The sequence below is a fragment of the Phocoena sinus genome, chromosome 15 (assembly GCF_008692025.1).
Source record: "Phocoena sinus isolate mPhoSin1 chromosome 15, mPhoSin1.pri, whole genome shotgun sequence".
Lineage (NCBI taxonomy): Eukaryota > Metazoa > Chordata > Mammalia > Artiodactyla > Phocoenidae > Phocoena > Phocoena sinus.
This window is the reverse complement of record NC_045777.1, coordinates 30,792,280-30,844,549: the sequence shown is the minus strand read 5'-3', so window position 1 is coordinate 30,844,549 and position 52,270 is coordinate 30,792,280. Positions and strand designations below refer to the sequence as shown.

Genomic DNA, 52,270 nt, shown 5'->3' with positions numbered 1-52,270 from the left:
CCAGATGCTTGTAAAGGCTAAATCCGTCCCATAGCCTCTCAGCTCAGAATAGCTCTCTGGGGAGCCCAGTGGACCCAGGTGGTGCTGGGGGTGGTACCTTTGGGAAGTGGGGCTGCACTCAGCTCTCCTGCAGGTCTGGGCTGGCGTTTCTTCCCTTCCCCCATCCACCCCTTGGTGGAGGCAGGGAAACAAAGGGAGTGCTGAACAAGCCCCTGGCCTACATTCTCAAATTGCTCTTTGTCTGGAGAAGAATGAAGCAGGAATTCCAGGGTGAATTTGGAACCAAGAAGAAATCCAGGAACTGGGGCCACAACAGGCTGAGCTTTTAGAGCCAGGAGCAGGAGGGAAGGATGCGTTGGAGGAGTACCTCACCCATGACATTTGTGGACGTTCCTTCCAGGAGTTCGCCATTCATGTGACTCCATCATGCTGTTTGCATCCACCTTTTTCTGTCCTGCCAGAAACCATAGGAGTCTCAGCTCTCATTCCTGAGACCAGCCACAAAGATCACGGTTCACTAGCCAGCCTATGGATTGACTAATTTGAGGTCAGGTCTGAACAGCTGAGCAGGCAGATGGGAATGAGATGGAGCATGTGATACAAAACACAGCTGTCTGTGTACAGGTGTCTGTGGGCAAAGTAATTCTCCTAGACGGGGGAGAGGTGGAGCACATAATGAAGGACATCTCTAGCACACTGGATCAGTTAAGCTGCAAGTAATAAGGAAGCTGCTTAAACACTGGTCATTATTTTTCTCACCTGACAATTTATGAAGTAGGTAGTTTCTGGCAGTGTAAGTCACACACACCAGCTCTTTCTGTCTTCGCTTCATAAGTCTTCGGTGTGTTGGTTTTTATCCTCCTTGTTGCTTCACCATGACCAATGGCACCATAACTCACATTCATATTCAAGGGGGAGAAAAACGGAGAAGGGTCTGGGCTATGGAATCTGCCTCCTTTTATCAAGATAATAAAGTTTGCCCCAAACCACCCTTCCCCAGCACACCTCCACTTAGGTCTTAAGGGCCAGAAGTGGGTGCCATGCCCACCCTGCAAGCGAGACTGGTAAAATAAAAAACAAGATGGAGTGATTGGTTTAGACCAGAGGTCTGCAAAGTGGGCCAAATTTAGCCCACCACCTGACTTTGTACAGCCTATGAACTAAGAATAGGTTTATACATTTTTAAATGGTTGGAGAAAAAAAAGTCAGGAGAATATTTCATGACAGGTGTATTGTATGAAAGTTATCTCTTGGCCCACAAAGCCTAAATTAAAAAAAAAAAAATTTGTCGAAAAGTTTGTCGACCCTGCTTTAGGGCAACGTGGATCATTACCTCCCGTTAGAAACACTGCTGTTCTGAACAAAATCACGATTCTGGCAGCAGAAGGAAGCAATGGATATCAGGCAGGCAGCTTTCAGTGTCTGTCACATAGGCGAGTCACCACACTGCAAGCCTGTGACAGTTATCTAATCTGAAACAGCATAAGCTAACAGTTCCCCCTCTCACCACAAACATAACACAAGGGGTTTTTTTTGGAAGCCCTCTACCTCAAGGACATTTTCCCTAACTGACCAAATGTGTGGGATTTTGAAAGAGACTAGTAAAAAGTAAAAGGGAATACAACGAAATATCTGGCTGGCTGTGCCCCAAAAGGCTCAATGAGGTATTATTTGCTCAATGAACTTGCCCCCAGCCAAGGGGCAGGTCCTCAGTATTACAGGTCCAGAAAATGGGTCTGGTCGGTGTTCCACAGAGTTCCACAGTCTCATAAAAGCTGACACAGATGGTCTAACTCACTAGGACATGAAGACCATAAGCCCAAAGCCAATGTGCTCATTTTTAATGGGAACTATAATTTAACTATCACACAAGCCAATGTCCTCATGATGATAAATGAACCTGATGGGAAGCCAAACTGTGGTCTGAAAGCCATTAGTGAGTTCAGAGACCAAGCCAGGAAGTTAAAGGGAAGAGTCACTTATTTAGTGCACCAGGCATGGAGATCGGTCCCCAGGCCAGGGTTCCATCTCCCAGTGCGCTGTGCCTCTGTTTCCATCATATATCCCTCTCCATCCTCCCATCTCATGCTTCAATCCCAGCCTTTTGTCTTACTCTGTACCTTTAAGTTTGCTTTACTTGTCTCTAATCTCATTTATCATGGGTCCAATTTCAGAGTGGAACCCTCAGAAGCCGGTCTTGAGAGCTTTTATGTCCAAGCTCTTAGGGAATAGTCACCCTAGTAGACAAGCCTACAAGTGCCAAATGCCTGGGCCTCTTACAGATTAGGCATTTGGTATTCCTCCAACCCCATGTGGGAAATGCACCTGCTCTGATGGGCCCAGGTGCCCTCTGATGCCTCTCAACCAGTAACAAATGGCCAGGTGACGATCATTAAACAACGCATGCATTTTATAATATTTACTGACCACCTACTATGTGCCCAGTCAATGGGGATACATCCATTAAAAAAAAAAATGTCAGTTTCCACGGAGTTCTCATTTCAGGAGAGACAGGAGTGATAGGTAATAACAACAAAACATATAGTAAATGGTGATAAGCAAAAGAAATATAACAGGGAAAGGGAACAGGAAGTGTTGAGGCTACAGGATGCTGCACTTTCAGTTTGAGTACCCAGGGAAGGTCTCAGGTAGAAGGTGATGTGTGAGAAAAGGCCTGAAGATGGTAATGATGTAAACCATGTAGATTGCTGGGGGAAAGCATTCCAGGCAGAGGGAACAGCAGGTGCAAAGTCCTAACTTAGGAGGAGACCTGGTATGATCAGATTAGCGAGGACTGTCCTACTGCCAAGAATTGTTTTCTGAGCAGCCGAGAACACAGTAATGATCACCCATCCTCCTGATTCCCTGCAGGAACTTTCTACCTTCAGCAAAGACTTTAATACTGTCCAAACTTGTGGGTCTGGGTCAGAAGGGACCTTGAGAGCAGAGGGAAACATTGTAGCTTCTCAGGTGCTCCATTTGGTGGAAGAGGAGTAGCAGCAACTCTGAATTTTTAGAACAAACTTCTTCCTCATGAGCAGAGAACTGGGCAGTGGCAGTTAGAAGATCTTTCTGCAGTCTGGTAGAACGGAACTAAAAAAATGCCACTGGCTTCTATCTCTTCCAGCTCCTTAAGCCAGAGGCAAGCCATGAAATGAATCCTCCAGGAATCTGAATCCCTTGGCCCATTCCTGCCAGGCGCCTTTGCTGGAACTGTACCACCCTGTACCATGGGTGGCTTCCCAGTCTATGGGCCATTGCTCACTCTATCACTAGTGCCTAGAAATACCCTTCTTGGGCTAGATGACTCCCCCATAGAGAGGTGTAACAGTTAACTATTGCCATGATAATGCTGCAAAACGAGCCACCCCTAAATTCACAGGTTATAAGAACAAGCATTTGTTTTTCTTGTTTATGTGTCTGTCTGCAGGCGGTAGGTTTGGTTCCAGGCTTCTGTAGGCTCACATCTATTCCCCTTTCTCCATGTTCTCCTTGAAACATCAGCTATCAGGGACCTGTTCTTCTTATGACAAATGGCAAGTAAACGAGAGGCCAAACCCAACTGTGCAAACATGCTGGGAGCTTCTGCTCATACCACATCATGTCTGTTCATTTTCTGTTGGCCAAAACAAGTCAGATGGCCAAGCCCAAAGTCAATGGGGCAGGAAAATATATTCTGCTCCCAGAGGAAGAGGAAAGAGATTGAATATTTGCTGAATAATCTTTAATCCATTATAGGGAGCTGGGTTAGGACTTCAACACATGAATTTGAGGGGACATAATTCAGCCAATAACAACCTCTTTAGTGGGAGGAGATGCAAGATCACACAGCAAAGCAGGGAGAAATGAAGAACTGAGGTCACTTTTGCCATTAACAACCACAACTGGCAACACCAATCTAGCTTTTGCCCCGAGCCAGAACAAGCTCTATCAAAAGGAATCAGGGTTCCCTGGAGAAATGGCTGTTTCAATGACAGAAGCAGGAAATATACAAGATAAGCCTGGAGCATCTTATAGTGCAGAAAGTAAGGAAGTGCCCAAAAAAGAAAAAAACCCCACGCATTGATGGGGGCATGTCAAAGGGACATAGGAGCCAAATGAAAGAGCTCCCAGTGACCAAAGTGGGAACAACTTAACAACAGTATAAAGTAGTATTAGATTATAATCCAAAGTATAAAATAAATATCCATGAGTCCATTCTGATATAAATAAATGATTGAATAAGTTAATAAATAGAGAGAGGTAAGGGAAGAGAAGGGACAATTTTCATACGTAGAAGAATTCCAAATAAATTATGTAGATACTCTACTCTAAAGGAGAGGAGTATAACTCCTTAAGTGTGGGCTGCAAAGCGACTTCCCTCCAAAGAGGACAGTACGATGGCGCAGGGTGGGAGGTGGGTGGTGGTGGGGGTAGGGGTGGAAATAACTTACAGTACAGAAACCTGACAAAGTCTATCTCAGCAAAGTGATCAAGGTCATGTGATGAGATGAAAATGGCACTTTTAACTCTGTGGTTTTCCTCCAGAAACCTATAACCCCAGTCTAGTCATGAGAAAAACATCAGACAAATTCTAATAGAGGTCCATCCTACAATATGCCTGACTATACTCCTCAAAACTGTTAAGATCATCAAAGACAAGGAGAGTCTGAGAAAACATCACAAGCAAGAGGAACTTAATGAAACATGATGGCTAAATGTAATGTGGCATCCTGGATAGAATTCTGGAACAGAAAAAGACATTAGTTTATTCATTTAACCTGTGGACTTTATTTAGTAATAATATACCAATATTGGTTCATTGATTATAACAAATGCATCATATTAATGTAAGATTTTTTTCTGTAGTTGGATTTTTAAAAATATTTTATCTATCTATCTATCTATTTATTTATTTATTTGGCTGCACCAGGTCCTAGTTGCAGCACATGGGATCTTCATTGCAGCATGCAGGATCTTTTAGCTGCAGCATGCAAGATCTTTTTCAGTTGCGGCATGGGGATCTTTTAGTTGCAGCATGCGAGATCTTTTTTAGTTGCGGCATGTGGGGTCTTTTAGTTGTGGCATGCAGGATCTTTTAGGTGCAGTATGTGGGATCTTTAGTTGAGGCATGCAGGATCTTTTAGTTGCAGCATGTGAGATCTGTTTTAGTTGCGGCATGCGGGATCTTTTAGTTGCGGCATGCAGAATCTTCAGTTGCGGTATGTGGGGTCTTCACTTGTGGCATGCAGGGTCTTTAGTGTGGCATGCGGGGTCTTTAGTTGCAGCATGCAAACTCTTAGTTGCAGTATGTGGGATCTAGTTCCCTGACCAGGGATCGAACCCGGGACCCCCGGATTGGGAGCGTGGAGTCTTAGCCACTGGACAACCAGGGAAGTCCTGTAAAACGTTAATAATAGGGAAAATGGAGGTAGGGTCTATATACTCACCTTTTCTGTACATCTAAAACTGTTCTTAAAAAAGTCTATTAATACAAAAAAACTGATAGAGTTGAAAGGATAAAGAAATACACAATTATAATTGGACACTTCAACTATTCTCTCAACAATCAATAGAACTAGACAGAAAATCAGCAAGGATATAGAGGAAATCAACAACACTGTCAGCCAGCAGGATCTGATCAACATCTGTAGAACACTCCACCCAACAACAGCACACTACACATCCTTTGCAAGCACCATAGATCATACACCAAGATAGACCATATCCTGGGCTATAAAACAAACCTCAACAAACTTAAAAGAATTGAAATCATACAGTCCAGATTCACTTGGGGAATAAAATAAGTTCATACTTCTTATTTATTTACTTAATAAACTTATTTACTGAAGCATAATTAAACATTTCTAGCACAGAAGCTGGCACACAAAAGTCTGCTGGATGAACAAAATAGTGAATGAACGAATGAATAAAAAAGAAAATATCTTGGGGGCCAATATTGGGGGGGGAAATCTTACTTTATTAACTTATTCAGCATTAATTAAAGGTACTTTCTATGATTCATTGAAATTTTTTTTTTTTAATTCAGAAAAGCTCACAGAATCCAGGACACAAATGTTCCCTGTGCAGCAAGAGGGTTGCATTCCAAAATGGCCAGCAGATGGCGCCAAAGGATGTGGTTCAGCCCATGAGGTTGTGCTTCCGCAGACCTAGAGGTCCTCCTCACCTCTCCCAGCCATGAAAAGGAGAGCCAGCCCAGTCCTTCCTGTGTCTCCCTCTGCGGCCTGAGGACCCCCACCAACCACTGCTAGGGTAAGGATAGTAAGGATGCAGAGAGAGCAAGTGTAGGAAATGCTAACGTGATGCTTGGCAGAAAGAGAGGCAAGGAAAAGTGGGAGTAAGATGAGGGTTGGTGATGGGAAAGATGTGAGGACACTGAAGTGTGGGTGGCAAGCATGGAGTGGAGAGAATGCGGATAGGAAAGGACAAGCAAAGTCCCTGAGTTTGGGGCATGGGATGCACAAGTGATGGGTCACACACTTCCATCGTGCCTGGGAAAGGTCTAAAAGAGCAGTCCCCAACATTTTTGGCACCATGGACCAGTTTCGTGGAAGACAATTTTTCCACAAACCAGGGGAGCGGGCGGGATGGTTCAGGCGGTAATGCAAACAATGGGGAGCGATGGGGAGCGGCAGACGAAGCTTCGCTCACCTCCTGCTATGCAGCCCGGTTCCTAACAGGCCGCGGACCGGTACCAGTCCTTGGCCCAGGGGTTGGGGACCCCTGGTCTAAAAGGACAGGTGTGAAGGCTAGCAGTTTGTAGATTTGTCGAGGAAGTTGCCTCCAGGTGGCTTCTATTTTGTCCGTGAAGCAGGAGACCATGGTGCCTACTGACAGTTGGTGGGGGAGGGGAGGTGTCAGAGTTGAAGGGGAGCTGACAAGGGAAGCCCACGAGGACTGCTGGCCAGCACCAATGGTGGGTCTGGGGGATGACGCCATTCAGCTCAGCTTCTTCATTCACTTGTTCATTCATTCTGCAAATATTCATTGATAACCCACTATACCAGGCACTATTTTGGACAATGTAACCTACATCCTGGGGAAGGGGTGGGGGGGACAGATGGACAAATAAATAAACAAAAAAAAATATGACATCATGGAAAGAGAAGGGCTATGAAGAAACAGGCAAGGGGAGGGACAAAGAGTGCTGGGAGTGCTGTGAAACGGGGTGCTTAGGGAAGTTTTCCTAGAGAAGTGACAGCTGATTAGAGAACTGAATGCAGTGAGGGAAAGAGACTTGCACTACCTGGGGGCAAGCATTCCAGATAAAGGGGACAGCTAGGGCCAAAAGAAGGGGGCCACGGAAGGAAGTGGGGGCCACAGAACAGATCACACAGGACATTGGAAATCACCTTTTATGCTCAGTATGATGGGAATCACTGGAAACCAGGGAAGCACATAACTGGATTCATATAGTTTAAAGGATCACACTGGCTGCTGTGTGGAGAACAGGCTGAAAGGGCCAAGCATGGAAGAAGGGACACCAGCTGGTCATTATGAGAAAACACGGCTTTCATGTGAATATACCATTATGTTTGGCAGACCATTAATTAGACAGGCAGTTCTCTAGAACTGAACCAGCAGCCCACCTCACTCTGCACCTTGGGATCACCTGTGGGCTCATCCTGACAGCCCCGAGCAAATGCAGAGTGACTCAAACCAAAGGCACTTCACTCCTACCTTTGTTTGTAGGTAGGGCAGACATTCCAAGTGGCTCCCATGAAGGGGGAGCTAATATTCCTCACCTATTCCAGAGCAGCAACAGTGGAAAGAGACAGTATTTGCCAAGTAACCCAGGCCCCCTGAAGGAACATTTCTGAGGCTTCCACAAAGCCACAACTGAACACCTTGCCCATGGATTCACTAATGCCCACAGCACAAGAAACCATGCAACAAATTCTACATAGAATCCAGTGCCAGGAAAGAACTTTCCTCTCAAGTGACCTCCCACAGGTGACAGAAATTGTATAGCCGGCATAGGCACAGGTGTTGGCCTGAGCATGCCATATTAGACACCACTAAGAGTCATTTGAGTTTCAATCAATGCCACGGCTGTTTCAGGAACCTAATCACAGCAAGGAACTCATCCTGTGTCCCTGGTACATCCAGTCTCTGGTACATATTTCTGGTGGGCATATGCACTCATTTCTCTTCGGTATATACCCAGGAGTGGAAATGCTGGCAGGCACATGGCCTGCTTTAGTAGAATCTGCCACCACAGTCTCCCAGTGTGGCTGTACCCAGTTCCACTCTGTCTGGTAATGGCCTAAGATTTTTTTTCGATGGCACCAGCCTCTTCTTTTTATCACATAATAACTAGAATAAGCCTGCACTGTGGCACCAAACAGACCTTGGATCAAGTCACAGCATCACCACCTACCTGAGTGATCTTAGGCACATTACTTGCATTACTTAACTCTCTGGAGGTTTTGCTTCCCTGATGGGATAAATCACCCTCCCCAGCCTGAGCTGGCATCCATGTCAAATAAAGAGACTCTACCTCCAGCACTTATGACTACCCTCCTGACTTGGGCACACCTGAAGCTCCCCAACATGCAATCACCAAATAAACATTTCCAGCCCTTCACCCTCATAGAGTTCTTCAAAATTCCTACACCTGTGATCCAGAGACTCTAAGTATTACTTTCATCCCCCATACTTATGTGATGGGCCACTTCTGTCACCACTTTCCCTAGCACAGTTGGTGGGGAAAATCCAGGACATGGGGAGGGTCCAAGACTGGATCACTTGTCCATTTAAGTATTGTTATGGAAATAGCTCCAAGATATATTATGTTAACTAAAACAAGCAAAATGCAGAACAGGATGAATACTTTGTCACTTTAGCATAAAAAGGAGAGAGAACAGTATACATTTACAGTGACATATCTAAAAACGGATACACAAGATACTAATAACATGCGGCCATTGGAAGTGGCAATGGTATTGGGGACAGGCGTGGGAGGAGGTTGTTCAGTGTATCCTTTTATGACTTTAGAGCTTTAACTACATTGATAGATCCTCTATTCAAAAAAATTTTTTAAATATATACTTACAGTTTTTCAAGTTATGCATCAGGTGAACATGAATCCCTGACATAAACTCCATGAGGGATGTCTGGTGGGTCAACCCTGGCAAAGCAAGGATGCCTATTAGATATGTCCATGTATGTGTGTGTGTAGGGGTGTATATGCATGTAGGAGGGTGTGCATGTAGGGATGTGCAGGCAGGTGCAGGGAGGCGTGCAGAGGAATATCTATGTGTTAGACATGTCCATCACAGCCTGAGGTGAAGGGGAAAAGGATGTAGAGTCATATCAAGGGCACTGCCCTATACTTCTGAAGAGTGGACCCAACCTAAGTTCATACAGAGTTAGACCAGGGGGTGCACCTGACTTTTCATCACTTCCTCCACCACCCAACTCCTCCACCCTATAGAATTCAAACTCTGTCACTAGAAATCTGGAGTAAGAAAATGACTAAATGTTCTTTAAGGTTTTATGCATGTGTGTAAGTGTAGTTGCGTATAGGTGCAAGGGTGTGGGGTAGTGTATCTGTGTGGGAGTGATGTATGTGTGTGTGGGTATATAAGGGGTGTATATGTGAGTGTCTGTGTTTTCACTCAGCAAAAAAATGGCTGGACTATCCACCTTCCCAGAAGTCAACAGAAGCTAAGCCAAGGGCCAGACCCAGGGCCCTGTGGCCAGGTGACACTGATTAATAATTAACACATCTGAGCTTGGCATGGAGCCACAACAGGTGTCCCCTCCCATAAAACTCACCTTCACTCCATGTGGCCATGTTACCCGATCAGGCTCTGAGAAGTCTGGCAAATGGCCAACAGGCAGACCCAGGCCTGTCCTGAAGGAGCTGAGGCTGGGCAGTGAGGGGCCCTTACTCCAGAGGGGTCTCACGGGCAGGAAAGGAAACAACCACAAACAGACTGGGGTGAGGGAATGCCCCTTCCACTAAAGGCAGGCACCTTCCTTTCTGGGGGTATAGCCAGACCACAGCACCCACACCATCCCTTCACTCAAAGAGGATATGACAGATAAACACACACACACATACACACACGTACACACACAAACACACACACACACATACACACAAGGCTAAGAAAAACGGAAGAGAGAAGCTGAGGAGCACAGGAAGGGCAAGCCTCTTTTATTATCCCAAAATGCAGAGTATTGAAGGCACTTACAATAACAAGTTCGGAGATGAGGGGAGGCATGGGGAGGTCAGAGGTCAGAGCACAGAGGTAAATCAACAGACCCCACCCTGGTCACCACCCAGCAAGGAGAAAAGGAAAAGCTACAGGGCCAGGTCTGAAGCCATTTAGATGTCTAGCTCTACAAAAGATACAAATCCATTCTCCAGAGGATTAGGAAATGAGGAGTACACAACAGCAAGGGGCAGGGCTGAATGTCACAAGTTAGTGGTTCTTTAAGGAACACGCTTGGCAGCGAGGAGGCCCTCAGGTCCCCTGCTGGAAGAGGTCTCGGTACATCTCAATGAGACGGGCAGCCTCCCGCTGGCCAGAGAGCAGAGCACCATGGGTGGTGGAATAGTACTTGCGGTGGGTGGCCTCACCTGAGAACAGCACCTGCATGGGCTGGGCAGGGGGACAGGGAAGTGAAGGTGGAGGAGCAAGAAAGGCTATCTGTCTGCCCCAGAACCACCCATCCATACTACAAGTCAGAGAGGAATAAGCAGGCATCTGAGATGCAGGTACTATTTCCACAGGATGAGGAGTTGCCCATCCCCATCTTCCCCTGCTTCTTCCCCAAACATCCAGGCCTCAGTCCTTTCTGCTCTGAGGCTTTCATGAGTCCTGTCTCTACAATTTCAGAGACTCACTGTGCCTCTTACTAGTGAACTCAGGGAATGATTTAACCTCCCTAAGCTTTGATTTTCTCATCTCCAAAATGGGTTTATACCCTCTACTTCTGAGAGTGGGTGTAAGAATTAAGTGAAATAATGTATCTAAAGGACTCAGAACCTGAAAGAATATAAGCACTCAATAAAGTTAGGCAGTAATTTAACAAACCTTTATGGAGCCTCTATTAGGTTCCAGGGACTGTTCTGGGCACTTGGAAGATAAAAGGTGACCAGGCAGCTGCTTTGAGGAGCTTCCTTGCTGGTGGGGAAGCCAGACACGAAACCCAATTACTAAATGGCGTCATACGTGACGTGATGGGTGTTTGGGCGAGGTGCTGAGAGCCCAGGAAAGAGGCCCACTGTCAGGGAGATCACACAAAGCTTCCCAGAGGACAGGACCTTTGGGCTTCTTCTCGGAAGATGCTGGATAAATAAACAGGCAAAGGATGTTTCAGGAAGAAGGAAAAATGGGGGCAAAAATGCACCAAAACAGGCCTGGTCTAGGAGACAGTGAGAATTTTGGTATAGCCAGGGCTTAACCTTAAGAAAGGAAGCTGTTTAGGTGGGGTCCAAGCACAGAACTAATGCTTGCATTCCAAGCTTGAGTCTGGATTTTACTCCAGTACATCTCAAACTGAATGTGCAAAGGTACCAGCTGGGGACCTTGGTAGGATGCAGTTTTTAATTCATCAGGTCTGGGGTGGGCTGAGAGTCTGCACATCTAACATGCTCCTACATGATGCCAGTGCTGCTTGTCCATGGACCACCCACCTTGAGTAGTGAGGTTTTAACCCACCAACAAAGAGCCCACAGAGGTGGTTAAGCTGAAAAGGGGGCACATATTGTGGCAGAGGGCAAGCTCCCTACTCCCACATCCATTCTCTTTCTCCTCAGTAACAAAAATCCTGTCTTTTAACTGGGTCCATTGCCATCCAGGAAAAAAAAAAAAAAAGATGTATCCCAACCTAGTATCCCACTAGCTGCTGGTGGAGTCATGTGACTAAGTTCTAGCCAATCAACTTCAAGTGCACTGTTGCTTCGAAACACCGACTCAGCCCAGGGGTTCCCTTCTTTTACCCATCAGCCTGTCACAGATATGAGAGCAAGAGCAGCAGCCTCCACAGACCTCTTGGACCACAAGGTGGCCTGGAAGATGGAGCCAGGTGCTACTGATGCTGGGCCCTGACACGTACCTCCGGATTTCCTTTTATGTGACCTAAGTAAAGTTCCATCTTGTTTAAACCACAGTTTGTTTTGTTTTGCTTTTTGTTATATGCACTAGTCCTAACTGATGCAGGTGACAAGAAAAGGTGTGCTTTTCAGGAGGATGGCTGTAGCAGCAGTGAAGGCCTTCTCCTCTCTCTCCCTGAGCACAGCCAGGGCAGGCACAACACATGTTGGTTGACTACAATCTTCTTCACCAATTACACCAAAGAATTATTTTAAATATAATTCTGTTGGGGTTTTAACATTTATTGTATGTGTGTGCTTGGTGGGGAAAACTCAAAATTTACTTCATGGGAACAGAAATATATAGAGATAATTTCTTTCCAATTTATTATTTTTCTGTGTATATTATTACATAGTTGATGTAATTTGGGGGAGGGTCAGTATTCTCAATTTTATTTTCTAAAACATATTGGGGAAAATAAACAAAACATACTCGGTCAGTGCTGTCCAAAAGAACTTTCCACGATGACAGAGATGCTCTATAGTGACACACTCTAACATTGTAACCATGAGTGACACGTGGCTCTCAAACTTGAAATGTGGCTAGTGCAACTGACGAACAAAATGTTGGATTTATTACTTTAAAGCTAATGGCTACCATATTGGACAGCACAGCGTTAAATGGCTCAGTTTTTATAACCTCAGGAAAGAGTTTAACACATCTCAGTTTGACTCTGTTCTTCCAGATGTTGAGTGCACATTGTCTGTTTTCTCCTTCATTATGGGAGCTACTCCATCTATCTTACCTTGGCACTCCTCAGTGAATACTACCCTTCCACTCCTCCCCTGGACCAAACACACACACAAAATGCCCACCGCACCCCTCACAGATCCCCTCACTCTGCACCCCCTCCCTCACATACCCAGCACACCCACACTCACCGCTGTCTTGGAGCTCTCCGTGTATGGCAGGGGCTTGGCCAGCTTCTCCACATCTGCCCCACTCGAGCCCACCTGTGTATATGAATAGGATCCCCGGAAGTAGGGGTTGCTGCCCCAGGCTGAGCGCAGAATTCGCCGAGGCTTTGGAATGTTGGGGTTCCCTGTTGGGTAGTGAGAAGAGCCAAGGCAGGGGAGAATATGAAATGGCTGCACACAGAAGACACCCCTGAGAAGACAACTCCCACTCTACCTCTAGGGCTCCAGGAAGGCCAGGCTGCTACGGATAAACATGGAGTATGGAGGAGGGAGGGATGGAGGCTGGGGTTCAAGCTGTGTACCCCTCAACGCCTCATTGTGACCCCCAGCAAAATACCTCCTCTCTGTGGACCTTAATTTTCCTATCTGAAAAACATTCCAGATAATAATGTTCCCCCTTCCAATTTCAGGGGTTCTTGTGAGGCTCTTCTGGGATAGTGGAGGAAAGATGTTCAACTAAAAATCAGACAGAAAAAACCACAAATCCGTCTCTTAGCAAGACAACATGAGTAGGAAATCGGCAATCTGAAGTTTTGCGGTGAAATCTGAGTTTTTCACCAACAGCCCTTAGAAACAGAGAAGAAATACAGAGCCTGTGGTTTTGAGTGTCTCAAGTTCCAAACGGGGGGAGAGCCTGCAATTTAGGAGGCCAAGGCCAAGACGCAGTGCCCTACCGCATCTCTCCCAGTGGGCACACCACCTCAGTGTCACGACCTAGGGATGAGGATGCTAGCACACAGTTCAGGAGACCCAGAGGGTCTAGCGGAGGAGGGCAGACGCAGCGAGGCCCATGGAGCAGGCAGCGGGACAGGGACAGGGACGCACCTGTGAACTGCCGCAGCATCTCTGTGCAGATCTCGGCCACTGCCTCGTCATCACACTTCTCCATGACAAGGGCCTCCTCCCCACAGATCCAGCCACTCAGCACGTGGCCGTAGCGCTCAGGCGGGTAGAGGACATCAAAGCCACAGATCTTGCGGTACCAGAGCTCGGGTGGGTAAGTGAGCGTGTGGCTCTCCGCCTCGTCCTCCCACACAAACTGTAGGCTGTTGCACTCGGGGCCCCAGAAGGGCTCCTCGAATTCTAGAAAGATCTTGTCGGTGGTGCCGATGCCCAGTCGGTGGATGGCAGCCACCTTCTCAGCGGGCAGGCCTGGCCGGAAGAAGCTGGCATGCTGCGTCTTGAGCACGCCCAGCGACACGGTCACAATCACGTGGTCCGCCGGGATCACCTCACAGTCCTCGCACTCCACCACCACCGGCCACTGCTCATCCTCATCCTGCCTCTCCCCCTGGGGCTCCTCTCCACCCTGGCTGCCCTCCCCAGTGTCATGATTATGGCTACCCTCACCCCGGGGCTCAATCTCAGGGCCCCAAGGGTGGGACGAGGCCTGGTCCCAGTGAACACAACGGACAGGTTTCCCCAGCTGGATGATGTGGGCCGGGATGCCCTCAGCCAGCAGCTCCACAACCCGCATGAAGCCCGAGGGGATGATGTGGTGGGCACCGGGAATCTCAGTCCACTCCCCAAAGGCGCTCAGGGACACCTCGTCCATGCTGTGCGAGCTACTCTCACAGCTCTCCACCTGTGGGAAGAGCCAGAGGGGAGCCAGGTGACCGCCAAGGCTGGGCAGGGGTAGGAGCAGGACTTTAGGGCAGTGCCGCCCTCCTCGGACCCAGATTCCCCAGGGTCAGTCTTCCTCACTCTGGCATTTGTACTCAACAGAGCTCCGAGATGGCAAAGATACCTTCAGGTACTGCTGGATCATGGCGAGCTTCAGGCGCTTGGTGGCCTCTGGATCATCAGGGTCGTCCCTAATGCGGTTGCGCACCTCCTCTCGGGTGAACACCCCCACGCTGTTCTGACTCTCAGCATTGACTGGTTTACCGTGCCGGAAGAACTCTTGGGTCAAGTTATAGACCTACAAAGAGACCCCAGGAGACTGAAAACACATTCACTCATCCTACCTCCATCTCAGACCTAAGAGCTTCACTTCAGTAGTCACCACCTCCAAGGTGTTCCCGGATGTGCTAAGCCCACGGGGCCTCTCCTTTGGTAAATCAACATCGTGCTCAGTGCTGCACTGAGGCTGAACCAACAAAATCGAGGTTTGGGGCTGAACCTGGGCAGTCAGCTTCCTTGCTTCCACACACAGGAGGTGGGGTGGGTCCCAGAGGCTCTCTTACTCAGCCCCTGCTTAGAACAAAGTGAAATGTCTGGTGCCTATACAGCCTGTAGGGAAGGTACTGCCCCTACATGCGCTCTACATGGCTGAGCATACTGCCCACTGAAGAACCCAGGTCTACACACATTTCCCTTTTCCAAGAACCAAATGCACAAATTCTTCCCCTGACATTCCTGCTCAAGTGTATCTGCTTCACCCTATCCCAGGAGGGCAGTCTGGAGCTGTGGTCTGGCCAGTGTCTTGGGGGAGAGGGAGCAGTAGGGGCCTTGAAATCTGATCTTTCTGGAGACCCTCCCAATCATACTCAGGTCCACACAAAGTGTACCCTTTACTGCAGGACCCAGACGCATTTAAGGAAGATGGCCATGTTGGGGCAGGGCATGTGGAGAGGAAGGAGGCCCCAGTGCACCAAGGAATGGAAGTACATTTCACGGGCATATTTTGGCAAGAACTCCAGACCACACTTCATCAACAAAAAGCAATGAACAGTTCCTTGGAGTGGGGGCCTATTGCCTTCCCTGCCTGCCTGATACATAACTCCCACCAAACACTAGGCAGGTCTCCCTGAGGAAAGTAAGCCAGTCCTGGGTCAGGCTGGGATCCCCAAAGGTCAAGGTCTGAGCCCCAACACTCACTCAACAAACATTTACTGGGCTATGTGCCCAACACAAGTTGTAATGTTGAGGAAGACGGACATGGAACCAAGCTCCTGTCCTCACTCAAGCTGGAGAGATATCATAACTGGGCTGTTTCTATATGATGTGCTGTGACAAGAAAGAACCCAGGGGTTGTGAGATCAGCTCAGAAAACCTTGGACAGTCAGGAGATAGCCAAGTAGACAGTGGAAAGGAGAGGGAAAGTATTTCAGGCAGAAGGAACAGCATATTCAAAGACAGGGGAGAGGGAGAGTGTAAGATGCAAAGTGGCTCTGTCTTGCTGAAGTGGGCAGTGAGCAGAAAGACAGTTGCAAGAGAGGACTTTGGAAAGGCAGGCAGGGGCCAGGGCACGAAGAACTAACAGTCATGTCAAGGACCCTGGACTTTATCTAAGACCCTGGCAGACTTCCCTGGTGGCGCAATGGTTAAAAATCCACCTGCCAATGCAGGGGACATGGGTTCAAGCCCTGGCCCAGGAATATCCCACATGCAGCGGAGCAATTAAGCCCATGAGCCACAACTACTGAACCTGCACGCTGCAACTACTGAAGCCCGCGTGCCGCAGCTACTGAAGCCTGCGCGCCTGGAGCCCATGCTCTGCCACAAGAGAAGCCACCACAATGAGAAACCCGCGCACGGCAAGGAAGAATAGTCCCGGCTCACCGCAACTAGAGAAAAGCCCGTGAGCAACAACGAGGACCCAATGCAGCCAAAAATAAATAAATGTATTAAAAAAAAAGACCCTGGCATCACTGAAGGGTTGTGAGCATGATCACATACCCACTCTCCCTCCCACCTCCCAGGACACTGGTAAGTTTGGGCTCCTTGGCCAAACATCTGTGGCTGATGCTGATTAATGGCGTGTTTCCCCTCCTAAAGTGAGTCTGAATTTGGTCACCACACATTCATAGGAGTATGTCTGCCCTGCAGCCCGGCCCTGGGGCTGCTGAGTAGAGGAAGGAAGGTGGCATGGCCCACCCCCCACCACTCCACTCAAGGGAAAAGCCTCCACATAAGATAGAAACATGAATTAAACATGTCTCTGAATATAAAGAAGAAAATGACTTAAATTATCCCTTTTTCTTCTCCCTACAGTCACAAGATGCTGGGCGTTTGGTCTTAACTGGAGTCCTCAGCAAATTCCTCACCCAGTTCCACTGCCAAGGAGTCAGGCTTTCAACTTGCCTCCTCCCTACCCCGGGTTTTTCCCTTCAGTGATAAGCAACACAGTAGCTAGTCAGCTTATGTTAACTAAAGACCAAAATGCCCAACTGAGGACAAACAAATTTAGTCCATCTATGTGATTCTTTGTGTCAACCACTGACTAGGACAGCCTTAACTGAACATGCATTTGTCATGTTCAGTCTCCTGTCCTGGGTTAAATGACATCTTCCCAATGTGATGCAAGGGAAATGGGACAGGTCTGTAACAGCTAATAATACCCCAATTCTCATTAAGCACTTTTCATTGGGATCTCATTTAACCGTCCTAACACTATGAAGTAGGTATAACTGTGTCCATTTTACAGGTGAGGAAAGTAAGGCTCAGAGAGGCTCAATAACTTGCTCACGATTATACAGCTAATAAATGGTAGAACTGGTATTGGGTTGGCCAAAAAGTTCCTTCGGGTTTTTTTTGTTTTTTGTTTTTTATAAGTTAGTTTATTTATCTTTAGCTGCATTGGGTCTTCGTTGTGGCGCATGGGCTTCTCATTGCAGTGGCCTCTCTTGTTGCAGAGCACAGGCTCTAGGCGCATGGGATTCAGTAGTTGTGGCTCGCAGGCTCCAGAGCGCAGGCCCAGTAGTTGTGGAGCACAGGCCCAGTTGCTCCAAGGCATGTGGGATCTTCCCGGACCAGGGCTTGAACCCGTGTCCCCTGCACTGGCAGGCGGACTCCCAACCACTGCACCACCAGGGAAATCCCAGTACCTTCGGTTTTTGAGTAAAACTAAAAGACACATTTTTCAATTTCACCAAGAACTTTATTGAGCAACATATTCACCATCTTGTCCCACTACCTTCTGCCATTTTTCAGGCACCTTCACAATTCCATCTTCCCAAAACTTTTTACCTTTTTGAGCAAAGAACTGTTCCAGGTGCCTTTTACAGTCTTCCAGGGAATTGAAATTTCTTCCATTAAGAGAATTTTGTAAAGACCGAAATAAATGGAAATCCAAAGTTGCAATGTCTGGTGAATACGGCGGATGAATCAGAACTTCCCAGCCAAGCTGTAACAGTTTTTGCCTGGTCATTGAAGAAACATGAGGTCCTGCGTTACCCTGATGGAAGATTATGCATTTTCTGTTGACTAATTCCAGACACTTTTCCTCGACTGTTGCTTTCTAATTGGGAGCAGTACTTGTTGGAATTAATCATTTGCTTTTCCAGAAGGAGCTCGTAATAGAGGGCTCCCTTCCAATCCCACCATATACACAACATCATCTTCTTTGGATGAAGATCGGCCTTTGGTGTAGTTGGTGGTGGTTCATTTTGCTTGCCCCACCATCTCTTCCATTCCACATTATTGTACAATATCCACTTTTCATTGCCCATCACAATTTGTTTTAAAAACGGACCATTTTCATTATGTTTAAGTACAGAATCACATGCAGAAATACAGTCAAGAAGGTTTTTTCGCTTAACTTTTGTGGAACCCAAACATCAAAGCGATTCACATAACCAAGCTGGTGCAAACGATTTTCACCGCTTGATTTGGATATTTTGAGTATGTCGGCTATCTCCCGCGTGGTATAACGTTGATCACACTCAGTTAATGTCTCGATTTGATCGCTATCTGCTTCAACTCGTCTACCCGACCATGGAGCATTGTCCAGCAAGAAATCTCCAGCAGGAAACTTCACAAACCACTTTTGACACGTTTGATCAGTCACAGCACCTTTTCCATACACTGCACATCTTTTTTTGCGTTTCAGTTGCATTTTCACCTTTCTTGAAATAATAAAGCATAATATGCTGAAAATGTTGCTATTTTTCTTCCATCTTCAATATTAAAATGGCTACATAAAAATTCACCAATTTTGATAAGTTATTTTTAAATGCACGCTGATATGACAGCTGTCACAATACGATCTAACAAAATTGTTTTGAATGAATTTAAAGACAACAAAGTACTACTAGAGCCATCTTATGGAAAAAAACGAATGAACTGTTTAGCCAACCCAATATTTGTATCAAGGTAATCTTGCTACAGAGATTAAGCTCTATATGATAACTACTGAACAAACTCATTTATTTGTTAACAAATATAACACATTCAAATGAGTAACCCTTCAAAGTCATCACCTTGGGAGGGAGGCTACATATTTATTATGAAACCACCCTCAGGCAAGGCTTCACATTCTTAGAGCACACCTCTTCAGAATGGCCTCCAGCACTGTCTAACAGCTACATAAGGAAATCTCTCTTTTGACTTCTCTTTTGACTTCATTAACACCTCTTCCTTCTGACCCAAAGCAGCACCACCCAGAGTGATAACCCACCTTTATCCATCCTACTTTCCATGACTCACACTCTTGGCTTTCAAAAATCAAACCCACAAGCAGAAGTTGATGATGATCTACTTTGAGGGACATTTAAAAGAACAAGTAAGTCATGGACCCTGAAAGTCATTCTCAAGAGGCATCCAGGCTTGAAGCACTCATAATAACATGGGAATCAGGACGTGACTGATTCCCAGTAGAACAAGAAGGTCTACTTTGAAGAATACTAATTCTTACCTGCTTAATAATAATATTAGAAGTGAGAACACACAACACTATAGGATTGTACATAACATACTATGTGGGTGCACACACATAAGACAGTGAGTGTGCCTGCCCTCCATTGAGCAGGGATAACCCCAAAGCAAGAGTCATTTCTCCTTTCCCATGCCCAAAAGACATAGAAAATGTACAATAGGTGGCTGTTGACCAATTTACTGACCTGAAGTGAAGGGTCATTACACTATAAATGACAAGCTATCAGAAGGCAAGATCTACATGTTACCTTGCTTGTTCTTTGCAGTTCACAGCACCACTGAAAGTTACTAAAAATATTAACATTCTTTTTAAAAACCTGAATAAGACAAGGATGTGTGTCATTGATATTTCTATCCAACACTGTACTGGAGATTGACAGTGCAGTAAGGCAAGAAAAAAAATTAATAGTTTTAAGTTATGCTGTCCAATACAATAGCCACTAGATCTCTATAGCAATTTAAAATTAAATTAAGCATTTAGTTTCTCAGTATTACTAGCTACATTTCAAGAGCTCAAAGGCCACATGTGGCTAGTGACTGCCAAACTGGATAGATGTCTAAAACATCTTCATTATCGTGGAAAATTCTATTGGACAACGCTGGTCTGAGGATTAGAAAGGAAAAAGCAAAATTCTCATTCTTTTGGTATATAGGATTATACACATAAAATTCCAAAATACCATTAGAACATAAATTAATGTGGTATATTAATAGATATAGTATTAGAGTTAAAATAATAATTTAGCAAGGTAGCTAAAATCAATAATTAAAAATCAGTTATAAATACCCATGACATTTTGCACATAACTAGAAAAAATAATCTTAAAATTTATATGGAGGGCTTCCCTGGTGGCGCAGTGGTTGAGAGTCCACCTGCCGATGCAGGGGACACAGGTTCGTGCCCCGGTCCAGGAAGATCCCACATGCCACGGAGCGGCTAGGCGCGTGAGCCATGGCCGCTAAGCCTGCGTGTCCGGAGCCTGTGCTCCACAACGGGAGAGGCCACAACAGTGAGAGGCCCATGTACCGCAAAAAAAAAAAAAAAAAAAAAAAAAGAAAGAAAGAAATTTATATGGAACCACAAAAGATCCCAAATTGTCAATGAAATCTGAGAAAAAAGAACAAACTGGAGGTATCACACTCCCTGACTTCAGACTACAAAGCTACAGCAATCAAAACAGCATGGTACTGGCATAAAAAGAGACACATAGATCAATGGAACAGAACAGAGAGCCCAGAAATAAACCCACACACAATTAATTTTTGATAAAGGAGGCAGAATATACATGGAAAAAAGACAGTCTCTTCAATAAGTGGCGTTGGGAAAACTGAACAGCCACATGTGAAAGAGTGAAATTAGAACACTTTCTCACACCATATACAAAACTAAACTCAAAATGGATTAAAGACCTAAACGTAACAATGGAAACAATGAAACTCCTAGAAGAGCATAAGCAGAACACTCTTTGACATAAATTGTAGCAATATTTTTTTAATCAGTCTCCTAAGGCAAAAGAAACAAAAGCAAAAACAAATTTAATTTAATTTAACCTAAAAGTTTTTGCACAGCAAAGGAAACCACTAACAAAACAAAAAGCCAGCCTACCGAATGGAAGAAAGTATTTGCCAATGATATGACCAATAAGGGGTAAATATCCAAAATATATAAACAGCTCATACAACTCAATATCAAAAAAGCTATCAACTCGATTAAAAAATGGGCAGAAGATCTGAATAGACATTTTTCCAAAGAAGTTATACAGATGGCCAACAGGCACATGAAAAGATGCTCAACGAGCTAATCATCAGAGAAATGCAAATTAAAATGACAATAAGATATCAGCTCACACCTGTCAGAACAGCTATCATCAAAAAGAACACAAATAATAAATGTTGGTGAGGATGTGGAGAAAAGGGAACTCTTGTGCACTGTTGCTGGGAATGTAAATTGGTGCAGCCACTGTGGAAAACAGTATGGATGTTCCTCAAAAAATTAAAAATATAACTACCATATAACCCAGCAATTCCATTCCTGGGTATATATCCACAGAAAAAGAAAACACTAATTTGAAGAGATACTTATACCCCAAAGTTCACTGCAACATTGTTTACAATAGCAAAGCTATGGGAGCAGCCTAAGTGCCCATCAACAGATGAATGGATAAAGAAGATGTTAGATAGGTAGACAGATATAAAATATATAGTTATATAGTTATATATATTATATATATATAATGTATATACACACACACAATGGAATTTTAGTCAGCTATAAAAAAGAAAGAAAATCTACCATTTGCAACAACATGAATGGACCTAGAGGTTTAGTGAAATAAGTGAGACAGAGAAAGAGAAATACTCTATGTTATCACTGATAGGTGGAATCTAAACAATAAAACGAATGAACAGAACAAAACAGAAATAGACTCAGATATAGAGAACAAACTAGTGGTTACCAGTGGAGAGAAGGAAGGGGGGAGGGGCAAGACAGGGATATGGGATTAAGAGATACAAACTACTATGCATAAAATAAATAAGCAACACGGATATATTGCACACAGCAGGGAAATATAACCATTATTTTGTAATAACTTTAAATGGAGTATAATGTATAAAAATGTTGAATCACTATGCTGCACACCTGAAACTAATATAATACTGTAAATCAACTACACTTCAATTAAAAAAAAAAGATGCAGTTATAATTCTATACACGGGGAACAATCAGAAAATAAAGTATTTTAAAATTACCATTTAAAAGAGTATCCAAGAGCAATAACAACAATAATCATACCCACTTACCTAGTAATAAATCTAATAAAAGATGTTTAAGGACTTTATGGGGAAATATTTAATCATGAGTATCAATAATCTCTTACCTAGTACTGCTCCACTCATTGTCTTCATTCTACCCTCAAATTGTCCTGATTTTCCAAATGCAGGGCCCAGAGAATGTGCAGACATGACCAGGATCGTAGAAGACCCCAGCAGGTCGCCCAGCCCCCTCAAGTCTGATACATACACACACACACGCACACGCACACGCACACACACACACACACACACACACACTGCCAGGGCGCTCCCTGCCCCACAAACCCTTGTGCCCAACTATCCCCCTAATACCTCACCTCGTTGTATAAATCACTGAATTCCTCAACCACATCCTTGGGGATCCTGCAGCCATGGTTGGTGAGGTAGCAGGCCACGCCATTCTTGGAGTAGAGGCTGATGCGGCCCACACTGCGCTCCCCATCAGTTGTCTCTTCCAGAAGGCCATTGGCTTCTGCTAGATGATAGATGGGATTCCCGTGGGAGCCATGGATCCACGTGGCTCCCAGCTCAAAGGTGGCGTGTCCTGATGGCAACAATAGGCTCTTATAGGGGCAAGGAAGAGAGCCAGAACACTGCCTCACCCTCCTTCCTCCAAGAGGATCCTTCCATCCCCAACAACAGGGGGAAGGAAGGGGATTAGGTACCGCTCTAGCAACGAACCAAAATCTTCAGTGAAAATATCTCAGTAGAAACCACATGTGGCACAAAATGGATTCTACTTTATAGCTAACTTCTACCCTGAATAACTCTATGATCTGACACCAAGTCATCTCACTGGAATAATTAGAAGACTCTCCTAAGATAACACCAGACAACAGACCTCTCCTCCCCCTCAGGAGAACTTCTATGGGTACCAGTGGGTACAATGGGCCCAGTGAGGGGAGCAAGGATCCTTGAAATACCCAGTGAGGAGGCCCAGCCTTCCAGACCCAAGGTCCCCATTTGGCCTTATTCCAATTCCTCAAAATCCAGTGGCCCAAGAGTCTAAGCCACTCTGCCAGATGGAAAATGGTCACCTCCCAACTCAGTCTGGGGCAGAAGAAAGAAGGCAAACATTCCAGTTTGGAAGACTCCTCCCCAAGGCAGTCTAAAACAGACTTCTGGAGAAAACTAAGCTTTCTCATCCTATGGCACAGGTGGCAGAACCCTAAGAGTCTGACTGGGGCAGAGGGAAACTCCTGGGCCCAAGCTGGGACAGGGCTGGTGCCTCATTTTACCACCCCATCCATAGCCAAGGTATCAGATGCTCTGAGGCAAGTTGTCACTGTGCCTGTGCCTATTTCCTCTTCTGGGCCTCAGTTTCCTTTTCTCATGCTGCATGCTGTGATACATTTGTCTCCTCCCTTGCCTAGCTCCCAGGGAAGCTGAAACAATGAAAGGAAAACAGAAAGGAACATTTTTTGGTGTTTCGTTTTGTTTTTGGAGGCCTGATTCAAGACATCATGTGTGGTAACTTTTTTGCCAAGATGGTCACAATAATCCCTCCTATCCTTACACACATGGCCCTTTGCAACGTGACTTTGCCAGTCCTGCCATCAAGAGATGGAGTCTTTCCGCACCCCTTGACTCTGGGCTTGGCTTGTGACTTGCTTTGATTAACAGAATGCAATGAAAGCAATGTTTGTGGTTTCAGAGCCTAGGCCTCAAGACACCGTGTGGCTTCCACTCTCTAGACTGTGACCACCATGAAGAGAAACCCAAATTTCTGGAGCCACAGAATATCAGCAAATAAAATGATGTTTTTTTAAGCCACTACATTTTAGGGTGGTCTGTTAATGCAGCAATAGTTATCTAATACACTATAACAGACAACACTCACCCCTCACCCCAGGAACTGGGCATTTCTCTTTTTTGTGTCTTCTCTTTCCTGGGCTGCTTCTAATTAAACCATCAGTTACTTAAAAAAAAAAAAAAAAAGAAAGAAAAGCTCTGTGTGCATCTATGTGCCAAACACAGAGCAAGAGAAAACACAATCAACCTCAAGCCACAGCCAGCAAGACAGAATTTCTTGGTGACTCCGGAATCAGAGGCAGGAATGTGTGGGTCCCTTTGTCCAGGGAAAGTGGGCAGACCAGAAGGCACGAAAAGCTAGAAACCCAGTGCCCTTCTTCCTCCACGGGGTTCCTGGGGGGTGGGGGTGGGGGGCACTGGGGACATTTATTACTAATTCTCCTTTAGAGCCTCAGGCTCCCAAGGTCTTTTGCCTGGTTTGAGCTCCCAATAGGAGCAAAAGGGGCCTGTACCCTCCCCAGGGTACACCAGGGAGCTCCAAGTCATAGTCACCGGGCAGTGATGTCCAGGCATGGGGTATCCAGGCATAAGCAGGAACGAGGTGAGCAGCTCAAGGTCAACAGCAAGGTCAGTGCTCCACTCCATCCCCCAAGTTTTACAAGGAGGTGGGGTGGCCCAGAGTATACCTCAGTCTGAGGATGTTTCCTGCCCTCTCCCACAGGCCTCTCACCTTTGTCATCCTTGTTACATCCTGCATCCAAAGGGTACCAGGCACCATCTCCACATCTACCTCACGGTGTCCTTGGGGCTTCTGGTCATCGCCGCTGCCCTTACCACCGGGATTCACAGCTAGCATCTCACACTGCTGCAGGTCCAACTGCAGCCTGGGCTTTCAGCCCTGGGTGTCTGCACACACAACACACACACATACGCCCTTGCCTGGATTTGCTCTCCCGTATCCTGGCAGGGTCTGCCTTGATCTGATTCTTCACATATATCATGTGTGCAATTCCATGTGTGCAATTACCCCCTTCCTTCTTTTCACTACCTATCCAACTCCCCTCATCACCTGAGGCCCACCCAAGCTCCCTCCCCTCTGAGGAAGGCTTCCTGCCATGTGCATCCCCTCAGCCTCCTGCAGCCCCATCCTTTCCACCTCCCTCCATTCTACAATCACTTCCCTGCACAGCACGTCTCGGCTGCCAACTACCACTGAAACTGGGCTGTTTGTCCTCCCGTCTTCTGCTTTTATGTCAGACCCTGAATGTCTTATCAAGATTCAAGAACCACAAATGGAGCCATCCCATCCCTAAGGCTCCTAGTCAGCCAATCAGGTGTTGAGCAAAGAGTCTCAGGGCTTCCCAGCTGGCTGTCCCCAGGTTTGCACAATGCCTTGGACTGCACTTTCATCCTCACTGCCAACACATACTCCTGTGTGTGCCAGGGGAAGACAGACATAATTTCACATACACCTTCCAGGAAATACTCTAAGGGAAGACTTTTAATGTGATCAAAGTTTTTGAAAGAAGAGAGAAGGTTGCTCCTCAACCTCTGCTTATTCTAAGTCTGTCCACCTACTTCTCTGAGCCAATTGCCCCATTCATCAAAAGTTAGCACACAGAATCTGCTTGGCCTTGCTGCCCATGTAGCAACAGACACAAAATCTTCTGGAGGGTCAGTGTAGCCCACACACTCCAGGCCACCATGAGTGGTCCCACTGGGCCATTTTCATGGTCAGACCCCCTGGTTGGGAAACCCCCCTGACTTCTACCTGCATTTCAGGCAATTTCCCACCCTCTAGGACCCCTGACAAAACCTGCCCAGCCCTAGGGTATGTCTCTTATCTGGCTGCTTTCTGCAGAGGCCTTATTTCTCTGCAACCTGGAGAGACCCTCCTCCTCGACAATCCTAAGACCTGCCCATCACTCACAAGGAGGTCCAAAGTCTTCTTCCACCTCCACTGCCCTTAACTCCTATTGTCCCAGGGCTAGCTCTCAGTCATGATAACAGTAATTCATATTCAAAAGTTAACAACTAATAGAAACTTGCAGAATTCCCCTTCTTGTGAAATAGAAACCAGTCTACCCACTGCGAAGTTTGGTCCTGGGTGTCCCTTCCCTCCTAAACACTGTGAACTCTAGATCGTGTTCCAAAGATAAAGGCCAGAGCCCCACCCTGCCCACCTCAGAAGGGTGCTGAGAGTGGCAAAGGAAGGGAAAATGCCCAGGCAGCATGCATGATAGAACACTAACCCCCGGGAAGAAGATAAAATAATGAGATTTCAGGCTAGGTCAGGGCACTGGGAGATAAGAAGTGACCTTAGGAGATGACTGGATTGAGGTGAACTGAGGCACTTACCAAGCTTCACGCTCTGTACGCGGCCTCCAATGCGGCTGGAAGCCTCAAGCACAGTGACATCCGTAAAGCCCTGCTCCAGAAGTGCTTTGGCAGCAGCCAGGCCAGCCAAGCCGGCGCCGATCACCACCACACGAGGCTGTCCCCTTCTCCGCAGGCCACGACTGAGAGGGTCATCCGCACTGTCACCACTGGATTCACAACTTTGCATACCGTCCACACTCGCCTCCTAGGAACCTGCAGGGGGCAGGGGGTCACAGCTCACCTGCTCTGCCTTCACTTCCCACCTGCCCCAAGAGATGCTCACAGGCTCTGCCTTCAAGGGGGGACCCTGAGCCCTCTCAATCCCTTCCGAGGACCTGGGCATGAAGAGCCAACTCCAAAGGATGTGGGGAAGGAGGGAGGGAGCCACAGGGAAGGAAACAGGCGGGGAGGATGCACCGTGGGCCCCCATCAGCAAAAAGGAGAGCTGACAGCCCACCCCAAATCCCTGAAATCCATCAATCCCATCTCAAACCTAGTAGGCACCGCCTCTTCCCCAAGGATGAGACAAGAGTCAGTAAGACAAGAGTCCTGGTCTTGTATGACCAAGAAGGTCAAAATCAGGAGAAACTGATCCTGGTGCTGCTAACCCTGGACCAACACAGCCTAGCACAGCCCAGCACAGCCCAGTACCACTGCTGTGGTCCAGCTCACACTGACCTCAGGATGCTCTCATGAACCCCAGGATGCTTGTACAGACCTCAGGGTGCTGGAGCCAACCCCAGGATACTTGCACACACTGCACTAGACCCTCTGCTCTCCCTCCCTCCCCTGGCCCTTCCCTGGCACTCACTCTCCCTTGCCCTGTCTTCTCTTCTCCTCTTGCTTTCAGCTAGTTTTTCACAGCCTCAATGAGGTGGCAGTTTGGTAGGCAGGACACAGTCCCACCCTCCCCCCAGAAAGTGCCACGAGGCTGGTATCGAATGAACCTCTGCTATTCCGGGTAGGTCTCCAGTTTTTTTTCCCAGGCCACCCAGCCCCTCAGTCACCACAAAGCAGTGAAGAGCCCAGGAAACAGTGGACCGTGAGGACCCGTGGCACCAGAGGCCAGACATCAAATTGACAGTTACGCTAAGCCAGCTTGCTCAGAGACGCCAGCCTAGGGAGCTGACAGGAGGCTGAGGGGGTCCGTGAATCTGGCCCCAGGGCTGGGAGAGGCTACCCTTCTATTCCTGGAGTGACTACAAGGGTTTGAAGGTATCTGTGGGCCATCCCAAGGGGCCACTCAGATCTGATCCTGTCCCCATTCCTTTCCTGACCCAAGCTGCCTAAGGTTTCAGTGGCAGAAGTTGCATACTGTCCAGTTAGTTATCCATACTATCCATAGTATCCAGGACCTAACAACAGGGGAGTGAATGTGAGTGGAAAGTAGCTGCTGGGCAGTGGACAGGGGGCATATAAAAAGCTGTCACCCATACCTAATAAAGCTAAGTAAAACCCTTCCTATGACACAGCAATCCCACTCCTAAGAAAATACACCCAAGAGAAACAGGGTATACTCCACCAAATAGACATAGAATGTTCATAGCAGCTTTATTCATGATAACCAAAAACAAATATCCCAAAGGTCCATCAACAGAAGAATAGATAAATATATTGTGCTATTTGTAGCATATTCATACAAGGGAATATTCTTCAGCAATAAACAGAACTAAACTACTCTCAACAGTATTACATTGAACAAAAGAAGCCAGAGACAAAAGAGCTCCATACGGTATGACTCCATTTATGTGAAATCCATGAAGAGGTAAAATGAATCCGTGATGACAGAAGAGAGATTGAGAGGAGGGGAATGAGTGAAAAGGGTCAGAAGGGAACTTTCTGGGGTGGAAGGAATATGTATCTTTATATGAATGGTGGTTACACAATGTACATAGTTGTATACTTAGGATTTGTGCCACTCACTACATATATGTATGCATATACATCTCAATAACTATTCAGATACTCATTCCTGGTTCACTATAAAAAATAAAATAAAAGCTGTGCGCTAACTACCTCCTTCACACGCCTCAAGGTCTGACCACTTAGATTTCCACTCCACCTCTAACATCTTTTTATCACAGATTTTAGAAGGGGTCTTTTTCTAAATATTCTCAGTCTGAGAAGCTGCTCCTTGCACCTCCCCCGCCCACTTCACCTGCCGATGCCACACCTGGGCACGGACAGGAATGTCACCCCACTCCTGCTCTCAAACTCCCTCCAAACTACACCCCACCCCCCACCCCCGGGCGGCCGACTCGGTGCGGGACTGGTTCCCTAGAGGGCCGGAAGGTGGCGCCCGAGGCCCAGAGACCCTCAGAGGCAGGGGCTCCCCACACAGCCTGGATCCCTGCCTTCTTCTAGGAGAGCCTGTGTCCCGGCTTTCCCATTTCCTCCCTCCTATGTCTTTCTGTCCTTCTGCGGTCCACCTCACCCCCCCCACCCCCGTCCCAGTGATGTTCTGTTCGGCCTCCTGGGAGCATGGAGGTCAGGGCTGGCGCGAGCCCTTTCCTCCCCTCCCCCTTACCCTTCCTCCTCTCCCCCTCTGCCACCTTCCCGTCCCTCCCCCAGGTTCTGGCGGAGGACTAGAGGACTAAAATTAGAGGTGAGGGTGTGGCTGCCTGCACCAGAGGCCAGCAGGGAGGAAGAGTCCTTCCCGCGGCGCTGGCAAGTAGCGTGCTCTGCGACAGGTTTGTAAACACACAGGGAGCTAAGAGCTGCTGCTATCGGCCTCCACAGCTGGGCACCCTGCTATGCTAAGCCAGAGTCGAGACTGCCCACCAAGCCCCCACGCCCCAGTTCCCCGGGACTGGGGGGGCTCCGCCTGTGCGCTGCTCTCTGGGCCTCCAGCCCCACCCCCAGCCTGAGGCGGCCCTCCCCAAAACAACCACTTTTACACAGTAAAGGGGTGGGATCGCTACAGTGGTTTTCAGACCTTACTGGTGGAACCCCTTCTCGAAAAGCTCCTGTGGAGACCAGGGTGTAACTGGGTTGAAACTGGAGTTCCCGCTACTTCCTGAGGTCCCTAAGGTCTCATGGCAGAACCTCCCAGGCTCCCTGGAGCACCACCTATGAAAACCCAGGGATTAGGGTAAACTGCAGCCTTGGGTAGAGGTAAGGAATGCTTGTGGCAGTGGTTCATTCCCAGGGGGCTACCTGAACTTCCTGGCTTCCCAGCCTCCCTTTCCTTCTCTCTGAAGTGGCTCAGCTTGTCCTAACTGCATTATTGTGACAGTTAAATAAGGCCCTATATGGATGTCAAGAGACTGTCAGCATTTTTAAGAGCCCTGTGCGGGAAAATCATTTGTAAAGCTCTGTAGCTAAATTATGAATACACTGCCTTTGGTACAGGCTTCAGGAATGGATTGTGGGAAATGCAGGCAGGCAGTCTGCCTTTAAGATGAACACAGAAAGGACCCCAAGTTCCCAACATATTAGAGACCTTCAACTCAAAGAGACATCACACATATGGTGCCATGGCGGGAGCAAGTAAACAGGGACCATATAGGTCACCTATTCCCCTGGCCCTCACTGCTAACCCCATAGTTCTGTCTCTCCACAGGCCTTGTCCCAGATGAGCCTGTCAACCCCTGGGGCTCCCGCAAGAAGCCAGAGAAACCACATGCACAGTCCACAGATGGCAAAAATGAGGCATCTGCCTCATGGTCCCCCATAATGGCCCATGGGGCCAATGTACCCTGGGATCCAAACTAAATGGAAGAGAGAAAACTGTATGTAGCAACACCTACTGTGTGCTGGGCCCTCAGCTAAATGCTGAACTGGACTTTTGGGCCCTCTTATCTCAGGATGCGGGGGGGAGCACATTTGTTTTCTGTTGGTGTGTGTCATCTCTTCCTTTGGAATTTTTTTAATCTTACAAGAAAATGCCTAAGAAGAATCACTTAATGTTCCTTGGTGCCTCCCTGTCCTTCTCTTGCCTTCAGTAAATAAAATAAATAAATAAATAACATCCCCCTCCTTGATCTGTATGCACAGGAGAAACAGAACACCCTGAACTTTTTTGAGCAGATAAAGGAGAGAAGAAAAAAGTGTTGGCTCAGCCAGGCAGGGAGGGGGAGGAGGGAGGAGGGAGGCACAGGGCAACAGACACTTGCCTACTTGCTCCTGTTTCCAAGGCAAAATAGGGGTGGGAGGCTGGGGCCGCCGTGTCCCAAGGCAGGCCATGCCTAGTAGCTTCAAGAAATCAGGTCCACCCCCATTCAACATGCCCAAATGCCCCACTGCCTCCCACCCTTACCCCACCCCACTCCACACCCACACCCACCCCCCCCCCCTTCTCTGGCCTGCAGGCCACCACCTCCCCCCCGCAGGCCAGAGCCAACACTACCCTGACTGAACCTGCCCAAGAAGCCAAATTGGAAAGAAGGCAGCAGGGAAAGAAGAGGGAAGAAAGGCCTGTCCCATGGCAGGGTCACCAAAGAAGGATGGATGAAGACTAGGAGGCCCTGGGAGTGAATCACAAGAAGGGTCAGTGGCCCAGGTTGGTGCAGGACACCGCTTCCTCCTCAGTGTTGGAGTCTACTTCAGCTCATCAGGCAATTAGCAGGTCATTTCCCTCCTTAACACTGACCACTACAACAAAAACAATGCCACAAGGGGCCCAGCCTCCCAGGTGCCCCATACCCTTCCAGAGTTGCCCCTCAGAAGAAACAAAAGAAGTCTGCCATCCTTGGCTCCCTTCTGAACACAGCCTACTCCCAAATATGTCTGGTCTCCCTGTCCTTTCCCCAGGGTCACTCCAGGATGAATGACCATTTCCCAGAGAAGAGTATGGCCAAGGTATTTAGCCTCCAACAGCTGAAGCACTCTAAAATGGGCCCACCCCAGGACTTCCCTAGCAGTCCAGTGGTTAAGACTCTGTGCTTCCAACGCAAGGGGCACGAGTTGGATCCCTGCTCAGCGAACTAATAAAATCCCACATGCCACATGGTGTGACCAAAAAAAATTAATTAATTTAAAAAAAAATGGGCCCACCCTTTCCAATAAGCAGGCTTCTCTCCTCCAAGCCACACATTTGCTCATGTGAGCTCTGTCCAGGGCTTTGGGGGCCACCTGCACCTTCCCCATCAGGGACTTACAAGTGTCACCTCCCAACAGATACTCCTAGTGCCCTAGGGCAGCAACCCAACCTCAGTTTCCCTGAAGGAATCCCTCTCTGCCTCAGGCTTCTAACAGGAGGAAGGGAGGGGGAGGGAAGCTGGGGTACTGGTCCTGAGGAATCTCTCTGGACTGCCTGGCAGTTTGGGGGCGGGGGGGGACTGCAGATTTGGATTCTCGAGGACCCCCCAGACAATGCAATTATTCTTCAAATGTAAAAAACGCCCAGAAATCCCAGACCAGCTGCTTTGCACAGTGGCCCAGACAAAGGGGCTCTGTGTCTGCCCATGAGGCTCCTCCCACCCGTAAAACCCAAGGAGAGACTGAGCCTGAACTCCTCCCAGCCAGACCCTCCCAGTCTTCCTCACCCAGGCCAGCCAGCCAGGAAGTGAAAGAAGTCGGATTTCTGGGCCAGGCCTGGCCAGCCACGGAAGGTAGGTTGGGGTGGATAAACATGGGGACAGGGCAGGAGCAGCCTGTCAGCCCAGAAGACACAGGGGGAAGGGAGAGAACATTGGCCTGGGAGCCCAGAGACCTGGATTCGGGCCCCAGCTCAGCCTCTCTTGGCAGGTGACCCCAGACCAGTGTCTTCCCTTCTCTGGGCCCCACCTGGCCAATACCTCTGAACTCACCCCAAGGACACAGCATCTGTACCCCGCCTCCTGGACGTAGTTATCTAAGCCCCGTCTGATGCTTAACTGCCTGCCTCCTTCAGTCTTTAAACTTTCCCATCTGTAAAATGGGGATACAGCTACCTGGTGGGACTGCTGGGAGAATTAAATGATAGCACAGGTAAAAGGTGTGGCCACCTGCCAGGGCCCCCTCAGAGTGGGAGGGAGAGGGAGGATAATCCCCAAAGAGACTAGTACGGAGGAGGGAGCCACCTCTCCCAGGACCCAGAGCTCCATTTCACGTGTAAAAGAACCCAAGTCTTCACCTGAGCTTAGACTCCAGCCTCAGCCTTGGCCCCAATCCTAATATCAGAGTGGACCTTGATATTGACATCAGTCAGACTATCCCACAGCCTGTGTTTGACTGACCCCCAACCCTGACTCAGCCTGACCATCCCACCAGTCTTGGCCAGAGAAGGGGTGGGGAGTAGGCATCAGATACAGTGGCCGTTAGCCAACCCTAAGCTCAATCAATAAAAGAGACAAGGCACGGGGGCCTCGTTCCGCAGAGCCCTCCAGCCAGCAATGTTCTCTGGCCCTCACAGGCCGACATGAGGAAGGGGCTCTAGGGGCCCCATCTTCCTTCCTGGCATTAGACTTTTCTCCAAGCACAATGTCTTTATTACCCACACCTCTTCCCTGCAACCAGATGCGTAAAGTCCCTAAAAACACAATTTTAAAAGGCTTTGTAAGCCTTTTTCAGAAGAGAAGTGGGGAGCCTGTATTGCATGGAAAAAGACAGCCCTAAACTCAGTGTTTGAGGGAGGGGAGGCCAGAGCCAAAGGCATGGCCCACAAAGGCACTGGTGGGCAGGAGGGGAAGGTATTCCTGGAGAGGTGAGTGCTCTGGCTGGCTTCTGTTCCCCTTGATGCTCTGCAAGGTGGGATAGACCTGAGTGAATTGTTTCAGGACCCCAGCTTATAGCTGCCTGCAGAGACAGAAACTGGAGACTACCTGAGTGGGGGTGGAGGAGGGGAAGAAAGCATGGACAGAAGTCAGAGAAAGGGTTGGGTCTTTCTGATGGGCATAAAGCTCAGCTGGCAGTGGAGAGAGAAACAGAGGTGCAGATGGACCAGGGCAGAGTCCAGGACTGCATTCCTGCCCCCATACTCACACCCAAAGAGCTTTATCCCAAACTCCATCCTAGAGATCCCATCCACCTTCAGCAAAAATGAATGGATCACGCTCTGACAATAGATCAGATCAGGTACTAGTCATCTAAGCATCTCCTATGAACCTTTCAAAATCTGGGCCAGCCCCACCAGCTCAGCTTCCATCTCTGATCCATGCATGCCCTGGTTTCCCATCTTTGTGTGTGTCTGCACACAGAGATCCTAACTGGCCAGGTCACCTCTCTGCAAGCAAGGCCCACATTCTTCCCCTTAGATCCCAGATCTTCCAGAGGCAGGCACAGCCCACGCTCCCTCAGCCCAGAGAGAGGTCAGGGGTCTGACATGATGGCTGCCACTCCTGGAGAAGATGAAATTGCCCAGACAGCAGCTTTTGTCCCTAACCAGCATTCCCTTGGGTGAGTCCATTAGCACCTGAGCTTCAGTCACCCCATCTGTAGAGTGGGAACAGTCACCCCTACCTTGAATGAGGCCAGCCCTGACCCCAGACCCTATTAGCCAGTTTCCTTTTCCTCAGCAAAGTCCTAAAGGAACAGGTTTCACTGTGGCTCCCTTTAGCAATCCTTAGGATGAGAACTCATGGCCTGTATTCCCTCCCTCTGAGCAGGATGTGACACCCAAACTCTAAACCCACCCCCCTAGGAAGTCATCAACCACAGAAATGTAAGAGACCACAGAACTGGTTACTATGCCAGTGACTACATTGGTGCGAGACTGCCCTTAGGGACATCAAATCAGGCCATGAGCAGGGGAGGGCTGATAGGAGATGGTACTCACAGTCACTCACTACCCTGGGAAAGGCTGAATCTGGAGAGAGAAAACCAGCCTCAAGACCATACCAGCCCTGTTCTGAGGCACCCAAGTCACCATGGCCCCTGGGGAACCCCAGGAAGGCACCTTTCTTCCTCTCGCTCTCTCCCTTTCCCTCTCTCCCCACCTCCCTTTAGTCTTTCTCCCTTTCTCTCTCTCTCTCTCTCTCTCTCTCTCTCTCTCTCTCACACACACACACACACACACACACACACACACACTTCCCTTATGTTTCCCTTGATGACTCAGCTTGCTAAATAGCCTCCTCCTTTGGGAATACCTTACTGCACCATGGTTTTCATACAGGCCCTTGTTTTTGAATACCAGGGGTTTGAGGCTCCACAACTTTTTAGATGAGTGACCTGAGCCTCAGTTTCTTCATCATTAGAATGGGGATAAAGAGTCCCTGCCTCACAGGGTTGAGTGTGACAATGCAGAGTGCTTAGCCCAGAGCCAGGCACGTAGCAGCAATGGTTTTTACATTAGTTTTCCTACAGGCCTAAGTCTGCACACTACCGGGGTCACCACAGGGATGGCTGGGCCAGGACATCAGACATGGGTGGGGATGGGAAATCCAGCCAGTAGAGAGGTCACAGACCCTCCTGCATGATGACTCCAAAGCAAGACCTCCAGGCCTCAGAACTACACCACCCCACAGTGGCACTGCTATGGTCTGATGACGGGGAGGAATAGACAAGTAAGAGAGAAGGGCCACACCACTTACTGGGGGCACTTGCTCCACCCAGGCAAGGTCTGTGAGGCTGAAACTGCAAAAACAGGACAATCTGTATGGTCACCAGCCTCCAAGATGGCCCTCAATGATCCTCCCCTCATGGTACTCATGCCCTACAGTCCCCTCCCAAGCTGATCTGTGTAGCCAATAGGATATTGTAGAAATATGGAGTGTGACTTGCAAAACTAGGGCATAATACACACTGTGGCTTCCACCTTGCTCTCTTAGACTGCTTACAAGAGGGGAAGCTAATCACCATGTTGTGAAGAAACCCACATAAGCCCACTGAGAGGCAAGGAACTGAGTCCTACCATCAGCCAAACCATCCTGCTAAAGCATGTGACTGAACCACCCTGGAAGCAAATCCACCAGCCCCAGTGAAGCCTTCTGATGACTGCACTCCCAGCCATCACCTTGACTGCAACCTCCTAAGAGATCTCAAACCAGAAACAACTAAACTGCTTCCAAATTCCTGACCCACAGAAACTATGAGGATAATAACTGTTTATTGTCATTTTAAACTACTAAGTTTTGGGGTAGTTTGTTACACAGCACCAGGTAACTAACAGTCAGCAGTTCTCTCTCCTCGGAAACCCCTCAGAGTAAAGACCCCAAGGTAAACTCCCCATCCTACTCAGGGTCCCAGCTCCCTCTTTTCTAAAACTCAGGGCTGGGGTTAAGTGAGCAGAGAGCCTGGCCCAGACCCTATAGCATACAAGGCCCAGGAGACAGGAATGCCTTCCCAGCCTGTGCATTAGACTCACCTGGAGATTTTTACAAAAGACCGATACCAAGCCCGGAGATTGGGTCATCTAAATCAGACTCTTCCAGGTGGGGTTCAAGCATGGAAATTTTTTAAGGACTCTACATGATGCTAACATATAGCCAAGGTTAAGAATCACTTCTCTACAGCAGATTCCAGGCCAGCCCAGAACATCTGGGATCTGCCTGTACAGGAATAGAGGAGGCAGAGAGAGCAGAAAGGCCAGGCAGTACCCAAGGTCCACTCCCCACCTTCCAGCTTAGGCTGAGGGTCTCCCCCTGTCCTCCCTCCCCAGCTGCTGCCCGACTCCCAAAGCACTCTGCATTGAACACCTGTAATGTACCTCTGCTCACAGGGACTGCTCCCTCAGAGAGGACCCAGGGTGCAGGGATGGGGTCTAACTCTGAGTGACCCAGGGAAGACTCTGTTTTCTCATCTGCAAAATGAGTATTGCCATCACACCTGCTCTGCTCTCTAATAGGTATTAGGCTACCACTCAGAAGTTTTCAGAGAGATTTATGCTTTGTCTCCCTCAAGGCAGCTTCCCACTCCTTCACAGCAGCATTATTCACAATAGCCAAAAGGTAGAATCCACTCAAGTCTCCATTGATGGATGAATAAACAAAATGTGGTACATGCACATAATGGAATATTATTCAGCCTTGAAAAGGAAATTCTGACACATGCTACAACATGGATGAACCTTGAAGACATGATGCTAAGTGAAATAAACTAGTCACAAAAGGACAAATACTGTATGATTCCACTTACATGAGGTACCTAGAGTAGTCAAATTCACAGAGACAGAAAGTCGAATGGTGGTTGTCAGGGGCAGGGGAGGGAGGAAATGGGGAGTTAGTGTTTAAAGGATACAGAATTTCAGTTTTGGAAGATGAAAAATAGTTCTGAAGATGGATGGTGGTGATGGTAGCACAACAATGTGAATATATTTAATACCACTGAGCTCTATACTTAAAAATGGTTAAAATGATAAATTTTATGTTATGTATATTTTACCACAATAAAAACAACAAGAACAACAACAACAAAAAGTTGAGTGAGTGCTACTCTGTACCAGGCACTCGAGATACTGAAACAGCCAGATGCCTCCCCTTGGAGGATCAGGGGTGACAGGTGCCACAAAGCAAAGCAGGAAAGGGGAGAGGCAGCTGCTCTGTGTAGGGAGGTCAGGGAAGCCTCTCTGACAAGGGGACACCAGAAGAGAGGAAGTGACAAGCAGGAGAGGACCAGAGGGCAAAAAGTGCTATAGTGACCTCCTAGGGACTTGCTGAATGACGAAATATGGGGGTAAGAGCAAGGATGGGGTCAGGATGACTTGGGTGACCAGTCATGACACCAGGACCAACCCTTACAAGTTCTGTGTCAAGTGGTCATCTCCTTTCCCCTTCACAACAAGCCTGTGAGGTAGGAAAGACAAAAAGTTGGTGCAAGACCCACAGGTGGGAGGAGGGCCCCGGTGGTCTGACTGCAGAGCCCAGTTCTCTCCTTGGGGCTATCACAAGAGTTGGGAACGCTTCTCCAGGCCATCTCCCATCGAAGGGCTGAGCCTGCCTCCAAACACACAGCCCAGGGCCCCTCTCCCAGCCCCACTGCATAGGGCATCACATGCAGGCATAGCCCTGACCAGCCCCTGACCTGGGTTAGTGTCCCCACATGGAGATCCACCCATTCAGCAGATGGGGCACTTGAAGCCTGGGAGGTGTGAATTGGCAAATGAAGAGGTAGCCTCCCGGCAGGCTTCTCCCCTCTCCCTGACAGAAGCCACAGGCCTCACAGTTCTGGAGGGAAGGAGGACAGCACAGTCAGCACTTTCCCCTGACTCTTTCAAAACCACTGACAAGAACTGAGGCTTGTGAGACAGCTCAGCCGGTGCAGTTCTCCCTTGCTGGCCCCTCGTGACTCTGCACAAAGCCCGTCTGTGCTTCGGCTCCAGCCCCTGGGGGAGGCGGGGGAGCGAGGGGGGTCTCCTGCAGGCCAATCCTCTCTCTTGAGCCACGGGTGGGTCCCCACTCTGCCCAGCCCAGGACTCGTGCTCCTGGCCCACAGGGCAGACCGTAGCCCTGACAGCAAGGCTGGGCTGTCCAAGGCTTTTGCAGGGTTCAGGCAGTACTTGTGGGAAGAGGGTCGCCTCCACTGTAAACTCTCTTCCTGCAAAGCTCCCTCTTCTATGCTCATCCCCCACCCCGAACCCCCATTCAGCATGGTTTATCACAGAGTAAAGGTGGCGTGCATGACCACAACATGGAAAAGAGAAAACATCCCCCCAAAATCCAGCCAACAGATAAACCCCAGAGCAAATCTCTATTTATTAAGTCCTTCATGTGCCAGGTCCCGTGCTGGGCACTTTCCATTCATGGCATCATTTAATCCTCCCAAACATCCTGGTGCCCATTTTATAGATGAGGAAATATCAGAAAGGTTCACAGGTGTGATGGAGGCCACCCAGACAGAGTGAGGGGTAAAGCAGGGCTTGAGAATGCTCAGCTCATCTCTCTCTACCCAGCACTTGCCCACCTCTCAGGCCCTCACTCAGCCTCCCGGGGCAGCAGGCCTAAGGACAGCCCTCAGCCTGGCACTTCTGTCTTACCCGTCCCCATGCACTGACACTGCACACATTGTACCAGGCACCCGGGGCTAGCAGGAGGTGTCCCCAAGCCTGGCAGCTTACCCCAGCTACACTGCCAAAACTGGGGCTGCCGCTGCGAGATCACCTGCCTCCTGGCCAGGGCGTTAGTCAGGTGGGCTGCAGGCCAGCCACCCTGGTCTCCCTGCCCCACAGGGACTGGCTTAAGGCTTGCCAGACCACAGCCCTTTGCCCTTGATTTTATCCTCCATAAAGAGTGACAAGGATAGTGGTCTAATGGCTTTTGGCAGCACAAAAGAAAATTCTAAGAGCAACTAAATGATTATTCCCTCTAAACAGTTACCTGCTGTTCATCTGGCCCAAGATTTTCCCCTCCTGGTAACTCCAAGGTGGTTTAACTGTGCTCTCCTAACAAGTCCTAGCACAGGATCTCCTGACACAGGATCACCCAATAAAGGGCTCTTCATAAAGTTCAACCCTGAAGCAGAACACCACCCTCCCCCACCCCTGCCAACCTCAGAAAGAGCTGGAACTAGGTCTGAAAAGCCAATGGTGTTCATTTCAAAATGCACCCATGGGCCCCATGATTCAATCCATAAAACACCTATGGGGTTAAGATGCTGAGCTCAGACAATAAACATATTCTTCAAGTTCTTTTATTGAGTTCAAAGAGAGACTTAATAACTGACCAGCTTTTGGAATCAAGAAATGTCTGTTCTTATAATTCTATCATCATTGTTACCACTATTTTTCACTGGGTACGTCCAAGGTTCAGAGGGCAATGCTAAGCATTTCACGTGGAATATTTCGGTTAATCTTCATGTCACTATCCCCCTTCTTCAGAGGAAGAAACTGAGTTTCAGAGAGTTTCCACAACCTGTCGTCTAACATAAGGCACTCCAAAATATATAAGATACTAAAGCTCAGGCTTTACTCTTTTTTTAAAACCAAGGAATGAATCAAGTTTATCACCTTTTCTTGAGTTACTTTCTCAGATTAACTCAAAAGTTTTGCATTAATTGTATATGATTTTTTAATTTTCCAAAATAGAAAAAAGAGATATGTTTATTTAACATTTAAAGGCCTCATTTTAAAATCTTTCCTATGAATGTCTGCCTACTGGTGGTCCTGCGTGTCTCCTACTTAGCTGACTCAAGGTCTAGTTATTTGCCAGTCCACTAGGAGCACCCATCAGTGTCTTCTCCCTAGAGTCAGGAGTTTGGGGGAGCTGGGCTGGGCTGGCTTGGGGAAGAGGTCTGGTTGTGGGTAGGAAGGCATGGCTGAAGGTTTGGAGATGGGCTCTGAGGGGTCTGTGACTTGAGGAAAGGGCATGAAACCAGATGTCCTAGAACCTGGGCTTGAGACCCAGTCATGCCATTTGCTGGCACTGCCAGTGTTCCCATTTGTGAAATAGCTCATGCCCTGTGGGCCACATGGGGAGGACAGGAATTATGGGTCTACCAGGGCCTGGCACAAGGCTGCAGAGGGTGGCTGGGTTCTTTGTTCTGTTTCCTAATAAATTACAACTCATTTCCAAGTGCTGCTTCTCTTGGTCTTAAATCACACCTTCCTTAACACCCTCCTGCAAGAAGCAGCTAGATGATAAACGAATCTGGACTGAGGGGCAGGGGTACTGGACTTACCCTCGCCGCACAACAGCCAAGCTACCCTGGTCTGATTGAACCCAAATGCTTTTCTTCATCCTCCCTCCTACTGACCCCTGATTTAGAGAGAGCAAGAAAAAGCCTTGGGCTCCTGCCTATTTGAGGAAGAAAGAGACAGGGCCAAAGGAAGAAGAAAGTGCAGCTGAGCTGGGTAAGAAAGCTCGCTGAGCACCCCCTACCAGGGCCTCCCTGAGGGCTGTTGTCACTACGTAGGCCTGTTACCCACATCGCACCATTACAGCAACTTCTGGGTCGCTGTTTGAAATGCTGTACCCCATCACTTTCACCTGAGCTGCTGAACAAAGAGTCCTCACACCTCAGAGGATATGAGGTGTGGTGAGGGGCAAGGCAGGGTGGCCTCACTGACCTTCTCTCCCAGCGACAGGGGAGGCAGGACGAGCACGAGCCCAGGGACTCTCCCTGTCCTACACTTTAGACACCCGTTCCAGGAAGGTGACAAGAGTGAGATTCCTAAACTTTTGGGAAAATGACTCAGAGCTCTGATAATCTGAGGGTCATATGAGCAACTCGCCCCTCCCCATGCTTGAGACATGAAAGCACACAGCAATTCTCTGAGGAAGCCCAATGAGGGGGGAGGGGTCCTGTACCCCCAACCCACCATCACACCCTGCCACTTTTCTCACTAAACCACTGATCTGATCAAACCACGGCCCTGCTCAAAAACCTTCAATGGCTCCCAGTGGGCTAATGAATGAAGGCAGGTCCCTGACACCTCCTCCCTGCCCTCAGCCCCGCTGTGTCCTACATACACCCACTGGACCCAGGACTCCCATACCCAGACTAGGCCCACAGGGCCCAGGGTGGCCTGTGAAGTCTCCTCACTCTGCCCAGATATCCCCACCCTGCTAGCCACTCCCTCAGGAAGTCAGTCCTCACTCTTTTCTTGCCATTCTGGAAAATCACCCCTCTGTTCTAATCAAGACCCTATCCTGAGCCTGACATGCTCTCTGCTGACCTTTGTGCCTCTCAAATCCCTGACGAGTGTCCCCTTCCCTGGGTCCTTCCTGGAGACACTGCCTGCAGCCATGTCAATCACACTGAGAGCAGCCAACAAGAATGTGGGTGTCACAACAACCCTGTCAGGGAGGTAACATTATCCCCATGGTACAAATGAGGATAGTGAGGCACAGAGAGGTTTTACCTTCTTGCCCAGGGATCACAACCTCACTCTCTGAGATGAGAGGCTGGGAAAGAACTTGCAGGGCAAGAAGATGGGAGGGAAGGATGGGGTAGGAGGCCCTCCCAGAATCCAGAAGACCCAGGCCTGGCTACTGTTGGGTCCCTTGCCCACCCACCCAGTGAAGCAAAGCTGCTGCCACTAGAACCCAGGGCTGGTTCTGGGCCCCAGTCCCCTCCAAGCCATCCCTCCCTCTACAGTACCCTTTTCTTCCACTAACTCTCCAAATGTACCCATCCCACCAAGTCCACCTCCCCCAGGAAGCTATTGCTCCATCCTACCTTCCCTCCCTGGCACTTCTGGGCCCACCCATCACCCGTGTTTGTAGTCTCTCATGGAGCAGCATCCTCCCACATCAGCCCTTCCAACCAGGTGTTCTATTGGTCAGTTGATCATTATTAGGATGTCTTCAAAAAAAAACATGTCTATGGTCAAATCAGTTTAGAAAACACCAGTTTCTTTTCTACAGCATTTGTCAAAGCCTTTAATTTTCTTAAATGCATTCTGAATCTCCCATAGGATAGTGGAGTGGATTTTCCAGTTTCTACCCTTGTTTGTTCCCTGAACCCTTGAGGTTTCTCAGAACAGTCTTTGAGAAATGCCACCTCCTCCCACCCCCTCAGGACAGCCTGGCACAGCAGGGAGCACATGGGTAGGAATCAAGAGGGGGAGTGGGGGGGTATCATTTTAGGAGTTATAAGTGACATTTTGAGAGCTTAGCCTGAAAGCCCCTCTTGGCACTGCCCAGGGCAACAGAACCTCTGCCTTTAGTGTCTGCCCTTCCCACCTTTCTTTGGGTGAGTTGACTGCCTACCCTCCTGCTAGGGTCATCTGACCAGTGGTATCAGATACCACCCTTCAGGCTCTGCAAAGCCCAGAGAACAAGGGGTCTTGGGAGATCCCCAAATCTAGCTGGACAGCTCTTCTGGGCAAATTGCTCATTCGACTCCATCATCAGCACGCAAGTTTCAATAGTAAACCAAAATTAAAATGTATTAAGCTGCCATTCTGGGAAGATACAGTGTTCTACTCAACAAACCCTGCAACTCTCCGCCCTGCTCCCCAGAGAGGGAACTGAATCCCTCAATTTACAGGAAACTGAGTCCTCAGAGCAGAGCACACACTTGCCTGTAGTGTCTCAGCCAGGGGCAGAGCAGAATGAAGCATCCAGGCCTCCCCACTTCCCAGTGCACTGGGGAGGTGGCCTGAGTGGGATAAGACCCCAACAGCAGCTCATGCAACCATCAGGGCAGCTACAAGGCCTCACACAGGCCAGGCGGGGGTCAGGGATGCTCGCTGGGGGTGAGAGCTCAGCAGCTGGGGGAACTTTAGGGGCTTTCAGGGGAAGATGGCATGTCTAAGGCTGGCGTAAGCTGTTTCCCCAATCTCCTTGGCCCAACCCTGGCTGGAGGAAGAGTGCTCACCCCAGATTGGCTAACCACAGGGCCGGGCTTGGCTGTGGGGAAAGATAAGATGCCCTACATGCCATCTCCATGTCACCCTGCCCTGGGGCAGTCGCCTAAAACACTTTCTCATGGTTTTGGGAGCTCCTCAAAGTCAGGCACCCTAGAAATCAGGCCTTTCTCCCAGCCTGAGATCCAAGTCCCCAGAAGCACCTCACCCAGCCCCACCCCGCCAACAGAGTAGCCCCTGCATCCCATACCCTCCACATGCTCCCCTCTGCCCTGCCCCCATACAAGCAGTCTATATGCCTCCCCCAACACAGTTCACAGGAGCCAGGACAGTCCCCTTTATCTGTTTCGGGTCTCACCTGATCTGTGCCCATCCCTGTACCTGCCTGGCCCAAAGTCCCCAGTCTCAACCCTTACTACACAAAGATAACCCATGGGCCAGCAGCATCATACCACCCAGGAGCTTGTTAGAAACACAGAGTCTCAGGCCCCACCCCAGACCTGCTGAATTGGAACCTGAATTTTAACAAGCTGTCCACATGTATGCTAGAGTTTGGGAAATAATTTTATGGACCACTGCTCTAATCAACTCCTTGCACCTATGGCCTATAAGCTTCCATGGCTCCCCAGGGCCTAGTGAGTCAAGTCTAGACTCAGTGGCTTGACAATCAATGCTCTGATTGACTTGTCCAGGGCTCCCCCTCCACCTCAGGAATGCCATCCCCTCCTGTGTCGGTCAAAGCTACCCAAGACTTCAGGGCGCTCTAAAAGCACCACCTCCTCCAAGAAGCTGGTCTGAACTGCACCTCATTACATCACATCTGACATAGTTCATTCTTATTTCCTGGTGAGTGGGGACCCTGTCCTGTGTTCCCAGTGGCCCCAAGCACCAGGGTGGGGCATAGAAGATGCCAGATGCCAACCACAGGTAACAAGGCCCAGTGTCCAGTTGTTGGAAAGTCCACCCTCAGCTCTAGCCTGCTGGACTCAGGCTCTGCCACAGCCTTCACCTCAACTCAGCAGACAAGGACTCAAGCAGTGTGGACAAGCCTCCTGCATACTCCAGAGAAGGAGCACTCCTCAGAAACATGGGCCTAGTGAGCTTCCAGCAGCAATGTGCTTGCTCTGGGCCTCAGTTTCCCAAAATGCAGAAGAGAATGCCACTGAGTCTGCCTCCCTCTTTTCCTGGGGGGCTGGGAGGATCTGAGATAGATGAGCAGATCCCCTAAACCCTGGGGTCAGAACTTGCAGCCAAGAGACTCCAGCCCTGTGTGGTCAGCAAACCCTTTCTCAGCCTATTAGCCAGGCCCCTGGGAGGCCAAGTCACCTGCCCAGAGGTGTCCTCATGACCAACCAGGAAAGCCTCAAAGGACAAGGCTGTCTGTAGGAACTGGCTGGCCCAGTTCCTACAGACGGGCATCCCGTGGGGAGTCTTCGCTCTTTACCCTGGGTCTGCAAGAAGGTACTCAAGCATGTAACCTCAAGGAGTTCCTGGCTTCTACAACCTCTGGGGAGCAAAAAAAAAAAAAAAGTCTCTCTAATCTCATTTTACAGACAGACAAAAAGGGGTAAGGACAGGGCCAATACTGAAATGGATTGAGCTCTTTTCAGTTCCCATTTCTCTGTTCCCCCAGCTCTGCTCCCACCTTCAGTCCAGCCCTACTCAGACCCCCATCCAGGTTTCCCAAGGCCAATTCTGAAGCTCCACCTCACAACATCCTAGATGGAATAAAAAACAGGCCAGTTTATCTGCAGAGCTCCTACCTCACCTCTCTGGGCTCTCCAGAGGCAGATGAAGAGGGCAATGTGGCAATGCTGAACCCAGAGAAGTGACACTCCAATGGTGGCATCTCAAGCAGGGAGCTGTTTTTGTACGAGAAGTAGTTGTCCTCCCTAGCTCCCGGAAATCACAGTGTGCGTGACACCCAACTACCTGGTCTGGACCCAAAGCCCCTCCTGGAAGAAACAGAGAGACTCAGCTGCCCACTCGGAGTGAGGACCCCTTCTACCTTACAGGGTGTGACTTCTTTCCTACTTCCCCAGCCCCAAGGCCAGGCACCTCTGCGGGTCACGAGAAAACATTTGTTAAGAAGACTTCAGCTGGCGCATATCTGAGAGGCATGAAAGAAGTGACAGAGTAGAGTGTCTTAGAGCATTTATTCTGGAGCCAGCCTGCCTAAGTTCAAATCCTTGCTCTGTCACTACCGAGCTGTATGACTGTGCCTCAGTCTTCCAGTCTGTAAAATGGGAATAAGACCTACCTTACAGAGCTGTTAAGAGGATTCAAGGAGGACTTCGCTGGTGGTGCAGTGGTTAAGAATCCGCCTGCCAATTCAGGGGACACGGGTTCAAGCCCTGGTCCAGGAAGATCCCACATGCCGCGGAGCAACTAAGCCTGTGTGCCATAACTACTGAGCCTGTGCTCTAGAGCCCACGAGCCACAACTACTGAGCCCACGTGCCACAACTAATGAAGCCCATGCACCTAGAGCCCGTGCTCCGCAACAAGAGAAGCCACTACAATGAAGAGTAGTCCCCGCTCGCTGCAACTAGAAAAAGCCCATGTGTAGCAACAAAGACCCAATGCAGCCAAAAATAAAAAGATAAATAAATAAATTTATTAAAAAGAAAAGAGGATCAAAGGAGCTAATATTTGCAAAGTCTTTAGAACACTGCCTGGCATGCAGTGAGTATACCAGGGCCCTGGCCTAGCCTCTTGGCCTCTGCTTGATTTCTCCCACCCAGGATAACCTCATTTCTTCCATCTATCCTAGCTCAAAGCCTTTCCTAGGCATGCCAGCCCAGCCCTGATCTGAACCCCTATCCCCTAGTTCCAGCGCTCACCTCCCAATGTTACCTTGGTTCATCACCAGTCCCCCTGTCCAGGGCCAAGCTTCCCTCTACCAGATCTGAGGTCCCTCAGTTCTTAGCCCTCCATTCTGAGAGCACTAGCCAAACAGCTCAATTCTCAGTTGGCTCCTCTGTGCAAAAAGGGGAGCTGTGGGTGGAAAGACAAGGGTCTACAGAGACCCCCAACTCCAGCTTCTTCCTCCCCTTCAACTCCCTGCCCTGAGGGCTAGGCACCCAGCAGCCACCCAAGACACTGGGTAAAGTAAAGCCCTGGCTGCCCAGGCCATCCCCATCTCACGAGTTAGAAATCACACACAAGCACACAGGCACACACCCCTCTGTTGACCCAGGCTGGATTTCCACCAAAGAGAGCAAAGGAAATCATCTCTCCCCAACCCACAGCAACCCACATCACCTCCACACACCCCCAGACCCACCCAATCTCCCACTAGGCATACAGGCCTGCCTTTGAGCCTTCCCTTTTTCCCACTGACCCCCTCAGATTCTTGCAGTGATTTGCACAACTGCTTTCATGGAAAGAAAATAAAAGTCCTTAGGATCACCTGAGGTTTACAAGGGGCTCCTGCACTGCCCTGACCTTTCCACCTGGCTCAATATTTCCTGAGTATCAGCTACATGCCAGGTACTGTGCTAAATGCTCTAGATTCAGCAGTGGGCCATTCAGTCAAGGTTCCAGCCCTTAGAAAGCCAGAAAAAGTAAACAGACAACTGCAACAAATGGTTATGAACTGTGATAAGCACAATGAAGAAAGTAAACCAGGTGCTATGATGAATTACAGGGAATGACGGGCTTCTACGAAGACTGGGAAGGCATATTTAAGCTGAGACCTGAAAAATAAGAAGGAGCATAGCCAGCCCAGTAGAAAACCTTGGAAGAACATTCCAGGCAGAGAAAACAACACAGGCAAAGGACACAGGGCAGGAAAAAGCTTAGGTGTTCAAGGGGCAGAAGTGATTCAGGTGTGACTGTCAGGAAGATGAAAAGGGGACAGTGTTAGGATAAGGCTAGGGGAGGTCAGTAGTGACCAGAGCTTGGAAGATCTGAAAGGCCAAGGAAAAGATCTGAAATTTCATTCCAAGTGCAACAGGGAGCTATTGAGGGTCTTAGAGCAATGAGACTAAATATTTTTCTAAATTGTTCTTGCTGCTCTGTTAAAATGGATTTGAGGAGGCAATTGCAGACTTAGGGAAAGCAGGCAAAAGCTACTACAATATTCAGGCAAGATATAAAAGGTGGCTTGGCCTGGGGCAGTAGCCTAGGGCAGCAGCAGTGGAGTCAGAGCATGAAGAATAGGCCTGAGATAGATTTGGCAAAAAGAACCAAAAGCACTTGCTGTAGCACTAGATGTGGAGAGGGAGGAAAAGGGAGGAGATGATGCCACCCGGTTTCCTTTCTTTAATGGTGGGTGGGTTACAGGCCCTTTACTGAGATGGGAAGGCCTGCGGAGAGTCATGCTTGGGGAGCACAGTCAGGGTTCTGTTTCACCCATATTAACTTTTTCATACCTATGACACCTTAAGTCATCAGATGGGTGGCTGGCTGGATAGAGAGGTTGGGACTGGAGATAAAATTTGCTACCTAAAATCATGAGAATGAAAATGATATACACTTAAGACCTGTGTTTGTAAATAAATGTTTGATTTTAAGAATTATAAGAAAAAATGAGAGCTTGAGGGGTATGTAAATAGAAGGGACTCAGGGGAGAGGAGGGGGCTGAGAACAGAGCCCAGGGATCCTCCAACATTCAGAGTGAGTGAAGGAGTTGTCCTTAAAGACAAGTAAGGAAGGGCTTTGGTGGGGGGAAAGGGGGGTTGGTAAGGAAGAAAACCAAGAGAAGCCAAGAAAGGATATGGGAGAGAATGATCAAGACCAAGGGAGGTCAAGGAAGACCTACTTGTGGGGGAGTGTAAATCAAGGGAAACCTTTACTTGGGTAGTTTCAGTGAATCGGTGGGACCAAAGCCAGGTCAAGTGAGCTGAAGAACCCAGGGACCACAGGTACAGACAGCTCTCTGGAGAAATTTTGCTGTGAAGGGAAGTGGAGAAGTGTGTCTTTAGCTAGGGGAGAATGAGGGATGAAGGCAAAAAAGGAGGCCATAAAATGGAGGGGAGCGGTGGCAAAGCATGTTCTTACACTGTTGTGAATGATCCAGGGGGAAAGTAGCCACTTTTAATTCTGGAGAGAGGGGAAGTAACTTGAAGAATGGGGGACAGGGAGCAGACCATCTTGGAACCCTAGTTAGGCATTAGCCTGTGGCAGGAGCCCAGCTAACAAGAGGAAAGGGGAGGGGGGCAAAGAAGCAAAACGCAGACGTGGGGCCTTCGCTACACACACTTTCAGATGCACACCTACCCATTCCAGTGACCCCCCTAGACACTTGCCGTTTTGCTACCTGCTCCAAACACGGACAATTTACCCACCCCCTCCGCGGATTGGCACGGGATGTGCCACCACAGGCAGACTGTTCAACCAACCTGTGGGCACATTTCACCACAGGTGCCAGCCACCGCGCTTCTCTTATCAGGCCATACCCCCCTTCCTGGTGCAAGCTCCGAGGGGGTCCCCAGGCCCCTCACCGGCTCTACCGGAGCCCCAGCCCCCACCCCTGGGCAGTGGCTTCTCCGAGTCCCTCTCCCAAATTAAGCATTCGACACTCCCTACCCCATCCCGAGCCTGGCTCTCGCCTAGCCCAGCGCAGCCCGTTAGCCCTCAGTTGGCTCTTCGGAGAGAGATACTCCCCACATTGTCCAGGGGATACCCCGAGGAGACCACCTGGACGCCCTTTGGGAGGGCGGCCCAGCCCCTCCCCGTGTCCCAGCCGTCGCCCCGGCGCCTCCTCTTCCCTCCCCAGTGCCCATGCTCTGGGCGGCCCAAGCCGTCGCGGGGCGTCCGCGCCCGGCTTTGTCTGCGCCCACGGAGCGCGCCGGCCGGGCGCCGCAGGTGCTCCCCAGCTGCACGCAGCCCTAGGGTCCTGCCTGCCTTCCACCCTCCCACAGCCCCCCGCCTCGGGACCACCGCCACCCTGCCTGACCGCCGCCTCCCACGACGCGAGCGAAGGGGCGCGGCGCCCACCGCCCTCGCCGGCCTCCGGGAACGCCGGGCACCCTGGCCCTCCCGCCAGAGCGCCGCTCCGGCTGCCGGAGCCCCGGGCCGGCCGAGCCCTCGGGGCCGCGGCGGGCCCCTCACCCTCCCGCGGCGGACGCAGCCCCAGCCTGCGCCCGAGCGGGGCCGGCGACCGGGAATCGGGGAGCCGGGAGCAGGCGCGCGTGGTACCTTTCCCTGCTGAGCCGGGGAAGTGAGTTTGCGACGAGCGGCTCTCCACCTCGGCCTCCTCCGCCTCCCCTTCTCTTCAGCCGCCTGGCTTCCTTCTCCAGCCGCCGCCGGGACCGTAGGGGCCCGAGCCAGCCGCTGCGGCCTGTGTGGGGCCCCGCTCCGCCTAGCGTCCCCGGCCCACCCCTCCCAATCTGTTCAGGCCCGGCCCCCTCTCCGCCTCGGGGCGGGGACGCGCCGAGCTCCTCCCCCGACCCGCCCGCCGTGGGTGGGGAGGCTGGAGGCTGCGTTGGCAGAGAACCTCAGGGACCCTCCTTGCGGAGGGACCCGGGCCCAGCGCTCCCCACCTGGGTTCCACGGCCCCCTCCTCAAGCTGGGCGCCGAACGTCCCCACCTGTCCCCAAAAGAAAAGCAGGCAGCCCAGCCTTGCGCGCCCTGTGCTTGGGCGTAACGTGGAGCCGAAGCTGCCTGCCAGGTGACGAGCAGAGCAAGGATGCAGGCCTCAGTTTACCCGCAGAACTTGAAACCCTCCTGTTGAAAGGAATGGGCGCTTCTCTCTCCTCCCGGAGCTGCCTTCACTCCGGCAGACCCTCCACTGGATCTCAGTTGTGGTCAGAGGGCTCGTCCCCAAGGGGCCACCTCCAACCTCATTTTCTCTGCAACACTACTGCCGCACCCAGCCACCACCACCCCCTCCCATACCTCCTCGCATTAATCTCGAACCTTCAACTGCAAGGGGAAAGGGGGCATTCAGGCTGGAGCCTGTCCCTTCACAGCCACGACCTTGAGTGGAGGTGGCCTCTGTAAGAAATATCTTTCACTGGTACCTACTGCCTCGTCCTGAACTTAATAAAACCCGAAGCAACTGTAAGTATGAGGGTCATTTTTTTCCTTAAAAAAAATCAAAGATTTTGAGGTTGTTTATTCTTTTTCTATTTGAGATTCTGCTCCCCAGTAGTCTTTCATTGTTCTACTTTAAGAGGGGGTAGGGGGCAGTGGTCTCTGACAATTTCATTCTGTTTAACCTGTGAGCATCTCCAGGGCCTCCTGGGGCTGATAGAGATCCAGTCCAACGGGGGCAAGCCTTCTGTGGAAGCTGGGTCCCTGCCTGAACTGTCTTTCAGGCTGAGGAGGGTGCCCCACCTAACCTGGACCCCACAGGGAACCCACCAGTCCCCAATGCAGAGCATAGGTCCACATGGGTCCAGAGGCCAGGAAGACAGAGGTGTTCCTTCAGAAATGGAGTTTGATGCTCCCCTGAAAGAAGGACACTCTTGAGTACAGACTGCAGGCCAGGGACAAGGTGAATTTCAGGTGAGGTTTCTTCTTAGCACAAAGTCCTTGTCATTGCCCAAGCTATTCCCTCCACCTAGAAGCCTTTCTCCCTGCTCCTAACAAACCCCTGTGTCCCCTTGGAGTTAAATGTCAGGTTAAATGTCACACCCTCCTTTGTGAATCCTTCCCTGTCACCAAGGAGAGCAGAATGTTTATAAGTGGACTCTCAGGATTAGCTTTCTTGGGTTTGGATTCTGCCTCCATGTGGCCCTGAGGAAGTTAATCTGTGTTTCAGTTTTCTCATCTGTAAAATGGTCTCTACTCCAAAGACTTGTATTAAACAAGATTAAGATGGACTTGACAGGGCTTCCCTGGTGGTGCAGTGGTTAAGAATCCGCCTGCCCATGCAGGGGACACGGGTTCGAGCCCTGGTCCTGGAAGATCCCACATGCCATGGAGCAACTAAGCCCATGTGCCACAACTACTGAGCCTGCACTCTAGAGCCCATGAGCCGCAACTACTGAAGCTCGCACGCCTAGACCCCATGCTCCACAACAAAAGAAGCCACGATAATGAGAAGCCCACGCACCGCAATGAAGAGTAGCCCTTGCTCACCACAGCCAGAGAAAAGCCCGTGCGCAGTAACAAAAGACCCAACACAGCCAAAAATAAAATTAATAAAATAAATTCATTTAAAAAAAATCTTACACTCTTTAAAAAAAAGAAAAAGGTGGACTTGACAAATTACAAATGATGGGAAACTATTTAAATTGACTTGTTGTAAGCAAATAGGAAATGTACAGGCTCACATAACAGAAGACTTCAATGGTATGACTGATCCAGTACCAAGAAGCTCAAAAAATATCGACTTGGTCTTCCTCTTCTCATCTCTCATCTCTGTTCTTTGCAGCAGCAGGATGGCTGCCAGCAGCTCTAGGCTCCATCCTCACAGCCCAAGTCCTCATTTCTTTCAGCTGTCCCAGCAGAAAGCAAAGGTTACACCAAGTGGGCTCTGACTGGGTCACATGTCATTGTTGGGGCCTGAATCACAAGCCCAACCCTGGGGTCGATCCCATCTAAACCACAGGGATGGAGAGTGAGGAAGGGTGAAGTCAGGGTTTACCATTAGAAGATGAATGGACCCCAAACTGTGTGCCAAGCACACAGTAGGTTCACAAAAATGTATTAGCCATTATTGAAGACCTTCATTATGTTTCAGTGGTGCCCACTACCTTCTGAACATTCTTCTATGTTTGGGAAGCTTTCCTGCACCACCTACTTTCAAAGCCAGAAACATTCTTTCCCAATCTCCTGGCATCATCCAACTCCTGCCAACCAGATGCACTATTGCAAATTTTCATATGGAAGTGAGCAATGTCTGGAGACAGGCATCACCCAGAATCCATTCAGGAGGAGAGTACTACTGGTGGCACCTGGCTTTAGGAACAACAGTGGCAGAGGTGCTGGAGTACCTGCCAAAAAAATGAAGGCGCACATTTCAGTTGTCTATTGCTGTGTAACAAACCACCCCCAAAACTTAGTGGCTTAAAAGAACAATGATTTCTTCCTTACAATTCTTTTGGTGTACTGGGCCCAGCTAGATTGTTCTTCTGCTGCATTCAGTGTTGACTAGGGACATCAACTGGAAGCTTGTCTGGAGCTGAAACAATCCAAATGGCTTCTCTTTCCATATGAGCTTTCCAACAAAATATACTAACAACATGGCAGCCTGGCTTCCCAGAGGGTGAAAATGGAAGCTGCCAGGCATCTTAAGACCTAGGCCTAGAACTGCCAATTCATTATTTCTGTCACATTGTTAGCTAAAGAAAGTCACAAAGCCAGCTCAGATTCAAGGGGAGGATAAACTGACTCTACCTCTTGATGGGAGGAAGTGGGGTGCTATATTAGTTTACTAGGGCTGCTGCAACAAAGTCCCACAAACTGGGTGTCTTAATCAATGTATTGTCTCATACTTGTGGAGGTTGGAAGTCTGAGACCAAGGTGTCGGGGGGGTTGATTCCTTTTATGAGAGAAAGAGAATCTGTTCCATTCCTCTCTCCTAGCTTCTGATGGTTTGGTGTTCCTGGGCTTGTAGATGCAACACCCCAGTCTCTGCCTTCATTCCTTTATCTTCATGTGAGTTCTCCCAGTTTGCCTATGCGTATCTCTGTGCCCAAATTC

General features: G+C 49.1%; 1 protein-coding gene across 6 annotated transcripts; it reads right to left on the bottom strand.

The window, feature by feature from the left end:
• Positions 1 to 5,076: 5,076 nt before the first annotated feature.
• Positions 5,077 to 49,034, bottom strand: SMOX (spermine oxidase). Of its 6 annotated transcripts, none has more exons than XM_032606640.1 (8): positions 48,818 to 49,023; positions 26,549 to 26,782; positions 22,756 to 22,982; positions 14,775 to 14,948; positions 13,853 to 14,612; positions 12,992 to 13,152; positions 11,049 to 11,138; positions 10,117 to 10,613 (listed from the first exon to the last, which is right to left on the bottom strand). In XM_032606640.1, exons 2-8 carry the CDS (start codon positions 26,754 to 26,756, stop codon positions 10,476 to 10,478), a joined length of 1,758 nt encoding a protein of 585 aa, XP_032462531.1. In that variant the 5' UTR covers positions 26,757 to 26,782; positions 48,818 to 49,023; the 3' UTR covers positions 10,117 to 10,475. The 6 variants fall into 6 exon arrangements, with proteins under 6 accessions (XP_032462535.1, XP_032462531.1, XP_032462536.1 ...); XM_032606645.1 differs by having other exon boundaries at positions 10,138 to 10,613; positions 13,853 to 14,207; positions 48,818 to 48,989; XM_032606643.1 differs by having other exon boundaries at positions 10,477 to 10,613; positions 11,049 to 11,134; positions 48,818 to 48,989.
• Between the last annotated feature and the right edge of the window lie 3,236 nt (positions 49,035 to 52,270).

Coding starts and splice junctions, on each gene's coding strand:
- SMOX (XM_032606640.1), bottom strand. CDS start 26,756: ATGCAAAGTTGTGAATCCAGTGGTGACAGTGCGGATGACCCTCTCAGT. Junction 22,983..26,548: donor CGTACAGAGCGTGAAGCTTG/GTAAGTGCCTCA, acceptor TGTTGCCATCAG/GACACGCCACCTTTGAGCTG. Junction 11,139..12,991: donor CGGAGAGCTCCAAGACAGCG/GTGAGTGTGGGT, acceptor CTTCCCCACCAG/CAAGGAAGCTCCTCAAAGCA.